General features: G+C 38.1%; 1 non-coding gene across 1 annotated transcript; it reads right to left on the bottom strand.

The window, feature by feature from the left end:
• Positions 1-49532: 49532 nt before the first annotated feature.
• On the bottom strand, positions 49533-49639 carry LOC128284663 (small nucleolar RNA R71). Its single transcript, XR_008275085.1, has one exon. It is a non-coding gene; the product is annotated as a small nucleolar RNA R71 (small nucleolar RNA).
• Between the last annotated feature and the right edge of the window lie 22450 nt (positions 49640-72089).

Here is a 72089-nt window from a genome sequence, read left to right as displayed (position 1 = left end):
CGTCACTTAACCACTTTGCCAGGGGCTTTCTTGTGTAACATTTTACCCATATTTTTTAATAAGGCCACCTATCCAATGCCCCTAACTCCTTCACTCCAAAATTCAAAAATTCTACCAGGTTTTGGCCAACACATGGGCCTTCCATAGGCCCATTTACACACTCAAATTATGAATTTTACAACCAAATACCAAATTTTAAAAATTTTAGCGAAGTCTCTAAAATTACGAAAATCCCGAAAATCTGGGTGTTACAACTCTACCCTCCTTAAAGAAATTTTGGCCTCGAAACTTTACCTGATCCAAACAGTTGAGGGTATTGTTGACGCATCGCCTCCTCTGACTCCTTAGTAGCTTCTTCTTTGCCATGGTTTCTCCAAAGTACCTTCACCAAAGGGACTAACTTTCTTCTCAACACCTTGACGTCACAATCAAGTATCTGCACAAGTTCTTCTTCGAAGGTCAAATCCGCCTGTACCTCAATTTCTGCAACTGGCATGATATGAGTAGGGTTAAAACGATATCGCCTTAACATGGATACATGAAAGACATCGTGAATACGATCCAGCTCTAGAGGTAACTCTAGCTGATAAGCCAATGTCCCTATCCACTTAAGGATCCGATAAGGCCTAATGAACCGTGGACTCAACTTGCCCTTCTTACCAAACCTCAATATCTTCTTCCAAGGTGAAACTTTCAAAAAGACCATGTCCCCTACAGCATACTCAATATCCTTACGCTTCAGATCAGCATAAGACTTTTGTCAATCCGCTGCCTCCTTTAACCGATTCCTGATCACCTTAACTTTGTCTTCAGTATCCGCTACTAACTCCGGTCCAAGTACTTGCCTTTCCCCCAACTCTGCCCAACAAGTAGGCGAACGACACCTTCGTCCATACAGTGCCTCGTAATGAGCCATCTTAATACTTGCTTGGTAACTGTTGTTATACGCGAACTCCGCCAATGGCAAGTAATCCTCCTAACTGCCCCTAAAGTCGATAACACAACCCCTCAACATATCTTCTAGAATCTGAATGACCCTCTCTAACTGCCCATCCGACTGAGGGTGAAAAGCCGTACTAAAATCCAATCGCGTTCTCAACGCCTCATGCAACTTCTACCAAAACTGAGATGTAAACCTTGGGTCTCGGTCAGAAATTATCGATATTGGCACCCCATGCAACCGCACTATCTCTGCCACATACAACTTGGCCAACCTCTAAAGTGAGTAATCGGTTCGAACAAGTATGAAATGGGCAGATTTCGTTAGCCTATCCACAATCACCCAAACTGAGTCCTTCCTGGAAGGTGTCAATGGCAGACCACTCACAAAATCCATGGTTACCCTTTCCCATTTCCAAAGTGGTATCTTCACTGGCTGTAATTGTAACACCCCGTACCCGAGACCGTTGCCGGAGTCGAACACGAGGTGCTAACCGACTAATTCTTTTACTCTCACAGTCTAAAAAAAATTTTTCCAGACGACTGGCTAACTGCGTCACTGTCACCTTAAGAATCATAACTTGAGTTCCAAAACTCAAAAATCAGATTCATAATTTTTCACCAAAACTAGACTCATATATCCATCTACAGATTTTTTTCTAGAATTTTTGGTATGGCCAATTAGTACAGTTTATTAGTTAAAGCCTCCCCTGTTACAGGGTGCGACTACACTGATCTTCATGCATTACGATTTGGATATCTCCCTGTACAGGGCTTCAATACTGATGCGGTTTGTTTCTATAGAAACTAGACTCAAAAAGGAATCCATACATATATGGCATGACTTCTAAATGTCTCTGGTTAATTTATAATGAATTTCCAAAGTCAGATCAGGGAATCCAGAAACCGTTCTGGCCCTGTCTCATGAAAACTTTAACATCTCATAAAATAATGTTCATATGAATGTTTCGTTACTTTCCTACGGAAATAGATTCATCAAGGTTCGATTACATAATTTATTCGCTATTTAATTCCATTCCTACTATTTTTAGAGATTTTTCACATCCACATCACTGCTGCTGCCAGCATCTATTTTTAAGGTAAACTTTACCTATTTCATGATCCTCCATGGATCAACTAGAGTTTGTCATACATATACCAAAAGTGATCATGAATAACCATCCCCATGACTAACCGTTACCAACATTTCCATACCTCTCGACGGACGACATACAAAACGATTATAATGCTATGATCAAAGTATACTTATGCCATTTTCGCATGGCTATCCAAATTTACAGAAAACCGAAAGGTACATGACCTACAACAAAAGGGTAGTCCTATACATTAACCAAAATATCCTCTCACTACTAGTATATTCTATAAATGCCATAAGATATTCCAAAACATAGCAGTACCAAACAGTGGATAGTGATAGTGTGACTAGTTGCTGACGATCCCCCAGCCTGTAGCTTCGCAATGAGACCTATAAGATAGAGGAAACAGAGTAAACGGAGTAAGCATTACAATGCTTAGTAAGTTTTAAGCAGTGTCAACAGATAGCAATCAAATTATAACATAGTTGCTCATATTTTTATTTCACTCTTCCTTCGGGCATACCATCCCTTTACCGAATATGCACATCTCATCATATACAATAGGCAGATAAACTCTCACATAAAAGTGAGCTCATGTGACATAGATATATCGTATGATTTCACATAACCTCTCACACTAATCCGATGTCACATAATCATAGGAATAGTCCCATAGATTGCTCTCGTATGCATCATATATAAACTTGGAGTACATACCTGTTTAACCTTTCGCATTGCGTATATTTATAAGCATTTCTTATTACGAAGACTTACCCGGACATAATCTCCACACATAGTCATCGGGTCTCACCCGGACATAATCTCCACACGTAGTCATCGGATCTTACCCGGACATAATCTCCACACGTAGTCATCGGGTCTCACCCGGAACATATTTCCAAGTTTCATGTACATTTAATCACATGTTACAACATTCACGTTAGCCATTCGGCTTTACCACATATACATATCACACATACATTTCACATTAGCCATTCGGCTTTACTACATATACATATCTCATATATATTTCACATTAGCCATTCGGCTTTACCACATATACATATCACACATATATTTCACATTAGCCATTAGGCCTTATCACACATATATACACTTTCACATTCATCACATCGGCCATTAGGCCTTATCACATATATATACACTTTCACATTCATCACATCGGCCATTAGGCCTTATCACATATACTATTATGTATGACTTGGTCTTGGCGAATCTACATCAGTCATTTTCCAATGAATAATTCAATTTCACGCCATACTATCATTTCATATTCGAATACTCATAAACTTACAATTTCACAAATTTTAATATCAAAAATCCATCTAACACTCAGATATAATTTTACAATATCACGATTTAGAATTGAAGTATGGGTTCAATCAATAGCTTATGAGCAACTAAAACAAGTTTTATCAATGTTTACAACAAAATCACATATTCGCTACGAGCTGTTTTCCTGAGCAATTGTCACTAAAGTATTTATAACCGGAGCTAAAAGACTCCAAATCACTTTCCGTTAATTTTCTATGAATATAGACTCATATGTCTTCCATCCATAAAATTTTCAGAATTTTTGGTTAGGCCAATCAATACCAGATTTTTCTTAAAGTCTCCCCTGTTTCACTATTTGACTAATCTGACCACCCCTCACTACGAATCACATTTTTCATTGTACAGAATTCATAATGTGTTCTATTTGATTTCATTTGAAACTAGACTCATTAAGGAGTCTAAGCATATAAATTTATCTTATAACCATTTTTTTACAAATTATAAAGATTTTCCAAAAACAGAACAGGGGATTTCGGAGTCATTCTGACACTGTCCCACCGAACTGTAGATATCTCTTTATAGGAAATTTCTTTGCTTCCATTGTCTCTTTTATAAGAAACTAGACTAACTAAGCTTTGATTACATATTTTATTCAGCCTGTACTTCCACACCAATAATTTATAGTGATTTTCTAAAATCACGTTACTGCTGCTGTCCAAGCGATTTATTATAGTTTGCTCTTAAATTTCCAAGTCCAAACACTTATGAACTTACCATTTGAGTTTAAGACATATCATGGCCACATCATATCTTATTAAATCAACTCATTATGTCCTATTATGGTTGAATTTACTCAACGTTTAATCGCTTAAGACTTACCTCGGAAGTGGTCGACGACTAGATATCCATGGCTATTCGTTTACTTCCTCTTTTCCCTATCCGACTTTGATCCTCTTTGCTCTCAAGCTTAAGTAAAACAATAGATTTGCTTAAGTACTTAACTAATATTATTCACTTAACAATCACATTCGGCAATCTCATATCATTTAATCTATATCAAAAACAGTAGATTTCAATATGTATCATATTTATGGTCAAACATAGCAAGAAAACTAAATAGGCTTTACTAGCCATACTTAGTTCTATTATAACATAACTTCACTTACTTTATGCACATTAACTATTTTCGTTAGCCAGCAAACTCATTCGGCACAAGCCTACTTCATTTCAATTTTGTCACTCTTGAACTTATCCATAATATCCTAAGTTCATTTAGTAGCTAGGCAACAATTATACAAAACAACAAGCATTTAATAACAATGTACTTAACCAATTCCTCAGGCATACCTTCGGCATTATATATATATATATGTTAATGACGAAAACACTTAGCCCAATTCTAAAACATCCACGAATCATACTTCCAAAATGAGCTACTTCCATGGCGATTATATTTCATCATTAACATACCTCATTTTTGAATCATATAATCAACATCACAACACATCTCCAAAACACAAATCATGCCAATCATATTTACTCATATGGCGAATATACATACCCCATATAATATCATTTTCATTTCATTTAACACTTAATTTCCACCACATAAACACTTGGCGAATAATCCTAAACTAGCAAAACTCCACATTTGTTCATACCATCTTTTAAATTCACATATATCTATTTAGGTAGCTCATATTTTCCCTTTCCATTATTTCTATCCAAAACATCAAAACACTATCTTTTTTTTGCATTTACCCCATAATACCGTATGCACAATTTGTCACCAAAACTAAAGAAAAATCAATATATGGGTTGCAATAAGAGCTTGACTACTAGCTAGATTCTCATAAAATCAATAGAAATAACATGAACTCCTACCTTATTTAACCTCCAAGATAGTCGAATGCCCTAGACAAGTTCCTTCCTCTTTCCTTTTTTTTTTTTTTTTGTGCAAGAAGGTAAGGAAGATGAACACTCTTACCTTTATTTCCTTAAAGGTGACCCATGCCTTAACTTCAATTTCTTCTCTTTAGGTACGGCAATGGGGGAAGGAGAATGAACACACCTTGTTTCTATCACTCTTCCATTCTTTTAATTATTCTTTCCTCCATACTATAGAACCATTAACTATTATCATGCTAAAAAAAATGCATATAATATCTATCAACCATCATCATGGCCGGCCATTAAATTAAAAGTGGTCCATTTGACATGCAAGTCCCTCATGTCAATAACTCATGCATTATTTGGCCACTTTAAATTTCACCTATCACATTTTCAAGTCCTATCACATGGGTCCTTTCTTATAAATTAGCACCTAATTGATAAAATCAAGGCATGAAATATTCACACATACAAATTCCACATACAATAAGCACAGAATATAACATCTAATTATTTTTGTGACTCGGTTTTGTGGTCCCGAAACCACTTTCCGACTAGGGTCACATTAGGGGTGCCACAACTCTCCCCCCCTTTAGGGATTTTCGTCCTCGAAAATTTCTACCGATGTATAGTTTAGGATAACATCCTCTTATTGAATTATATCCATATAGACATTAGCTCATCGATAGCGATTGTAATTCATTATTGATTTCGCATCGATCTATAAAATCATTTCCTTATTTCATAAGCAATAATCACTTAATTTAATTCACAAATGCATTTCAAACACATATAAATCACGTATTAACATGTATAATTCATATCATCAACCCACATATTCATATTTCACATTTTTATGCATGTATAAGCTGTAACCTGACCGAAAATACACATATACTCAAACATCCCAATAAATATCCTTTATAACTCCATCGTATCTCAATATTCAACTTAACTTATTTCCAACAGAAAATTCAACTTCCACACACCTGAACATTTAATTCATTCAGCACATTCAATCACCGTTAATGCTACCCGTATACAGTCGATTAGGCATAAAGCCTCGTATAGTACATCGACATGGGATTTATGTTAGCACGTAATCCCATATATCCAAAATTATCAGTATTCATCACAAATTCTTACAGACTTTCAAATGTCGAATTTAATCGAAATAATTTCTTGAATATGATTAACAACAAAAAAAAAAATAGGGGTCATTTAGCAATAGCACATATGACTTCATGTACCAAGCGTTCCATAGACTAAATCCGTAACACATTTATAACTTGAATTCATTTCTTAACAACATATCCACCATCCTTTTTACTTTCATCTGATTTTCTCATACCTTCCGTACATACCTGTATCACTTATTCTGATCTTACTTAATTTATCATCTTAAATATACCCGTTGAATCATTCGAAATCATTACGGATACTCATTAAGCACATATAGCTCTTACAATGCCATATCCTAGATATGGTCTTACATATTCTCACATATCGAGCCGATGCCATGTCCCAGACATGGTCTTACTTGAATTCCACTTCACACACTTAGTGCCCACTGACCGATCTCGTACTCATAGTGCTCGGTTAAAGGAATTTGCACACACACAGTGCCTCTAATCATTCACACACATAGTGCTCTTATTCATTCGTTATTACACATTGAAATGACTTAACCAAGTCTATTAACATCATGTATGTACACTTTTAAACATATCATCTCATTTAAGTTTGAATTCGTATAGTAATGAACACTTAAACTTTGCTCAAATTACTGGCACGAAGCCTACTAGGCACGAAGGCCCGAATACACGTCACCAGCATGATTGCTCTTCGGGACCTAGCCCGGATACATCACTAGCACGAATGCTCTTTGGCACTTAGTCTGGTTGCATTACTAGCACGAATGCTCTTCGGAACTTAGTCCGGATACATTACTAGCACGAATGCTCTTCGGAACTTAGTCCGGTTGCATTACTAGCACGAATGCTCTTCGGAACTTAGTCCGGATACTTCACTAGCACGAATGCTCTTCGGAACTTAGTCCGGATACATCACTAGCACGAATGCTCTTCGGAACTTAGTTCGGATACTTCACTAGCACGAATGCTCTTCGGAACTTAGTCCGGATACATCACTAGCATGAATGCTCTTCGGGATTTAGCCCGGATATATCACTCTCAACTCTCATGTACATATACATATATAGCAATACACATTAGTATATCATTTACGTTACTTGAATTCAAACACAACATGCTTGTCGACCATTCAACTTCCAGTTCCATAGCCACATACAAAAATCACATTTATAGTCATAACAATCTTTCAAAATTGCATCACTTATACCCTTGATTCAATCCAAATCGAAATTCAAATACGAGTACATGATATGTACGTGATCAACTTAATAATTTAGGCATATCTAAGTGAAGTTATATCGCAAATTCTCATAGTCAGAAGCTTGCTACATTTCGATCGGGATCAAGATTCATTACCATACTGACAACCACATTTTAATAGTCAAAATCATCACACCATCATTTTATCACTTTATGGCATGTATAAATAGACTCACGCGTGCTACGTTAGTCCTAGAATCGACTAAACCGTAGCTCTGATACCAATATAATTGTAACACCCGTGCCGAGACCATTGCTGAGTCGAACACGAGGTGCTAACCGACTAATTCTTTTACTCTCACAGGTCCAAAAAATTTTTCCAGACGGTAGCTAAGCTAATCACACTGTCACCTTAAGAATCATAACTTGAGTTCCAAAACTCGAAAATCAGATTCATAATTTTTCCCCAAAACTAGACTCATATATCCATCTACAGATTTTTTTCTTGAATTTTTGGTCAGGCCAATTAGTACAGTTTATTAGTTAAAGCCTCCCCTATTACAGGGTGCGACTACACTGACCTTCATGCATTACGATTTGGATATCTCCCTGTACAAGGCTTCAATACTGATGCGGTTTGTTTCTATAGAAACTAGACTCAAAAAGGAATCCATAAATATATGGCATGACTTCTAAATGTCTCTGGTTAATTTATAATGAATTTCCAAAGTCAGATCAGGGAATCCAGAAACCGTTCTGGCCCTGTCTCATGAAAACTTTAACATCTCATAAAATAATGTTCATATGAACGTTTTGTTACTTTCCTACGAAAATAGATTCATCAAGGTTGGATTACATAATTTATTCGCTATTTAATTCCATTCCTACTATTTTTAGAGATTTTTCACATCCACATCACTGCTGCTGCCAGCATCTATTTTTAAGGTAAACTTTACCTATTTCATGATCCTCCATGGATCAACTAGAGTTTGTCATACATATACCAAAAGTGATCATGAATAACCATCCCCATGACTAACCGTTACCAACATTTCCATACCTCTCGACGGACGACATACAAAACGATTATAATGCTATGATCAAAGTATACTTATGCCATTTTCGCATGGCTATCCAAATTTACACAAAATCGAAAGGTACATGACCTACAACAAAAGGGTAGTCCTATACATTAACCAAAATATCCTCTCACTACTAGTCTATTCTATACATGCCATAAGATATTCCAAAACATAGCAGTACCAAATAGTGGATAGTGATAGTGTGACTAGTTGCTGACGATCCCCGAGCCTGTAGCTTAGGAATGAGACCTATAAGACAGAGGAAACAGAGTAAACGGAGTAAGCATTACAATGCTTAGTAAGTTTTAAGCAGTGTCAACAGATAGCAATCAAATTATAACATAGTTGCTCATATTTTTATTTCACTCTTCCTTCGGGCATACCATCCCTTTACCGAATATGCACATCTCATCATATACAATAGGCGGATAAACTCTCACATAAAGTGAGCTCATGTGACATAGATATATCGTATGATTTCACATAACCTCTCACACTAATCCGATGTCACATAATAATAGGAATAGTCCCATAGATTGCTCTCGTATGCATCATATATAAACTTGGATTACATACCTGTTTAACCTTTCGCATTGCGTATATTTATAAGCATTTCTTATTACGAAGTCTTACCCGGACATAATCTCCACACATAGTCATCGGGTCTCACCCGGACATAATCTCCACACGTAGTCATCGGGTCTTACCCGGACATAATCTCCACACGTAGTCATCGGGTCTCACCCGGAACATATTTCCAAGTTTCATGTACATTTAATCACATGTTACAACATTCACGTTAGCCATTTGGCTTTACCACATATACATATCACACATACATTTCACATTAGCCATTCGGCTTTACTACATATACATATCTCATATATATTTCACATTAGCCATTCGGCTTTACCACATATACATATCACACATATATTTCACATTAGCCATTAGGCCTCATCACACATATATACACTTTCACATTCATCACATCGGCCATTAGGCCTTATCACATATATATACACTTTCACATTCATCACATCGGCCATTAGGCCTTATCACATATACTATTATGTACAGACTTGGTCTTGGCCGAATCTACATCAGTCATTTTCCAATGAATAATTCAATTTCACGCCATACTATCATTTCATATTCGAATACTCATAAACTTACAATTTCACAAATTTTAATATCAAAGATCCATCTAACACTCATATATAATTTTACAAGATCACGATTTAGAATTCAAGTATGGGTTCAATCAATAGCTTATGAGCAACTAAAACAAGTTTTATCAATGTTTACAACAAAATCACATATTCGCTACGAGCTGTTTTCCTGAGCAATGGTCACTAAAGTATTTATAACCGGAGCTACAAGACTCCAAATCACTTGCCGTTAATTTTCTATGAATATAGACTCATATGTCTTCCATCCATAAAATTTTCAGAATTTTTTGTTTGGCCAATCAATACCAGATTTTTCTTAAAGTCTCCCCTGTTTCACTGTTTGACTAATCTGACCACCCCTCACTACGAATCACATTTTTCATTGTACAGAATTCATAATGTGTTCTATTTGATTTCATTTGAAACTAGACTCATTAAGGAGTCTAAGCATATAAATCGTATCTTATAACCATTTTTGTACAAATTATAAAGATTTTCCACAGACAGAACAGGGGATTTCGGAGTCATTCTGACACTGTCCCACCGAACTGTAGATATCTCTTTATAGAAAATTTCTTTGCTTCCACGGTCTCTTTTATAACAAACTAGACTAACTAAGCTTTGATTACATATTTTATTCAGCCTGTACTTCCACACCAACAATTTATAGTGATTTTCTAAAATCACGTTACTGCTGCTGTCCAAGCGATTTATTATAGTTTGCTCTTAAATTTCCAAGTCCAAACACTTATGAACTTACCATTTGAGTTTAAGACATATCATGGCCACATCATATCTTATTAAATCAACTCATTATGTCCTATTATGGTTGAATTTACTCAACGTTTAATCGCTTAAGACTTACCTCGGAAGTGGTCGACGACTAGATATCCACGGCTATTCGTTTACTTCCTCTTTTCCCTATCCGACTTTGATCCTCTTTGCTCTCAAGCTTAAGTAAAACAATAGATTTGCTTAAGTACTTAACTAATATTATTCACTTAACAATCACATTCGGCAATCTCATATCATTTAATCTATATCAAAAACAGTAGATTTCAATATGTATCATATTTATGGTCAAACATAGCAAGAAAACTAAATAGGCTTTACTAGCCATACTTAGTTCTATTATAACATAACTTCACTTACTTATATGCACATTAACTATTTTCGTTAGCCAAGACAAACTCATTCGCACAAGCCTACTTCATTTCTATTTTGTCACTCTTGAACTTATCCATAATATCCTAAGTTCATTTAGTAGCTAGGCAACAATTATACAAAACAACAAGCATTTAACAACAATGTACTTAACCAATTCCTCGGGCATACCTTGACATTATATATATATATGTTAATGACGAAAACACTTAGCCAATTCTAAAACATCCACGAATCATACTTCCAAAATGAGCTACTTCCATGGCGATTATATTTCATCATTAACATACCTCAATTTTGAATCATATAATCAACATCACAACACATCTCCAAAACACAAATCATGCCAATCATATTTACTCATATGGCGAATATACATACCCCATATAATATCATTTTCATTTCATTTAACACTTAATTTCCACCACATAAACACTTGGCCGAATAATCCTAAACTAGCAAAACTCCAAATTTGTTCATACCATCTTTTAAATTCACATATATCTATTTAGGTAGCTCATATTTTCCCCTTTCCATTATTTCTATCCAAAACATCAAAACACTATCTTTTTTTTGCATTTACCCCATAATACCGTATGCACAATTTGTCACCAAAACTAAAGAAAAATCAACATATGGGTTGCAATAAGAGCTTGACTACTAGCTAGATTCTCATAAAAATCAATAGAAATAACATGAACTCCTACCTTATTTAACCTCCAAGATAGCCGAATGCCCTAGACAAGTTCCTTCCTCTTTCCTTTTTTTTGTTTCGGCTGTGCAAGAAGGTAAGGAAGATGAACACTCTTACCTTTATTTCCTTAAAGGTGACCCATGCCTTAACTTCAATTTCTTCTCTTTAGGTACGGCAATGGGGGGGGAGGAAAGGAGAATGAACACACCTTGTTTCTATCACTCTTCCATTCTTTTAATTATTCTTTCCTCCATACTATAAAATCATTAACTATTATCATGCTAAAAAAAATGCATATAATATCTATCAACCATCATCATGGCCGGCCACTAAATTAAAAGTGGTCCATTTGACATGCAAGTCCCTCATGTCAATAACTCATGCATTATTTGGCCACTTTAAATTTCACCTGTCACATTTTCAAGTCCTATCACATGGGTCCTTTCTTATAAATTAGCACCTAATTGATAAAATCAAGGCATGAAATATTCACACATACAAATTCCACATACAATAAGCACAGAATATAACATCTAATTATTTTTGTGACTCGGTTTTGTGGTCCCGAAACCACTTTTCGACTAGGGTCACATTAGGGGTGTCACAGTAACAATCTTGAAGGCAGTTGATGCTCGGCCTTTACTTGTTGACACTTCAAACATTTTCCCACAAATTCGGTCACTTCTCGCTTAAGGCCAGGCCACCAATATAGCTCTCGCAAGTCTCGATACAACTTACTCCCTCCTGGGTGCATAGCACAAGGTCCACCATGAGCCTCTCTCAAAATCATCAATCTCAAATCAGAGTCCTTCGGGATACAAATTCTTTCTCGAAAACAAAGAACCCCATCACCATTTAATCCAAAGTCTGAATTCTCCCCCTTCTCAGCTTGCTGAAACCGTGAAACCAACGATTCATCCACCAACTGCTATTTCTTAATCTGCTCCACCCAAGTCGATCTCACTTGTAACTCTGCCAATAAGCTTCCATCGTCATACAAGCTTAAACGAGCAAACATTGCCTTCAATTCTGCCATAGTCCTTCGACTCAATGCATCAGCCACGACATTTGCCTTACTTGGATGGTACTCAATCGAACAGTCATAGTCCTTTAACAACTCTATCCACCTTTGCTGTCTAAGATTCCACTCCTTTTGAATCAGCAAGTACTTAAGACTCTTATGATCTATATAGATAATGCATCTCTCACCATACAAGTAGTGCCTCTATATCTTAAGCGCAATGATCACCACTGCCAACTCCAAGTCATGAGTAGGATAGTTTACCTCATGAGGCTTAAGCGATCATGAAGCATAAGTGACCACTTTACCCTCTTGCATCAACACACAGCCCAAACCTACATGTGACGCGTCACTGTAAACAGTGAAATCCTTACCAGACTCTGGCTTAACCAACACTGGTGCCTCAGTCAGAACCTTCTTTAACTTCTCAAAAGCCTCTTGCTGCTTATTTGTCCAAACAAATGGTGCTCCCTTCATTATAAGTTTCGTTAACAGCATTGATAACACAGAAAATCCTTCCACAAATCTTCGATAATAACCTGCCAACCCCAGAAAACTTTGGATTTCTGTTACTGACCTCGGTGGCTTCCACTCTAGAATTGCCTCAATCTTCCGAGGGTCTACCTTGATTCCCTCAGCAGACACAACATGCCCCAAGAAAGTTACTTCACTCAACCAAAACTCGCACTTACTGAACTTTGCATAGAGTTGCTTTTCCCTTAGCACTTGCAACGCAATACGGAGATGCTTATCATGCTTCTCTTTCATTTCTGAGTACACCAAGATATCATCGATAAAAATGACTATGAACTGATCCAAGTACGGCTAAAATACTCGATTCATCAAATCCATAAGTGCTGCCGATGCATTAGTCAAACCAAAGGGCATAACCAGAAACTTGTAATGACCATATCGAGCTCTGAATGCCGTCTTATGAATGTCCTCTTCCTTGACTCTCAACTGATGATACCCTGACCGAAGGTCGATCTTAGAAAATACTAAAGCTCCTCTCAGTTGGTCGAACAAATCGTCGATTCTTGGCAAAGGATACTTGTTCTTGATCGTCAGTTTGTTCAACTGCCAATAATCAATACACATCCGTATGGTCCCATCATTCTTCTTTACGAACAACACTGGTGCGCCCCACGGAGAAACACTTGGTCTTATAAACCCTCTATCCAACAGTTCTTGAATCTGAGCTTTCAGTTCCATCAACTCCTTTGGTACCATCCGGTAAGGTGCAATGGACACTGGAGCTGTTCCACGTAACAAGTCGATTCCGAACTCGACTTCACTGTTCGGAGGCAGTCCAGGAAGCTCTTCAGGAAAAACATCTTGAAATTCTTTGATGGTCTTGACTGACTCCACAGTCATCCCCTCAGGTTCAACTTGACCACAAATGCTAAAAACACCTCACAACCTTTATGAATCAACTTCTCAGCCCTTAAAGCCGAGACAACATTGGAAAAATAGTTCCTTCGCTCCCCTATGACCATTATCTCCTCATCCTCGGCAGTTCTTAGCACCATTATCTTAACAGCACAATCCAACGTCGCCCTATGCTTAGTTAACCAGTCCATTCCCAAAATAAGATCAAATTCCCCAAATGGCAGCTCCATCAAATCTCCTACAAATATCCTATTTTGTGTCTCTAAAGGCACCTCCCTAAAGAGTTTATCTACCTTAACCGAGTGTCCCAAAGGACTTATCACTGATACCCCACTCACAGTCTCCTCAGGAAGCACACCTAACGCCCCAGATACATTACAGGCAACATACGAATGAGTGGAACCAGCATCAATCAAAGCAGTGTAAGGCGTGCTATGAATGAAGAACGTACCGATTATAACATCAGGAGCATCACCCTCCTCACGATGCCGTGCGGCATAAACCAACGCCGGCTGTCGAGCTTCAGCATGTCCAACTCCCCTGCCAGGTGTCCCACGTCCTCGTCCATTACCATTACCACATCTACCTTGCCCACGGCCTCTCTGTGGTGGTTGTCCTCCTCACAGCGGTTGGACACCTCTTTGCTCCGCAACTTGATCCTGAGCTGCTCTCCGAGGACACTCTCTGAACTTATGTTCCTTTGACCCACATCGAAAACATGCTCCAGTTCATTTCCAGCACTCCCCCATATGCACTCTGCCACAATCCCTGCAAGCCTGCGGTCTAAAGGTATTCACCGGAACTGCTCAATCTGGTTCCTCCATTCTAGCTCTTTTAACATTTCTATATATAGCACCCAAGGGTCCAGAATCCTCCTGAATCTGGGTCGATCCCTCTCACGATTTTTCCGTTCAGTTCATTTTACTTCCTCAGCTATCTTAATCTTCTTTACCAACACAGCGAAATCACACTCCTTCTGTAGAGCTATCAGCACCCTAAGCTCATCGCGGAGGCCATCCTCGAATTGAATACTGCGCTCATATTCAATCACAACTATCCCGCTAGCATATAGACTCAGCCTCAAGAATTCCGCCTCATACTCCGCAACAGTCTTATTACCCTGAGCCAGATTGAAAAATTCCTTTTGACGGGCATCCACATAACTAGCTTCAACATACCTCCCCTTAAAAGCAGTCTTGAACAGTTCCCAGGTTACTCGTTCGATCGGGGTACTCTCCCTTACAGTGATCCACCATCGGTATGCCTCATCTCGTAGCAACGACACGGCCCCCTTCAGCTTTTGCTCCACAGAGCAATCTAGGTCGTCCATAATCCGCTCTGTTGCCTCTAGCCAATATTCAGCCACGTTTGGGGCTACTCCCGATACGCCCCTAAAAACCTCTACTCCGTTAGCCCGGAGTCGTTCAGAGATGGATCCCCTATTCACTGTCCCAGTGCTAGCTCCAACTACCCTTTCCAAAACCATTAACATCACTTGGGACAAAGCATCGTCCCCTGTAGCCCGATCATGTGACCCAGTCTCAATTGCCTGTGACACGGATGCCTCCTCAGTTGGCCTATGCCTTAAGGATGAAGATTCAGCTTGTACCCTTCCGCGACCACGTCCGCGGCCTCGTCCACGAGTTCCTCTTGTATTCATATCGAATTACCTGATTACGAATTTTATGTCAGTAGTTTAATATTTCAGTTGTTTATTACGAGATGTCTTATAGAAATATAACAATACAGGGATTATTTTTGCAATGTCGTAGCCTAGCTACAATCTCAATCCTACTGTTTTACAGCTTTACCCTATCTAAAGTATCATAGTAGGGTCTCAATTCTATCTATAGCATCATATCAATATCACACGATGTAAAAGAAAGTACACTTATAGACTTGGTGCCGGGGATTCAGTGTGCCACTTCATTCTCCAAACCATTTAAAACTTAAAAACATGTATTTGGTCATAGAAAATAAGTCAAAAAAGGGTTTCTTTTTAAAAATTCTTAAAAATTGAGTTAAAATACCTTTGTTATGAAATTCTTGAATTTAAGCCCGTTTAAAACCCACAGCCGAGTTATTGCAGCTTGACTTTGATACCACTAAATGTAACACCTGAAACCTGGCCCAGACGTTATGGCCGGACCCGACGTGTCACATTGAAGTTTTTAAGAAAACCCATGCCTCTTTCAACGTCTTTCTTAGTGTTTTAAAAGATAGCCTTTGCTAAGTTAATAAAGTGAATGGAAGTTGTGCACCAAGTAGGTATCCGAAATAGAGGAGGTGAGCCATGAAGGCTGCTTAAGTACCAAGCTCTTGATTGGATCCAATTCTAGACATGCCCACAACCATTGCCACACTTTGATGCGAGGTTAGGTTTTGGAAAAAAATCGAGTTGGAATTCACTTAAGTAGATATTTTTGATAAACTGATTAGTGGTATCGTTGCGTTATTTTGAAAACAAGTATCATTTTGAAAACGCGCCCTAACTCTGTCCCATTTTGGATTGTTATCAGTAAAATATAGAGTATAAAATAAAATAATCCCAGAAAAATAATTAAAATGGCCTTATTACAACCCAAAACCAAATAATAATAATTAAGATAAAACTTATAAAAAAAAAGCCGGTAACTTATAGAAAAGTGAGAAAGCGATCACCACGGTCACTCTGAATCCCCTCCAGCTCCAAGTCTCCACATTAAGGCTCACCTGCAAGGTTAAGGAAAGGGGTGAGTTTGGAAACTCAGTGTGCAACAAGCCCTTTTCAGAGCCCAAACTGATATCAGCATTCTGGGCCTAAGCCCTAATTCAGTCTCGACATATAATGGGCCGAAGCCTTTCATTTAGCGGTTACTGGGCCGAAGCCTTTTCATAAATCATATCATTGGGCCGAAGCCTTTATTGCAAACGGTATGGCCCATAGGCCCATTTTAATATCACATGAAATACCAATGAATGTATGCAAGCCCATTTGGGGAGACTACTCAACCCACCATCCGCTACTCTCCACCCGTAACAACCAAGCTCTCCATGTGGGGAATAACTCAACCCACCCAACCAAACTCTCCTTGGCAAGATAGTGCTTTATCATATAACTGGAGGCCTAGCCTCTTTTAATAACTGGGGCAAAGCCCTTTTTAGTAAACTGGGGCAAAGCCCTTTTCGCATTTCCTCCATTTATATAAAACCCAACCCATGCATATAATGAGTATATCATAGCATATCATGTGCATCTCATAACATATCATGTGCATATCATGTCATATCATATATAACAATATCTCATGCATCATATTCATAATTAAACCCTAGGAGGTATAATGGTCATTTTTATCTAGGGGCAAAATAGTCATTTTCATATTATAAGGGTAATTTCCTAATTTTACCAAATGTTAGGGTTTTCCATGTTCATTAACAATTATCAATATTTTCAAGTGTTTAAACAATGATCTTTGACCCACTTTATCAAATTCGGGCTTTTGGGCCCAAAACCCCTAATGGGCTATACGAATGGCGATTTAGCCCACTAAGCCCACTTAACCCAAATTTTGCAACAGTACTAACCATGTTAACATGCAACATTTCCAAATTCAATTTTCTATCAATTTTACCCAAATGGGTCTGAAAGCCTATTGGGCCTGATTCTAGCCCATTGAGGCCCAACTTACCATCGTGCACAAAATTGCGCTCTTACCTGTTCCATCGATCCAAACACTGATCTTATCGTCTTTTTCACATCTATAACCAAATGCAAAATCACAAGTTCCCGAAATGCTGGAATTTTAGCATTTCAGCTTTTCAGCGAATATTAATCTAAGCTACTACGAGGGTTATTACACACCTGTTTTGTGACGTTTTCTAACAAAGTCTCCCACGATAACCTACAATTAATCACCACCATTCTTAGTTTACAATTCATGCTTATCAAACCCAAAATCCACCTTACCATAGTCGGCCAAAGAACCCCTAATAGCCATAGATCACTTACCTTCACATGGTCCGATGATTCAATCCAAGTTTATCGAAACCAATACTCCAAGGCTTGCTGCTCCTCCAAAGTTGTCTACTTTACTACACAAACTATAAAAGTCGAATGAAAAGGCCTAGTCAGGCCTATACCTCAAATTGATAACCTCCCTAAACTATAGGGGGTTTCGACTTTTCTTAACATTTACACTACTGAACTAAATTGGAAAACGAGTACTTACCTCAGTCTTCTATTCTGTACTGTTTAGACCCAAAGTAGACTTAGCCCTTAACCACTTAGCAGCCTTCAAATCCTAGAGGTCTACAGGTTCAGCTATGCCCCTAGAACTAAGGTATTTCGGCTTTTAGGACCAATAAAAAGAAATTATGTGGTGGCCTAGTATTGGTGTTGCCATCGGGGACTTTTAGAGTTTAGCGGATGAAGGGATCGGTCACAACAAATGAAGAGAAAAGAAGGATGCTGGTCTAATTGAAATTGGTACAACCAACTTCAAAAGTTTCGGCTCTTGTGGCTATTCGACAAGGGTGATGAAACGAAAGGGAGTAGTAGTTTGGTTTTGGCAAAAGAAGAGAAAGAAAGAAAAAATGGATGAAAGGAGTGGTGATTTCAGCTAGAGAAGAAAAGGAAGAAAAGAAATAACCCTATGATGTTTAAACAAAAGAAAATGGCACAACTAAAGCCCCTAATGCTGAAATACTAACCTAAAACCCCTAAGCCGATTTCTCCTCCCTAAATTCCCCCTATTTGGCCAACACTAAGCCTCCATTCAAATCCCCAAAATCTTTCCCCTTACCACTCCTAAATTCATGCATTTAACTGATTCAAACTCTCTCCAACAGAGTTCCATTCGACTTCAAACTACTACATGCTCAAGACATAAAAATAACAACACAATTGCTAGCTTAGTGAATCGAACCTTGGCCTTCCCCCAGCCACTTACATGCCATTTTTTTTAGCTCTTTAGTGGCGTCACTTGACCTCTTTTCCAGGGGCTCTCTTGTGTAACATTTTACCCACATCTTTTAATAAGGCCACCTATCCAATGCCCCTAACTCCTTCAGTCCAAAATTCAAAAATTCTACCTGGTTTTGGCCAACACATGGGCCTTCCATTGGCCCATTTGCACACTCCAATTATGAATTTCACAACCAAATACCAAATTTTAAAAATTTTACAAAAGTCTCTAAATTTACGAAAATCCCAAAAATCTGGGTGTTACAGCTATTGTAAACTGTAAATGAAAGACTATTGATTTGAGATACAAAATGATGAGATTAACCAGATTGGAACTGATGATCTGAATGGTTTACTAGAAGTAGTATCTTCGATGTTAGTTCAGAAATATGCGAGGAGAGGTTGTAAAGTTTATTTTGCCTATGTGCTTGATTGTAAAGTGGCCGAAAGAAAGATTGAATTAGTACTTGTTGTGTGTGAGTGTCCGGATGTGTTTACTAAAAACTTTGTCGGGTTCGCTACCTATTCGGGAGGTAGAGTTTGGTATTGAGTTAGTGCCGGGGACGACTCTGATATTGATAGCTTCGTACAGAATGGCATCTACTGAATTAAAAGAGTTGAAAACTTAGTTGCAAGAGTTAACAGATAAAGGTTTCACCTGACCAAGTTTCTCCCTTTGAGGTGTACCAGTTTTATTTGTGAATAAAAAGGGACATAATTATGAGAATGTGCATCGATTATAGATAGTTCAATAGGATGACTGTAACGCCCCAAAATAGGGCCTGTAAGTTGTTTGGGTTAACTCATTTTGCATGTTTGGTGTGATGGATTTATGGTTTGGGTGTGTTTAAGGGTGTTAGAGAAGTTCGGGGATCAGGTTTTAGCTTTTGCGAAATACTGCCCTCTTCTCTTTAAGAAACCCTAGATGCTAGCACCTAGGACTTTTAATTAAATGTGGTGTTTTGCTAGCACAAGGAAGCCATGTGGCTTAGTGGCTTGTGGCGTGCTTTAGCTTCAGTAAGGGCTATGGTTCGAATCCCATGTGCTGCAGAGGACGTCATTTTACTGTATGGAGACGTCAAGAGTTTGTGGTGAACTCAAACTCTGCTATTTGGGAGTTTGAACTGGTCTAGGTTGTTAGGATTAGATTGTGGAGGGATAATGGGAGTGATCTGTGGAGATTTTCAAGGAGTTGGTGGGGACGAGTGTTATAACCGAACTGTGCACTTGGAGAAGCAAAAATCGGCTAGGGAAGTTCTTGTGGCATTTCGGCATTTGGTGTAGGGTAAAGTCGAATTCTACTTTCTCTGTTTTCGGTTTTGTACTCTATTAGTTCTTTTTTTTAGGTGTTACCTTTCCTTGTGCTGAACTTTCCCTTACTTCTCAGCAGCTTTAGCCGATTGTGGTTCTCCCAAATCCCTCTCCTTCTCACTTTGCCTTGCTATTTTTCTCTTTGGCCGACAAACTCCAATTCTTTTCTCACCCACATTTTTGGTCTAAGTCGTAACATTTTCTTGATCTGTATTCATCCCTTGCGTCTTCTTGATCTGTATTCATCCCTTGCATGTTCTCAGCTTGTGTTCTCCTTCTTGAAGCTTTTGCTGGATACTCTTTTGTCTAATCGAAACTCTCCTTTTCCAAATTAAGGTAAGTTACTCTTGGATTGTCGAACCCCCTGGCTATAGCTGAGCTTTGCTTTTGTTTCATCGGTGTGTATGTTGGAGTTGTGCCGTTTTTCTTTTCCCCTTGTCTATTCTACGCTAGTCTTTCTTTTAATCTCCTACGTCATTGGCTTGCTTTAGGAGGGGGTTCTTGGCATCGGATGTTCGACAGTGAAGTTTGCAGGGCTAGGTCGAATTCTGTTACTTCCTTCTCTCAGTCTCCGTTCTGGCAAGTAGTTCTCAAAATTTGGTAAATTGCAATTAAGTTGGGTAATGCAATGGTTGTGGATGTTAATGCAGATTACTGTCAACGAGGGTGTGGAAGAAGAGGTGGTTTAAACCCTATTTGGGTTATCAAGGTAAGCAACATGTTATTTTGTGCATAAAAAGGATGTTCTTGATTGGTAAATCCTAGTGACTAAGACTATTTGTGGAACATTGTGTTGTTTAGGTTGGGCGTGTGGAGTGTGTTGTTTTCTTCTCCAAGCAGGTGTGTAATCGTACACCCCACCATAAGCTATTGTAAAAAGAATGGATCTAGGTGTGGTTACACACCAAGACTGTTGTGAATCGGCAAAGGCTGAAAAGCTGAAACTTCAGCTTTTAAGGCCTTGCGAGCGTGTGATCGCTCATGGGGTAAATCAAGCCCAAATACTAAGGGCGGTAGACTATAAGACCGACTCATGCGTTATAGGCCTTGTTGGGCCGAGAAGAGCTGTGCAGGCCCAATGGACCTGTGGGGCCCACACGGATAGGATATGCAGTAATTGACAAGGTATGGAATGGGTCATGGAAACCGCGTTGACAAGAACGAACTTGAACTAAATGGCCACATGGGCATGTAGGCCCATTTGGGCCGAGTACTAGGCCTTAGGCCCATTCACACTATTTTGGCCATATGGGTTATCTGAGTCTTTCGAGACGACTGTAGACCTTTCAAAAGGTCATTTTCTGTACCGAGACCCTAAAACCAGTTAAATGACTGAAATACCCCTGAGGGGTAAAAATTACTATTCTACCCCTAATTGACGAAATGACCTTTACAATGCTAGTGGTAGGCTTATTGATGTGTGCTGGTTTTTAGTAAGACATGCTGTATACACGTAACATTTATGACATGAAATCTGCATAGGGTTGGGTTTATGATATGGAGGAAGTACTGTACTGGTGACTATGTCACGTATACTATTACTGGCAGCTACGCTGTGTTATTATTACTGGCAATTTTGCTGCAATATTGGTGTGCTGGTTGGGTGGGTCGATTGATATCCTCACATGGTGTGTTGGTTGGTACGGTGCTGTGCTGGATGGTTTTGGGATGGATTACATTTTGCACTATACTAAAACTGTATTGGGCTTAGGCCCACACTGATACTGAATAAGGCTCAGGCCCTGACTGATACTGCATGCACTATTTTTTTGTAGTCTGATAAGGGATTACACACTGAGTTTTCTAAACTCACCCTTTCTTTTAATTGTACAGGTAATCCTCAACCTTAGATGGTTTGGAGCTGCGAGAGACTCGAGGTGGCCACACGATCACGAATGACTTTATTATTTACTGATTTTATATTTGGGTTTTGTTTTTGTAATAAGGCCATTTGGGGATTTAACTTTTGATTGGGCTATGATTTGGTATTTATCAACTGCTAGAGTAGGAACATCGGGTTTTCAAAATAATAACAATTTCGGTAAGAAAACCTGCAACTTTAATTCTGATAAAAACAAATGTATTGAAAACTATGCACGTTTTAAACAGCATGAAACACTAGGCATACACGGGCTTTAAATCTATAGAGGCTTTTCAAAATAATGTGGCACGTCAGATTCAGTCGTAACGTTTAGGCCGGGTTTGGAGTGTTACAGTGACTATAAAGAATAAGTATCCGTTACCACAGATTCAGATTTGTTTGATTAATTGAAAATGGCTATAGTGTTTTTAAAGATAAATTTGAGATTAGGCCATTATCAGTTGCGAGTTAAACACTCTAATGTGTCAAAGATTGCTTTCCAAACGAGATAGTATCTGGATCGATTTGTGGTTTGTGATCATAGATAACATTTTGATCTACTCTCATGATGAAACCGTGCATGCTAAACATTCAAGACTTGTGTTACAGACTTTACGAAATAAACAGTTGTATTTAAAGTTTAGTAAATATGAGTTCTAGTTACACGAAGTCAGTTTTTAGGGTCATACTGTAACAGTATCAGTTATTTAGGTTGATCTGAGTAGAATTTCAGCTATAGTTGATTGAAAAACTCAAATGTAACACCCCAAACCCGGCCCAGACATTATGGCTGGATCCGACGTGTCACATTGAAATTTTTAAGAAAACCCATGCCTCTTTGAATGTCCTTCTTAGTGTTTTAAAAGATAGTCCTTGCTAAGTTAATAAAGTGAATGGAAGTTGTGCACCAGGTAGGTATCCGAAACAGAGGAGATGAGCCTAGAAGGATGCTTAAGTACCAAGCTCTTGATTGGATCCAATCCTAGACAAGCCCACAACCATTGCCACACTTTGGTGCTAGGTTAGTTTTGAGAAAAACGAGTTAGAATTCATTTAAGTCGATATTTTTGATAAACCGATTAATTGTATCGTTGCGCTATTTTGAAAACAATTATCATTTTGGAAATGCTCCCTAGGTCTAACTCATATTGTTATTAGAAAAATATAGGGTATAAAATAAAATAATCCCAGAAAAATAATTAAAATGGCCTTATTACAACCCAAAACCAAATAATAATATTAATAAGATAAAACTTATAAAGAAATAAATCGGCTACTTATTGCAATTAAAAGAAATAGAAATAGTAGTGTGGCCATATCCGAGTCCCTCGCAGCTCCAAACCATCTAAGCTTAGGGATTACCTGCACAGTTAGAAACGGGGTGAGTTTACGAAAACTCAGTGTGTAATCCCAATAACAAACAAACAGTGAAAACATAGTATCAGTACAATCTGGGCCAAAGCCCTATTCAGTCTCGACATATATTGGGCCGAAGCCTTTCGTTTAACGGTTACTGGGCCGAAGCCTTTTCATAAATCAAATCACTGGGCCGAAGCCTTTTCATAAATCATATCACTAGGCCGAAGCCTTTATTGTAAACGGTATGGCCCATAGGCCCATTTCAATAACACATGAAATATCAATGAATGTATGCAAGCTCATTTCAATATCACATGAAATACCAATGAATGTATGCAAGCCCATTTGGGGAGACTACTCAACCCACCATCCGCTACTCTCCACCCGTACCAACCAAGCTCTCCATGTGGGGAATAACTTAACCCACCCAACCAAACTCTCCACTAGCAGCATAGCTGCTTTATCATATAACTAGAGGCCTAGCCTCTTTTAATAACTGGGGAAAAGCCCTTTTTGATAAACATGGGCAAAGCCCTTTTCAATAAATTGGGGCATAGCCGTTTTAGCACTTCCTCCATTTATAAAACCCAACCTATGCAACATGTCATGTATGCAGAATGTCATGCCCATATTTGAATCAAACAATCACAGTCAAGTCATTCATATCACCAACATATATTCACAATCAAATCCGTCAACCACACAGTCCAAGTCAGTCACTTGCCCACAAGGGCAAAACAACCATTTTTCACATTATAAGGGTAATTTCGTAATTTTACCAAATATTAGGGTTTTTCATATTCATCAACAATTATCAATATTTTCGAGTGTTTAAACAATCTTTAACCCACTTTAACAAACTCGGGCTTTTGGGCCCAAAACCTCTAATGGGCCTTACGAATGCCGATTTAGCCCATTAAGCCCACATAATCCAAATTTTACAACAGTACTAACCGCGTTAACATGCAACTTTTCCAGATTCCATTTTCTATCAGTTTTACCCAAATGGGCCTGAAGCCCATTGGGCCCGATTCCAGCCCATTGAGGCCCAACTTACCATTATGTACAAAATTGAGTTCTTACCTATTCCATCGATCCAAACACCAATCATATCGTATCTATCGCATCTTTAAGCAAAGGAAAAATCACAAGTTCTCGAAATACAGGTATTTTAGCATTTCGGCTTCTCAGCAAATATTAATCTAAGCTATTACGAGGGTTAGTACACACCTGTTACGGGTTGAAGTTGAAACGTTTCCATAATCAATCACCTACGATAACCACCACCTGTCACTAAAACTTAACTAATGCAATATCAATATATGTAAATCCTAAGCACATAAGTCATACGGAATATAAGGGCATATTCGTCATTTTACCATACAAGGGTATTACGGTCACTTTACCCTACAGGGGCTTTACGGTCTTTTTACCTATTAGGGGTATTTTAGTCATTTCATCCTACAACGGTGTTTTGGTAAATCTACAAACTAAGGGTATTTCAGTAATTTTGTAAACCAATGGTATTTCTATAATTTTTCAAAAGTGAAGGGTATTTCTGTAATTTTGTAAATTAGGGGTATTTTGGTAATTTTACAAATTGAGAGTATTTCGGTAATTTCACAAACCAGTGGTATTTTGGTAATTTTACAAACTAAGGGTATTTTGGTAATTCTATCCTACAGGGGTATTCAGTAATTTCACAATCGAGGGTAAAACGGTAATTTTGTAAGCTGAGGGTAAAATGGTAATTTTGTAAATCGAGGGTAAAACGATAATTCTATAAATCAAGGGTACTTTGGTAATTTTACAAGTCGAGGGCCTTTCAATAATTGGTAAACTAAAGTATTCTAAACAGGGATAACAATACAAATGGCCCTAAAGCCCATTCTCGGCCCAAATAGGCCCACACGCTCGTGTGGCCCTTTTAGCCCAAATCTAGCCACGAATATGAGATTCACCTAGCCTAGTCCAATATTTACTACACAATCAAACAACTTATCCAATTGGCCCCGTAGGCCCATTAGGCCCACATGGCCCCTTTCGACCCATCGTAGCCCGAAGTAGCCATCCTACAGCTAGAGTAGTGAGAAATACACACCTGATTGGCGACTGGAGTTAATCCACGCTCCGAGCACTCTTAGCCGATGCCCAACCCAAACGAGCACGCCATACAGCGAAAGGGATCAGCCAAGAAAGGTACCTTTACTCTCCTCATGGTTCCTCTATTTAAAGCCGACCAGCAACCACTCTTATGTTAGCTTCCGATGTGGGATCCTCCAACATCAAAGTTTAAATTCAACACCAACTCTTGCCGCCCCCTGTTAGCAAAATAAATGCTCTTTGCTTGCCATGGGATTCGAACCCATGCCTCCCCTTAAATGCTCCATACGCTACTTGCCACTAAGCCACAAGGCTTTTTGTGTCACAATTTCTCCAACAATATTCTCAAGGCCTACCTACTACACCCAGGGTTTGATTAACCTTAAACCAAAATTTTTGCTAGAGTCCAGGTTTGAACCCAGGACTTCTCCAGCACTTCTCAGCATACTTAACCACTAAAACAAGCCTTTAACTACGAAAGTTTCACGCACAACAGAATATTATAAGCTGCCTTCAACCGCTCCCGTGCTCAAGGCCCAAAACTTCTAGGCCCAAATTTGGAGTGTTACATCCAAGAAATGTTTCCGAAGTCTGAATTTTTTTAGAACATGCAATCCCAATGACAAAACTATTACAGAAAGATATTAAGTTCGAGTGGACAGAAAAGTGCTAGAAAAGATTCGATCAGTGAAAGCCCTTTTGATTGAAGTTGCAATACTAGTTCAACTAGAATCGAATTTGTGATGTTCAAAAAATGGATGATGATTTGTTAGCGAAACGAGCCCATCGTAACTCAAACATGGTTCTAGAATTTAGAGTTGATGTTGAGGATTGTTGGAGGTTCAGAAACCGATTATGTGTCCTAAGAAATTCAGAGCTGATTAAGATGATTTTGAAAGAAGTTCACAGCAATCAGTTATTTGTTCACCGGGTAGCATGAAAATGTTTAGTTTATCAGCAAGCAAAAGCCGAACATCAAGTACCTTCTAAATTGTTACAGTTGATTATGACATTTGAATGGAAATGGGACAGAGTTACGATAGATTTATATCAAATTTACCATTGAAATTGAGTAAGAAAGACGCAATGAAAGAATATGATCTGAATCTATTTTATCGGTAAGATTTTCGGGGACGAATATCCCTAAGGGGGAGAGTTGTAATAGCCCGATTTAGACCCTAATCGAAACGTTGGTTTTGGGACCACGAATCTGAGTCCAAAAAATATTTAAAAATTATTTTCTATGTTTATTTTATGTGAATTTATATCTATGAAATTTTCGTGATTTAATTTTGTCGTTTGAGTGTCCGATTAAATAAAAGGACTTAATCGCGTAAATTAAAAAATTGGGTAGTTTAATCTATAAGGGCCAAAATGCTATTGGCTTTTAAAATGGAATCCTTGATGTTGCAATTAGCCCATAAATTATAAAGTGGACGGCAATAGGTTATATTATATGGTTTTGATATAAATTAAATAAGGTTACTTTAATAAATTAATATTATGAACTATTATAATATAATATATATCATAAAAGTAAAATAAGAAGGCAAATTCATATTATGTGTTCTTTGACCGAAACCAAAATAAGAAAGAAAAAAAAGAAAAGAAAACCTAGTTCGGCCATTCTCAAGCTCGATTAAGGTACGTGCTTAGCTCGACTTTTGATAATTTCTATATTTTTGAGATCGTTGCTTAGTAATCTTCAAGACCCATGCTTTAGTTTTTGATTTTGATGAATATTTTGAGTTGTGCCATTGTTGAGAGCTTGTGATTTTTGTTGTTTGATGATGAAATATGAAAGATATGTTTTAGATTAACATATTTTGTATTGGAGTTTTTATGATTTTGAGTAATTAGGACTAAATCACAAAAATAATAATTTGAGGGACTAAAATGTGAAATAAATGAAAAATATGGGCTTGTATGAACACTAAGGGTATTCAGCCAAACGTGGGTATCTTGAAATTTTGAATATTATGTGTTTTGTGAAATAGGGACTAAATTGTAAAAAGTGTAAATGTTAGGGGTCAAATAGTCTTACTAAATACTGAACATTTTTGGGGTAAAATTTTACCCCTAGACTTTCAAAAAATGATCATTTTACCCTTAGGCCCAGAAATTGATTTTTATCAAATTTTGTTATTAGCCAAGCCTAACCAACCAATTATTACTCTTATTACAACCCCAAATTTCCACTATTTCACAGAATTACAACATATTTTATAACTTTTACAAAATGGCCCTTTTAGGTGCTTTCCATGAAAATCCTTTCACAAAAGTTATTTATTATACAAGCAAGACTCATTTTATTCGATAAAAATCAGCAAAAAACAGAAATCTTTTCATGGCAAATCCCTAGACTATCAACCATATCACAAAATAGTCCCCCCATTAGCTAGTTCATGCTATAAGGGTTCCAAAAGTACAAAAATTATCAAAAATAGACATCTAAATCACTTTCTTGTAAGGGATATAAGTTGGTGAAATTTTTAAGCTTTCAAAACCCCCTCTTTGCTGGTATTTTCGGCGGGGAAGAAGGGAGATGAAAAGATGACAACAATTTTTTCTTTTTGTTTTATTTTATTACCAAATAAGTGACCTAATGCACATCAACTTTGACTTTTCAACCTCTTTTTTTCTCCTTAATCAGCCACTAACATATTTATGGTCTATTTACTCCATAAAGACCTAATTTAATGTTCTATAGCTATTTGACACATTTAACTACCAAAACAAAACTTTTGCCCTTTACGCGATGTAGTCCTTTTTCGCAATTAAGTATGAAATCGCTAAACTTATTTCACCAAAAATTTCATGCACTCATATGATCATGCTATAACACATAAAATATCATTAAAAATAATTTTTTTGGCCCCGAAATAGTTGTTTCAAAACCATTATTCTGACTAGGCCCAAAATCGGGCTGTTACACACGGACTTACCTCAAATGCAATTTCGGCTAATTACTGCATTTTAGTCCATAACCTCGTACTTTTCGATTTAATCCCAAATCTCAATTTTATTAATCTATAATGATAAAATTCACTACTTTAATCATTATATTAACAAATACATTCCATAATTTATACTTAGGAAAAAAGACCATTTTGCCTCTAGACTTACACAAAAATTTCAATTTTACCCCTAGGCTCGTAAATCGATTTTTATCAAATTTCCTCCCATACCAAGCCTAGCCGAATTCTTTTTATAACTATAGCAACTCACAATTTCAATTATTTCACACATTTTTAGCCTATTTTAGAGACTTCACAAAATAGTCCCTTTAGGTGTTTTTCATTAACACCACTTCACAAAAGTTGTTTATTACACCACCATGACTTATTTTCTTCCATAAAAATTCAGCAAACAGTATAAATAATCACATGGAAAAACCCTAGGCTTTTAACCATTTTGTAAAATAATCCCCCCATTAGCTAGATTAAGCTACAAGGGTTCCAAAAAAATACAAAAACCATAAAAAATGACCATCAAAATCACTTACTTGCAAGGGAACTAAGTGGCTGAAAATTTAAGCTCTCAAAACCCCCATGTTTGCTGCCATATTCAGTGGAAGAAGAAGAAGAAATGACAAAGATGACAATTTTTTCTTTATTTTATTTTATTACCAAAAAAAGTCACCTAATGTCCACCAAATTTGACTTTTTAACTTTCTTGTCCCCTATAGCTGACCATCACTCCCCAAATGGCCTATTTGCACTTTAAATACCTCAAAATTTGTTTCTCTAGCTATTTAACATATTTGTGTAGTAAAACAAAACTTTTGCCCTTTATGCGATTTAGTCTTTTTTCGCAATTAAGCTCACAAACATTAAAATCAATTCACCAAAATTTTCATGCACTCATATAATCATGCTATAACACAAGAAATAATATTAAAATAATTTCTCAACCTCAGATTTGTGGTTTTGGAACCACTGTTTCGACTAAGCCCTATTTTGGGATGTTACAGGATTCTTCGATACCACATTTTTGTTAAGCTTACTCGTAATGTCGATTTCAATATCCATAGCACCAATCACATACTCATAATAGTAATAAAGCATTAAAAATTCACTTTGTAACACCCTTATCCCGTAACCGTCGCCGGAATAGGTAAGGGGCATTACCGGACTTGTAACTCATGTCAGAACAGTAAAATTTTGAACTTTTTCTTGAAATAAAGATCATTCATTTAAATAAGTACTAAGCACAGCCTGGGATAAAATTTAAACTTCTCTAAGTAAACATTCAAAGATGCCATTTTTGCATGGCTTATATACATTAACCAAAATATTCTTCCGCCACTAGTCTATTCTATACATGCCATAAGATAATCCAAAACATAGCGGTACCAAGCGGTGGATAGTGATAGTGTGACAAATTCTTGACGATCCCAGAGCAAAGGCCAAATTCAACAATCTATAAAACAGAGAAACATAACAACAGAGTAAGCTTTTATAAGCTTAGTAAGTCTTAAGCAAATTAAAAAAAAAAAACTCTTGAACTCAAATATAACCAATTTGTTTATTTGATTCATATATATATCATTTCATTTCATATCTATAGTTACCCTCATCGGTCAAGTCAAAATGTATATCTCCCAATATCCTATAATATTTCTCCATAACTGTATACCCACATATTCATATGGCATTTTCATATTTGCTTTCCACTTTACAATCATGATTTAATTCTGATGGATCTAACATGTACAAGTATTTATCACATACCTGACCAACCAAATTAAAGTCGATCTTACGAATTCTCATATAACCTCTTTCTAGTTATACTGCCCTTTTTGGCCGAATATACACAATTACGTAATACACAATAAGCAGATAAATTCTCACTTGATGGTGATCTCTTATAAACATAGGTATATTACATATTTTCACCTAACTTTTCACATAGACCAAATGCGCAATAATCATAGAAACAGTCTTATTGTTTTACTCACATATGCATCACATAACAACCTTGTGATTTAATTCAAATCAAGCTTAAATATAAGCTCAGAATACATACATGTCCAACATAACGCATTGAACGTATTTATTAACAATTGTTACTGTGAAGTCATATAATCTTACGCTTTACTCGAATCATCAGTGAGACCTTTAGCTCGGATAATCCCCACACGTAGTCATCGGGTCTTACCAGGAATATATTTCCAAGTTTCATGTACATTTAATCCCATGTTACAACATTCACATCGACTATCATATTTGTAATTCATTTGCCTCATCAAATATCTACTAATACACACCTTTCACAATTTGTTATTCAGCCACAATATATATACACATCTCATACATATTTCACATTAGCCATTTGGCTTTACCACATATGCATGGCTCATACATATTTCACATTAGCCTTTCGGCTTTACCACATATATATATCTTGTACATCAATTTCATCATAACAAAATTGACTAGGTATACTAGTCATTTACGGCTTATAGCCTCACTTTAATACAGATCCGGTACTTTGATTAAAATTTTAATCGATAGTTTATAAGCAACTCAAACAGTTTTATCAATGTTTACTACTTAATCACAAATTCACTACAAGCTGTTTTTCCCGAGCAACAGTCACTAAATCATTTATAACTGGAGCTACGAAACTCCAAATCAAGTGCCGTTAATTTTTCCTGAAAATAGACTCATATATATTTTATCCATAAAATTTTCAGAATTTTTGGTTTGGAAAATCAATACCAGATTTTTCTTAAATTTTTCCTTTGTTTCACTGTTTAACTAGTCTGACCATTCTTCACTACGAATCAAAATTCTCATTGTACAGAATTCAAAATATATTCTTGCTTATTTCATTTGAAACTAGACTCATTGAGGAGTCTAAGAATATAAACTTCATCTTATAACCATTTTTTTACAATTTATAATAATTTTATAAAAACAGAACAGGGGATCTAGAAGTCATTTTGACCCTATCCCACATCACTTCAAATATCTTATTATAGGAAATTCTTTTTCTTACACGGTTTCTTTTATAAGAAACTAGACTTATTAAGCTTTAATTACATAATTTATTCAACTTATAACTCATCTCCCAAAATTTATGGTGATTTTCCAAAATCACGTTACTGCCGCTATCCCAAGCAGATTTATTACCAATTCACTCTTTCACACATACCTTGCATGCATGTTATTTAAACATGCATATCACAAATCAATCATCACATACCTATAATTTCACTTAAGCATAAACTTCGTTTCATCATTTTTAAACAAAAACATTACTCAATATTATCCAAATTCACATTCAGCCATAATACATACAACATATTAACCGATTTTCCCACTTAGCATCTAATGCACATGCATGCTCACAGATACACATCATCGAGTTCTCACTAAAGACATTTCATTTCTATACACATAAATCATGCATCATAATTTAAATATTTACATAATTTCATATATCCAGTACTCACCTACCTTTTGTATTAAAATTTGATATCAATATCGCGATTTTCATTTAATTTACCGTACAAGATTATGCAACATGATAGCTCAATTTTAAGTACATGAGTTCTTGTCTGTTTGAAGCAATACAACGACTCTAGTGTATAGACGGTTTGAATATCAGACACATTTAACCTACCTAAACAAAACACTCCAGCGTGCATTTGAACATGTTAAATTCTGGCATGCATTCGGACACTTAAAAATTCAGCATACATTCGAACATTAAAATTTCACTAGCTGACAGCAAATAATTTTCAAACAATTCAGTTCCTTACATCCTTTCAGCAAATGCTTATTTCCTTAGCTTCAACCAATAATAATGGGACATTACTAAAACTGAAATTTGAAAATGTAAATCCCAAATTAAACTGTTTTAACCTCCAAAAGTTAATAACTCTTCAAACATAAACCGAACAGTAATGCATGTTAATTTCAACCATGTGACAGCCCAAAATTGACCCTAGTCGGGAGGTGGTTTCGGGACCACAAAACTGAGGCATAAAAATAATTTATAATTTATTTTGATGCCTATAATATGTGTTAATTCATGTGTGACATTTTGAATTTTTCGATTTAGAGTTATAAATGTGAATTTCATTAGAAAGGACCTAGTAGTAAACTTTGAAAGTAAGATGGGGAAAGGTGTGATGACTAGTTGAACATGCATGCAAAAATAAGGGATTTGCATGTTAATTTCCCCCCCCCCCCAACATGAAGTGGCCGGCCATGGCAAGAGTGGATGGGCAAAACATGTCATGAAACATGTTTTGTTAGTGCATTAGGGTGAAATAATAAAATAAAGAGCATGGGCAAAGAAAGAAAAAATGGTCTCATCCATGCTTCCCCCCCTTGGCCGTGAGTTGAGAGAAAGGAAAAGAAAAAAATTTGGTTCATCCATTCTCATTTTCTTTGGGCTGAAAATTCTAAGAAGGAAGGAGTTTTGCTCCATGCTTGGTTTAGAAGAGAACTAGAAGGAGATTTGGCTATACTTGCATCAAGATTAAGGTATGTTTGAGGTTGTGTCATGAGATTCATGCATGTTTTAGTTGCTAACTTGATGTTCATGTTAGCCATGGTTCAAATCCTTGTTGTGCCATGGAAATGGTGTTTGGCCAAGGTTGATATTGTGTTAAAGCCATTGCATGCTAAATGTGAAGCTTGTTGATGATGCATGCAATGATGGATTGACTACTCTTGAAATTTCTTTTAGCATTCTTGAGTAGGGCATTGAGTCCTTTGTTTAACCATGACCAAAAATTGAAAGGGTGTGGTGTGTGATGTATTCGGCCATGGTATGCTCATGAGCATGGTTTATGCTTCTTGCATGATAGTTAAAATTTGTGTTTTGAATGGTTCTGAACACCTTGAGATTCGGCCTTGCACCTATATGTGTATACATGTTTGCATATGATGTATTGGCATGACATATATACTATTTCAAGGTATATATTTGCTTGTGATGATGTTTCGGTTATCAAGTACATGAGAGATGTGTATTGAGCTACAATATGTAATGCGTTAGTTAGTAAAATGCATGCTGTTTTTGTGTGGTATTAAGTGCATAATTGGCCTCAACATGGACATGCATATTCGGCCACATGAGGGGAAATTGGTGTGCATGCATTCGGTTAGAGGCAAGCATATTGATGCCTATTCTTGGCTTAGAAAATTCGGCTAAGAGGAATATTAACTAATGTGTTGAGTTCGATTCGTGATTTCGTACATATGCGACTTTGATGCCTAATGAGTATATATATTGGCTAGGTATCTTGAATTCCTCTTTCGATGCTCAAATGATAAAACCAATTTATTTGTTAAATTAAGCTCAAGAGCAAAGGGGAACCAAATCCGATAAAGGGAAGGAAAAAGTAGTCGAATAGCCATCGGAATCGTTCGACAACATCCGAGGTAAGTTCTCGAGTATCGAAACTTAGATTTTGATTCGATTGAATGAAGTAATAAGCAATCAAAATTCTGCCCTTGTATATGGCCATTGAGCCGAAATGATATTTTTGTTAAGTGAATTGTGCATAAAAGTTTTGTTGTGAAAATGAAACAATGATGTGTATGAATGTTCGAGTGATATCCGGGCTAAGCCGAAGGCAATTGTGCGAGCTATGATACAGGCTAAGCCCAAGAAGGCAATTGTGCGAGTTGTGATATCCGGGTTAAGTCCGAAGGCATTTGTGCGGTTACCATAACCGGGCTATGTCCCAAGGTGTTTTGAACGAGAAGCTATATCCGGATAAACTCGAAGGTATGTGAATTGAAATTTATAAGCTGCTGGAAAATTTTCAGTTATTGCACTTGTGAAATTCCCAACAACAAGGTATGTTTTGTGTGTGCTTTGCACACTATGAGTAAATGCGTACGAATATTCGCTCTAATGATAAATGAGCTATCGGCATTAACTAGGCCGTTATTTGTGTATGAATATAAGAGTTGGGATTGTGAAGTAAGCATGTCTTTGAGAAATTGTGCATATGAATTATTGTTTAGCTACTTGAATGCTATGCTTTGGTTGTGTGTATATTATGGCTCGAAACTTACTAAGCATAAATTGCTTACTCCGTTTCTTTGTTTCTCTGTTTATAGATTTTGCTCGTTAGCGATCGGATTCGGGATCATAGAAGTTGAAGTCAACCACACTATCAAAGCCCTTTTTGGTACTCCTTTAGTTGAGTTTTGGATATGGCATGTATAGGACCACCCTCGGTTGTTTTTAAGTACTTTGTGATGTATATGTGTGCGGCCATGCGAAAATGGTTCGTAAAAGTGGAGTATGGAATTTGACCATATGTGGTTTGTAATTATATTTGGTTTCATGATGTGATTATGGTTTGGAATGAGAGTGTTGGTCACATGATCAGCCATTGGAATGGCTAAATATGATCATATGTGGACCTAAGTATGACTAGACTATAGTTGGTCCATGGGAACTACAATATAGGTAAAGCCTACCTTAAAAACAGAGGCTGCCAGCTGCAGTGACATGGATATGAAAAATCACCAAAATTTGTAGGAATGGTGTTAAATAGTGAATAAATTACGTGATCGAACCTTGAAGAGTCTATTTTCATATGAAAGTAACGAAAAGATCATATGAACAGTATACTGAGAGATATTAAAGTTCTTGTGAGACAGGGCCAGAACGGTTTCTGGGTCCCCTGTCGCGAATTTCAAAATTTACCATAAATTATCCAGAATTAATTAGAAGTCATGCCATATATTTCCAGATTCCTTTTTGAGTCTATTTTCATTAGAAATAAACGGCATCAATATTGAAACCCTGTACAGAGAGATATTCAAGTTGTAACGCGCAAAGGTCAGTGTAGTCGACCCCTGTAACATGGGTGACTTTAACTAATAAACTGTACCAATTGGCCCGACCAAAAATTCTAGAAAAAAATCCAGGGATGGATATATGAGTCTAAATTCAGGGAAAATTTACGGAATCAGTTTCCGAGTTCTGTAACTCGAGATATGCTTTTTAAGGCAACAGTGACGCAGTTTTCCAGCTTGCCTGGGAATGTCAAGTTGGTCGGTGCTATAAGTGGTTTTGGCTTGTTAACCCCTCGTGTCCGACACCGGCAACGGTCTCGGGTTCAGGGTGTTACAATTTTATTGGTATCAGAGCCACGGTTTAGTCGATCCTAGGACTACCGTGATATGTTTGGGGTCTAGCTATACATGACATTAAGTGATAAATTGATAGTGTGGTGATTTCTGACAATTTGAGGTTGTGTTTGTTTATAGCAATGGATCCCGATCCCAACCGAGAAATAGCTGATGATGTGGAGAGTGTGGCGCCTGCTCCCGCGCAAGGGACAGTGCCGGTGGACTCTCAACCTATTGCCAGCAATCCGAATGATGAGGCTAAGCAAGCCTTTTATAGTGTGATGAATGATTGGTTTAACCAATACATTCGAACTAACACGGCTGTTCCACAACCTCCATTCCCGAATAATGCAACCCCCGCACCTACAATACCTCCGGTAACTGACCAAGTAAGGTCAAGTAAGCCCCCAGTCGACAGAATTCGAAAACATGGGGCTACTAAATTTAAAGCTACGGATAGCGACGATGCCGAGCAAGCTGAATTTTGGTTGGACAACACTATCCGGGTGCTCGATGTGTTATCATGTACACCCGATGAATGCTTAAAGTGTACTATCTCCTTGCTACGCGATTCCGCCTACTATTGGTGGAGTACTCTGACTTCTGTGGTGTTTAGAGAGCAAGTAACTTGGGAGTTCTTCCAAACTGAATTCGAAAGAAGTATATCGATCGAGATTTATGGACCAAAAACGAAAGGAATTCCTTGATCTTAAGCAAGGTTCCATGTCGGTTACCGACTACGAACGAAAATTTGCGAGGCTTAGCCGGTACGCGCGCGAGTGCATTTCTTCAGAAGCTGTGATGTGTAAATGCTTCGAAGATGGACTGAACGATGATATAAAGTTGTATGTTGGCATTTTGGAAATCCGAGAGTTTGTGGCTCTTGTCAAGCGAGCGTGCAAAGCCGAGGAGCTCAGTATGGAGAAAAGAAAAGCTGAAGTGGGAGCAAGGTAGTTTCGTAAGAGGTCTTCGGGGAAGCCCTTCCCACAGTCATCAAAGAAATTTAGAGATGGCTTAGGCCGGTCTAGAGACATTTCGGGCTTTTCTAGACGAGACCGCGATCGACCCCCTATGGGCACGCGAGTCACTTGATCGCCGGTGTTGGCAATGATCGTCGAGACGAACGAAGTGCCAATATTGTGGCAAATGGCATTCGGGTTGTAGATTCCGTGACCGCTCTGTTACAAGTGCGGATCACCGATCATTTCATTAAGGATTGCCCGAGCTTATCTGGACAAAGCGTAAATCAAAGTGGGAACCGGGTGCTACCACAACTCGAGGTAGGCCGTCTAGAAACACGGGCAATGCTAGTGGCGATCGAGAGGATCTAGAGATGCCACCATCGATCTGAGGCTCGTGCTCTGCTAGGACTTATGCCATCGCAGCGCGAGGATGCTTGCCTCACCGGATGTTATTACCGGTATCCTCACTCTTTTCGATACTAATGTGATTGCTTTGATTGACCCCGGTTCTACTCATTCTTATATATGCGAAACCTTAGCATCGGTAAGACTTTGCCCATTGAGTCTCGAGTTTGTAATTCGGTGTCAAACCCTTGGGTCATTACGTGCTCGTCAACAAAGTGTGTAAGAAAAGTCCCTAGTATTTTGAGGTTCTTGTTTTCCGGCGGACTTGATGCTTTTGCCATTCGACGAATTCGACGTTATTCTTGGTTTGGATTGGTTGACCATGCACGTTGCGGTTGTAAATTGCAAAAGCAAGACTATCGATTTGAGGTGCGTTAATAAAGAGATAATTCGGGTTGAGTCTACGGACTTAAAGGGGTTGCCAGCTGTAATATCAACAATGTTGGCCCAGAAATATGTAAGAAAAGGGTGCGAAGCGTACCTTGCGTATGTACTAGATGACAAGGAGTTAGAAAGGAAACCCGAATCTGTGCCAGTGGTTTGTGAATACCGGATGTTTTCCACGAAGAATTTCGGGTTTACCGCTGTTCGGAAATAGAATTTGGCATCGAATTGGTACCGGTACCACTCAATTTCGATAGCTCCGTATCGTATGGCACCAACGGAATTAAAGGAGTTGAAAGCTCGAGTTGCAAGAATTGGTGGATAGAGGTTTTGCTCGTCAGAGTTTTTCGCCTTGGGGTGCGCCGGTGTTGTTTGTGAAAAGAAGGATGGAACCATGAGGTCGTGCATCGACTATTGTCGACTTAATAAAGCGGCGATAAAGAACAAATATCCGTTACACAGTATCGACGATTTGTTCGATCAACTGAAAGGAGCCTCGGTGTTCTCGAAAATAGATTTGAAATCGGGCTATTATCAATTGCGAATTGAGATTGGACGTACCCAAGACGCCTTGAGCGAGATATGGTCACTACGAGTTCCTAGTGATGCCGTTTGGGCTTACTAATGCCCTGCGGTATTCTGGATTTGATGAACCGATCTTGAGACCATATTTGGATCAGTTCAGTAGTCGTGTTCATTGATGATATCTTGGTCTATTCAAGAAATGAGACCGAACATCTTTGAACACACGAGGTTAGTCTTGCAAATTTTACGGGATAAGCAATTATATGCTAAGTTCAGCAAGTGTGAGTTACGGTTAAGAGGTTAGCTTCTTGGGGCATGTGGTATCTGCATCGGGTATTCGAGTCGACCGAACAAAATTTCAGCCATACTTAATTGGAAGCCTCAGAAATATTCTTGAGGTTCGAGCTTTTTGAGGCTTGCGGTTATTACCGACGATTTGTAAAGGTTTCTCAACGATAGCCACGCCAATGACGAAGCTACTCCAAAAGGATGTTAAGTTCTAATGGACGGAGAAATGTCAGAAAAGTTTCGATCAACTGAAAACTTATTTGACTGAAGCCCCAATTCTAGTGCAACCCGAATCTGGCAAAGAGTTTGTCATCTATAGTGGCGCCTCCCTACTTGGGTTAGGTTGCGTATTGATGCAAGAAGGTCGAGTTGTGGCCTATGCGTCGAGACAATTAAAGCCACATGAGAAAAAATTATCCGACCCATGATCTCGAATTGGCTGCCATCGTATTCGCCTTAAAGATATGGCGACATTACTTATTTGGTGAAAAGTGCCATGTGTATTCGGATCACAAAAGTCTCAAATATTTGATGACTCAAAGAGACTTAAATCTGCGACAAAGACGTTGGCTCGAGCTGTTAAAGGATTATGAGCTGGTCATTGACTATCACCCGGGAAAGGCGAATGTGGTTGCGGATGCCTTAAGTCGTAAATCATTATTCGCTTTACGAGCGATGAATGTGCACTTGTCCGTTCGATCCGACAATGTGTTAGTAGCTGAATTGAAAGCCAAACCATTATTGATACATCAAATTTGTGAAGCTCAAAAAGTCGACGATGAGTTGGTTGCAAAACGGGCTGAGTGTGTTCCGAACAAGGAATCGGAGTTTCAAATCGATGATGACGATTGCTTGAGGTTCAGAAGTCGTCTGTGTGTTCCAAAGAATTCGGAACTTATTCCAATAATTTTGAACGAAGCCCATTGTAGCCGAATGGCAATCCACCCGGGGAGTACGAAGATGTACAACGATTTAAAACGTCGATTTTGGTGGCATGGTATGAAATGAGACATCTCCGACTTTGTTTCGAGATGTTTAATATGTCAACAAGTGAAAGCAGAACATCAAGTGCCTTCAGGATTACTTCAGCCGATCACGATACCCGAGTGGAAATGGGATCGAGTCACAATGGACTTTGTATCCGGACTGCCATTGTCAGTGAGTAAGAAGGATGCGATTTGGGTCGTTGTAGATAGATTGACTAAGTCGGCTCACTTTGTCCCCGTACGTACGGATTTTTCAATGGAAAAACTAGCCGAATTGTACGTTTCTCAGATTGTGAGATTACACGAAGTGCCTATTTCCATCGTGTCGGATAGAGATCCAAGATTTACCTCGCGATTTTGGAAGAAGTTGCAAGAAGCTTTGGGTACCAAGTTGCATTTCAGACCGCCTTTCACCCCAAACCGATGGTCAATCCGGCGGATAATTCGGATACTTGAGGATATGTTGAGATGTTGCATCCTCGAGTTCGATGGTTCATGGGAACGGTATTTGCCTTTGATTGAATTAAGCACAACAATAGTTTTCAATCAAGTATTAAGATGGCACCTACGAGGCTTTATGCGGTCGTAAATGCCGTACACCATTGTTTTGGACCGATCTCGATGAAAGCAAAATTTTCGGGTAGATTTGATTAGAGATGCTGAACAGAAAGTGAAAGTAATCCGTGAAAGTCTGAAGATAGCCTCTGATCGTCAGAAGTCGTACGCGGATCTGAAACGAAAAGACATCGAGTATCAGGTGGGAGATAAAGTGTTTCTCAAGGTTTCACCCTGGACAAAGATACTTAGATTCGACCGTAAGGGCAAGTTGAGCCCGAGGTTCATTGGGCCATATGAGATATCCGAGCGAGTCGGTCTAGTGGCATATCGTTTGATTTTGCCCCCTGAACTCGAAAAGATTCACGATGTCTTTCATGTTTCGATGCTTCGACGCTATAGATCTGATCCATCGCACGTGATTAGTCCATCAGAGGTTGAAATTCAAGCCAATATGAGTTATGAGGAAGAACCGATTCGTATCCTAGCTCGTGAAGTGAAGGAGTTGCGAAACAAAAGGGTTCCGTTAGTAAAAGTGTTATGGCTCAAACACGGGATGGAAGAAGCTACTTGGGAACCCAAGAGCTCTATGAAAGAGCGTTACCCAAACCTATTTACCGGTAAGATTTTCTGGGACGAAAATTTCTTAAGTGGGGGAGAGTTGTGACAGCCCAAAATGGACCCTAGTCGGGAGGTGGTTTCGGGACCACAAAACCGAGGCATAAAAATAATTTATAATTTATTTTTATGCCTATAATATGTGTTAATTCATGTGTGACATTTTGATGTTTCGATTTAGAGTTATAAATGTGAATTTCATTAGAAAGGACCTAGTAGTAAACTTTGAAAGTATGATGGGGAAAGGTGTGATGACTAGTTGAACATGCATGCAAAAATAAGGGATTTGCATGTCAATTTCCCCCCCCAACATGAAGTGGCCGGCCATGGCAAGAGTGGATGGGCAAAACATGTCATGAAACATGTTTTGTTGGTGCATTAGGGTGAAATAATAAAATAAAGAGCATGGGCAAAGAAAGAAAAAAAATGGTCTCATCCATGCTTCCCCCCTTGGCCATGAGTTGAGAGAAAGGAAAAGAAAAAAAATTTGGTTCATCCATTCTCATTTTCTTTGGGCTGAAAATTCTAAGAAGGAAGGAGTTTTTGCTCCATGCTTGGTTTAGAAGAGAACTAGAAGGAGATTTGGCTATACTTGCATCAAGATTAAGGTATGTTTAAGGTTGTGTCATGAGATTCATGCATGTTTTAGTTGCTAACTTGATGTTCATGTTAGCCATGGTTCAAATCCTTGTTGTGCCATGGAAATGGTGTTTGGCCAAGGTTGATATTGTGTTAAAGCCATTGCATGCTAAATGTGAAGCTTGTTGATGATGCATGCAATGATGGATTGACTACTCTTGAAATTTCTTTTAGCATTCTTGAGTAGGGCATTGAGTCCTTTGTTTAACCATGACCAAAAATTGAAAGGGTGTGGTGTGTGATGTATTCGGCCATGGTATGCTCATGAGAATGGTTTATGCTTCTTGCATGATAGTTAAAATTTGTGTTTTGAATGGTTATGAACACCTTGAGATTCGGCCTTGCACCTATATGTGTATACATGTTTGCACATGATGTATTGGCATGACATATATACTATTTCAAGGTATATATTTGCTTGTGATGATGTTTGGTTATGAAGTACATGAGAGATGTGTATTGAGCTACAATATGTAATGCATTAGTTAGTAAAATGCATGCTGTTTTGTGTGGTATTAAGTGCATAATTGGCCTCAACATGGACATGCATATTCGGCCACATGAGGGGAAATTGGTGTGCATGCATTCGGTTAGAGGCAAGCATATTGATGCCTATTCTTGGCTTAGAAAATTGGCTAAGAGGAATATTAACTAATGTGTTGAGTTCGATTAGTGATTTCGTACATATGCGACTTTGATGCCTAATGAGTATATATATTGGCTAGGTATCTTGAATTCCTCTTCGATGCTCAAATGATAAAACCAATTTATTTGTTAAATTAAGCTCAAGAGCAAAGGGAACCAAATCCGATAAAGGAAGGAAAAAGTAGTCGAATAGCCATCGGAATCGTTCGACAACATCCGAGGTAAGTTTTGATATCGAAACTTAGATTTTGATTCGATTGAATGAAGTAATAAGCAATCGAAATTCTGCCTTTGTATATGGCCATTGAGCGAAATGATATTTTTGTTAAGTGAATTGTGCATAAAAGTTTTGTTGTGAAAATGAAACAAAGATGTGTATGAATGTTCGAGTGATATCGGGCTAAGCCGAAGGCAATTGTGTGAGCTATGATATCCGGGCTAAGCCCAAGGCAATTCTGCGAGCTATGATACCGGGCTAAGCCCAAGGCAATTGTGCGAGTTGTGATATCCGGGTTAAGTCCGAAGGCATTTGTGCGGGTTACCATAACCGGGCTATGTCCCAAGGTGTTTTGAGCGAAGCTATATCCGGATAAACTCCGAAGGTATGTGAATTGAAATTTATAAGCTGCTGGAAAATTTTCAGTTATTGCACTTGTGAAATTCCCAACAACAAGGTATGTTTTGTGTGTGCTTTGCACACTATGAGTAAATCTTGTCTGAATATTCGCTCTAATGATAAATGAGCTATCGGCATTAACTAGGCCGTTATTTGTGTATGAATATAAGAGTTGGGATTGTGAAGTAAGCATGTCTTTGAGAAATTGTGCATATGAATTATTGTTTAGCTACTTGAATGCTATGCTTTGGTTGTGTGTATATTATGGCTCAAAACTTACTAAGCATAAATTGCTTACTCCGTTTCTTTGTTTCTCTGTTTATAGATTTTGCTCGTTAGCGATCGGATTCGGGATCATAGAAGTTGAAGTCAACCACACTATCAAAGCCCTTTTTGGTACTCCTTTAGTTGAGTTTTGGATATGGCATGTATAGGACCACCCTCGGTTGTTTTTAAGTACTTTGTGATGTATATGTGTGCGGCCATGTGAAAATGGTTCGTAAAAGTGGAGTATGGAATTTGACCATATGTGGTTTGTAATTATATTTGGTTTCATGATGTGATTATGGTTTGGAATGAGAGTGTTGGTCACATGATCAGCCATTGGAATGGCTAAATATGATCATATGTGGACCTAAGTATGACTAGACTATAGTTGGTCCATGGGAACTACAATATAGGTAAAGCATACCTTAAAAACAGAGGCTGCCAGCTGCAGTGATGTGGATGTGAAAAATCACCAAAATTTGTAGGAATGGTGTTAAATAGTGAATAAATTACGTGATCGAACCTTGATGAGTCTATTTTCATATGAAAGTAACGAAACGATCATATGAACAGTATACTGAGAGATATTAAAGTTCTCATGAGACAGGGCCAGAACGGTTTCTGGGTCCCCTGTCGCGACTTTGAAAATTTACCATAAATTATACAGAATGAATTAGAAGTCATGCCTTATATTTCCAGATTCCTTCTTGAGTCTAGTTTCATTAGAAACAAATGGCATCAGTATTGAAACCCTGTACAGAGAGATATTCAAGTTGTAACGCGCGAAGGTCAGTGTAGTCGACCCCTGTAACATGGGTGACTTTAACTAATAAACTGTACCAATTGGCCCGACCAAAAATTCTAGAAAAAAATCCATTGATGGATATATGAGTCTAAATTCAGGGAAAATTTACGGAATCAGTTTCCGAGTTCTGTAACTCGAGATATGCTTTTTAAGGCAATAGTGACGCAGTTTTCCAGCTTGCCTGGGAATGTCAAGTTGGTCGGTGCTATAAGTGGTTATGGCTTGTTAACCCCTCGTGTCCGACACCGGCAACGGTCTCGGGTTCGGGGTGTTACAAACCATCTTTATATTTTGCTTATTACCACAAAACAGGACATTGATTAACCAACATTTTATGTTAATTAGAGCAGCAACAGATCAGTTACACCAAGATTTATTGCACGATAAACTACAGCAATTACATGCTGAAACTATCAGCCTTCAACAGCAGGTTTCAACACCAACTTATACATTTATTTATCAACTCTTCTTCACTTCTAACACCAGTATTTTGGTAACAACTAACATGTATTTTAACTATTAACTTTACTTAACAGTCCTTGAATCTGCGTTTTACCTGCATGTATTAAACACAGTATAAACATGGAAATTTTTCAAAGTTCCATTGCAACGACTTACTGAACAGCAGCTGAACCTACTCTTGAGCAGTTTCTTTCCCCTTCTTGCTGCCACCTTCAGCGAGTTTCTTAAGGAACCAGCTCCTAAGTGAGCTCAAAAATTAAACATGCAGCAGCCCTCTTCTTCCCTCTCTATTCAAACAGCCTCTTAATCTAGCAATCTCCTTAGCCGAAAATTTTAACAACCCAAGGAAATTTCTTTTCCCCTCTTTCCTAGCTACGGCAATGGAGAAATAAACCAACTTTTGTTTCTCCTCCCACTAACACATTATTTTTATTACCCATACCCTTTTATTCATCTTTAATTCATTTAATACATTTTTTTATTACATATTTCTCACCACTAATAAATATAATAATATTAAACCATGCATATAATGTCCATACTTATGAGCTTGGCCGGCCACTAGCATTAAAAGTGGCAAATTGGCATGCAAACCTACTTATTTGCATCATTCAATAATTAATCACTTAAAATAAGCCACACATATATTCAAAGCTTCTCACATAAGTCCTTTTTATTTAGAAACACATTCAATTTGACAAAAATCAAAGCATTCAAATTTCACACATGCATGATCACATATTTTAGACATAAAATATTATATTCAATTATTTCTGCGACTCGATTTAGCGGTCCCGAAACCACTTCCCGACTAGGGTCAGAATAGGGCTGTTACACACTTCATATCAAAGCAATAGAAATATGACATAACATCTCATATGAACTTACCATACATGCAATATTAAAGCATTTAAAGTATGGCACATGTTGTCATATTTGCAAATGAACTTACCTCGGTACAAAATGATAGAAACGAGTCTAATCCTCATAAACCTTATTTTTCCCCCGATCAAGACTCGAATCACGTTTTTCTTTATCTATAATGCCAAATTCAACTTCCTCAATACATACATTTCTCATATCGACCCATAACATATACTTTGTAAAGTTACCTTTTTACCCCTAACTTTTCACTTATTTACACTTTAGTCCCTAGCTCGTAAAATGCAATGCATGCAATTTCTTGGTTATCCGATTCGTATTCTAACTCATATTAACCCACATTTTTCTTTATTTCACATTTCTACTACTCATTTTTACAACATTTACAAACAAGTCCTTTTTAGGTGTTTTCACTAAAAATCACTTAGCAAAAGATGTTTATCACACATCAAACATTCATATTCCTCCATTAAACATTAAAATACAACCATGTCACACATGGGTCAAATTTTATACATGAACCCTAGCTCAAATTAATGGTAGAAATAGCTAGATTGATTGATGACAACTTCAAAAATGTAAAGAACATTAAAAACGGTACTAGGATACACTTACTTTTGAGCTTGAAAGATGAAAAAAACCTAGCTATGGTGACCCTTGGAATTTTGACACAAGCAAGAAGATGGAAAAATTTTGCTTTCTTTTTCCCTTTTTATTCTTCTATTTACCAAATGACAAAAATGCCCTTAAGGCCTTTCTTTCAAAATTTTCCTATTCATGCCTATTTTTGTCTAAAATTTTAAAACTTGCTCAAATTGCTTTTTAAGGACCTCTAATTAATAATCGATAGCAATTTAATACCTAAAGCTTCTAGAACTCAAGTTTTGCAACTTATTCAATTTAGTCCCTAACTTCAAATTGGACACTTTAGGCATAAAATTTCTTCATAAAAATTTTACACAAACATGCATTCATATCATGGATCATCAAATAATCATCAAATAATTATTTCTACTTTGGATTTGTGGCCTCAAAATAACTGTTCCAACTAGACCCTAATCCGGGATGTTACACATCATTTCAAGCATTTAATAGATATGAGCTTCAAGTACATACTTGTACCATCTCGAAAGGAATTTACACATAATGTCATCTTTGACATAATCGTGAACCACTCGAAATAATAATGTCGGATACTCGGGATTCTTGTACACTAAGTGCCACATATGTATCTAATGCTACCTCAATCTCATATCACATAGTTGCTCGCACACGAGCTATTAGCGGGCCTGCTCATACAAGCTATCAATAAAGACGTAGCTACACGGTGCTGCTTACACAAGCTATCAAGTATCCGCAACATATGCTGGTATACTCAGCCACTGGTAGGACGTATAAGACCAACACCCGGATCACATAATCACATAACACATAATGACCCTAGTGACATGTCACTTGTATCCTACCCTATTCCTAAGGTTTAAATGGGATTTCTTGCTTGTTGATTCATCTTCGGACTCATTCATAGGATTAAGCTCATCCATATTTATTAAACATAAGATTCATGCAATATTAAAGCTTATTTTTAACATACGAACTTACCTCAGTACAAAATGGCTAATAGTTTGATTTAGTCCACAACTTTGTTCTTTCCCTGATCTAGGTCAGAACCTCTTCTTTCTTGATCTATAATGTCAATTTTAACTCATTAAATTATCACATTATTCAATTTAATCCCAAAAACAACTTATGGAAAAAATTACTTTTTTACCCCTAACTTTTCAACTTTTTACATTTTAGTCCCTAGGCTCGTTAAATGATTTTCATTCAATTTCTTCATTACCCAAGCCTAGCCGAATATTAATAGTACTCATAACAGCCCACAATTTTCATTTATTCACATTTTACCCATATTTTACAACTTTTACAAATAGGTCCCTATTTGACATTTTCATCATAAATCACTTGGTAAATGTTGTTTATCTACTACCAAACATGCATTTTCTACCATTAAACATCAAAATACACAAATATTCAACATGGGTAAAATTTTAAACTTTGATTTTCTTCCAAATTAGTCATTGAAATAGCTAAATCGAGTTACACCATTTACAAAAATGTAAAAATCATTAAAACTGGGACAAATATGGACTTACAATTGAGCTTGGAAGCTTGGCCAAAACCCTAGCTATGGAGACTCTACAATTTTTAGCACAAAAAAAGATGAAATTGAGAAGAAGACATCTTTTATTTATTTTATTTTATTTTTATTTACCAAATGACCAAAATGCCCTTCACTTAAAACTTTCAAATATTATCTAACCATGTCCATTTTTGTCCAACTTAAAGTATAATGGTCTAATTACCATTTAAGGACCTCCAATTTAAAATTTCATAGCAATTAGATGCCTCTAGCTTCTGGAACACACATTCTGCACCTATTGCAATTTAGTCCTATCAATCAAATTGGACACTCTATTGATAAAATTTCTTAACAAAATTTTTGCACGATCATTAAATCATAGTGTAGACCTTAAAGAAATAATAAAAATAAATATTTCTACTTCAAATTTTTGTTTCCAAAACCACAGTTTTGATTTGACCCAAAAAGGGGCTGTTACAACATTGCTGTCCACATAAACCACTTTTTGGTTTAATTACACAGGGTCCTTACAATGTTGAAGAAATTAGAGATTTTCCTGAAGATTTACATTCGATCGAGTCTCAGTCCGGAGTTGTTATGGCATTGAAATTGCTTAAAAATAAAGCAAAATTCAACTTAAAATCCACTAAGCATGTTCTGCCACTCATTGAAAAATCTTGAAGAGACTAATCCTCTCTATTTTTAGCAAACTACCCTCCTTTCATCACCTATAAATAAGACCTCATTTGATCCCTCAAAAAGTATCCCTCATCTATCATCATTCTCTCTATTATTCCAATCCTCTTTAGCATTTTCCATTTTCCATGCCTAGCATCATCTCTTCATAGAGATTTTAGCAATTAAGCCTCTTAAAGAGCCCTTAGTCAGCCACCTTGGAGAGTCATCAGTAAAGGATTAAAGCGAAGGAGCGAAGGAGCGAAGGAGCCTCGTCAGTCAGAGGTTTGGGTGACAACCACTTTGATTTGGGTTTAATCTTTCTTTTCTTTAATTTAATCTAAAACTGTTTGCTATGTGTTCTTTGTTCTTTTTTACAACAATGTTAGCTTAATTTTCTTTAAGCTAGGATGACTGATTTGATTAAATAATATTTATTTGATTCACACTTATAATGTTTGTGCTTCAATTGATCATGTTTCAATTAAAATCAAGTCTGTATTTCCTTTATACGTGATTGAAATACACCTGAATTAGCTGAGCGATCCTAACTAGATGACAGCTAGTGGACACATAATTGAAATGCACATGCTCAATTTAGATCCTAACTCGATTAAATTGCAGGTTGCATAACAACTCTAACCAAGCTTTGTTATCTGCATAGTTTTTAGATTTGTGTGATTAAATTGTTTCAAACCTAACACGTCTCTATTACCTCACACGAATGTTAAGAAAACCTTAGTAAATAAGGATCAGTAAAATGCATATTTACTAAGGAAAGGATTCCAAAATGAGCTAAAGTGGTTTCGAAACTCATGAAAGATCGAGTTGCCATAGAATATTTTTTTCGAATGTTATTAAGCTTGTTGATAATAAGTTGAGTTTAATTAAAGTAATTGCCCTAGTTTATTTATGTTATAATTGTTGCAAATTGTGTTTAATTTTGTTAAAATCTATTCCATTCATATAGTTTGCATACTTAGGGTAATTTACATTAGGGATCATTGTATTTAGTTTAATATATTTAATTTTAATCATCACTTTTCAACCATATTGTGTTTTTATTTACTAAGTTGTTAGTCTAATTTTACAATTAAGTGATTTAATGCAAATACAATCCCTGTGGGGACGATAACTCGATACTTACTTATTACTTAATAACGACTGTGTACACTTACACAAACCTACACGTTACATGTTTTTGGTGCCGTTGCCAGGGATTGTTAACTGTTTCCATAGTCATTTTTTTGTGAAATTATTTACTTCCAATTTGGTTTATTTCTATCATTACTAACTTATTCTTTTTAATTTTGTGATTTTCTTTTTAGGTGTTTATGAGCATAGATCAAATTATCGATTTACTCCCTGTAGACCTTAAAATTGAGCGAACTTTTAGACAAAAAAGACTTGAATGAATAGCTCAAAGACAAGTCGAGATGGACCTTGGAAATCAGAATCGGGACCAAGGTAATGAAGCCGGTCGTGTATGAAATCCCATCCTCATTGCTGATGATAGTGATCGATGCATTAGACAATATGTTGTGCCACTTTTTAGTGAGTTAAATCCAGGAATTAGAAGGCCAGGTATTGAGGCAACCCAATTTGAATTGAAACTAGTGATGTTTCTAATGCTCCAAATGGTGGGCCAATTCAATGGTATGCCCACGAAAGATCCACATCTCCACCTTTGATTGTTTATAGAGGTCAGTGATTCATTCAAGATAGCTGGTGTGATTGACGACGCACTAAGGTTGAAGTTGTTTCCGTACTTGTTGCAAGATCGAGCACGAGCATGGCACAATTCATTGCCACCAAGTTCCATATCTACATGGCAAGAATTAGTAGAAAGATTTTTGGTTAAGTATTTCCAACCTAGAAAAATTGTTAAGTTGAGGAACGAGATCACAACTTTCCAACAATTAGATGATGAGTCCTTGTATGAGGCTTGTGAGTGATTCAAGGAGATACTTCGTAAGTGTCCTCATCATGGGATTCCTCATTATATCCAGTTGGACACAGTCTATAATGGTCTCAATGCACATACAAGATTGATGGTAGATGCTTATGCAAATGGTGCAATTTTGCCTAAGTCTTATAATAAGGCTTATGAGATCATCGAGAGGATCGCGAGTAATAACTATCAATGGTCAACAAATCGAACAACTCTAGGAAGAAATGTAGTCAGAGTTCATGAAAGTGATACCCTTGATTCGTTATCAGCTCAGGTATCGTCTATTTCCTCTATGCTAAAACAGTTTACCACTAATAGTGTTAATAATTTTGCAGCTCAGCCACCAAGTCCGTTTGAAGTAGTTTCTTGTGTGTACTGTGGGAACGATCATTCTTTTGAGAATTGTCCATCAAATCCTGAGTCAATGTACTATATGGGGAACCAACATCAAAATAGAAGTGGAAAGGACCCCAGTCCAACTCCTACAATCTTTCATGGTGTAATCATCCTAATTTTCTTGAAGCAACCAAGGAAATGGATCGAACAACAACTTATTATAGCAGAGACCCAACCAATTTCAAGGGTTTAATCAGCAAGCTCCAAAACCACCTCAAGCTTAGGCATCAAACAGTTTGGAGAACTTGTTGAAAGCGTACATGGCAAAAAATGACGTTTTGATCCAAAGCCAAGCAGCAACATTGAAAAATTGGGAAAACCAAATGGGTCAGTTAGCTACAGAGCTTCGTAATAGACTGCAAGGAACCTTGTCGAGCAATATTGAGAATCCAAGTAATTTTGGTAAAGAACATATCAAGGTAGTGGCATTGTGAAGTGGTAAACTTATGGAATCGTGATTGATTGATGTCAAAGATAAGCCCGTTGAGAAGAATCAACTAGCTGTTGAAATTCCTATACCAAAAGAGTTAGAATCTACAAAGACTGATAAGGTGAATCCTAACTTAGTGAATTCATATACTTTAACATCTTCTTTGGATGCAGATTTACCTCTTCAGAAGAGTTATCCGATTCAATCGAAAGTTCTATCACCTCCATATCCATAAAAGATTACAGCAACACAAAAGCAGGAGGTGCAATTCAAGAAGTTTTTGGATGTTCTAAAGTAGTTACACATCAATATTCTGTTGGTGGAGGCTTTAGAAGAAATGCCAAATTGTGTGAAGTTTATGAAGGATATACTGTCCAAGAAGAAACGACTGAGTGAGTATGAGACTGTTGCCTTGAGAAAAGAGTGCAGTGCGTTTCTGCAGAACAAACTGCTACCAAAATTGAAAGACCTAGGAAGCTTTACTATACCCTATAACTTTGGTGAATCTTACTGTGGTAAAGCTTTGTGTGATTTAGGAGCGAGTATCAACTTGATGCCTAAGTTTTTTTTCAAGATGCTAGGGATAGGTGAAGTAAGACCTACAACTGTGACGCTTCAGCTAGCGAATCGATCTTTAGCATATCCTGAAGGAATGATTGAGGATGTTTTGGTAAGAGTTGATAAATTTATTTTTCCTGCTGATTTCATTGTCTTAGATTTTGAAGAAGATAATGAAGTGCTGGTCATCCTTGAGAGACCTTTCTTAGCCACGGTAAGAACGTTAATTGATGTGTAGAAAGGTGAACTCACCATGCGAGTTCAAGATGATCAGGTAACCTTTAACATTCTTAAACTGATGAAATTTCCCGATCCGACAGAGGAGTGTTCAGTTATGGAAGAGATAGAAACCTTGGTTTCTATGGAAAACAATTTTGAAGATCCATTAGAGAAAGCCTTAGATCTTAACCCTTTGGAGGATGAAGATGGTGAAGAATACATAGCTTTGATGGAAGCCAATCTGAGGAATTTTATTCAATCCATACGGTTTGAACCGTTAGAGTTAGAAGTTAGAGAATTTGTTCAACCCAAATTGTCAATTGAAGAACCACATAAACTTGAACTAAAGGTACTTCCTTCCTATTTGAAATATGTTTATTTAGGTGACTATTCCACTTCAGCCTGTGATTATTTCAGTAGAACTAACAAAAGATCAAGAGGAGCAACAAATTGTTGTTCTAAAGAAATTTAACAAAGCAATTGGTTGGACCATAGCTAATATTTAAGGTATAAGCCCTTCTTTTTGCATGCATAAAATTATTTTAGAAAAAGGTGAAAGAGCTCAAATTGATGGGCAAAGGAGGCTCAATCCTATTTTAAAAGAAGTTGTGAGAAAGGAAGTAATCAAATGGTTAGATGCAGGAATCATCTATCCTATTTAAAATAGTTCGCGAGTAAGTCCGGTGCAGGGTGTTTCGAAGAAAGGTGGAATCACAATTGTTGAAAATGAGCGTAACGAGTTGATTCCAACGAGAACTATTACTGGTTGGAGAATCTATATTGATTACAAAAAATTGAATAAAGGCACTCGGAAGGACCATTTTTTGTTGCCGTTTAGGGATCAAATGTTAGATCAACTGGTTGATAATGAATTCTATTATTTTTTAGATGGCTATTTGGGATATAACCAAATAGTTGTACCTCCGGAGGACCAACATAAAACAACCTTTACTTGTCTATACGGTATGCTTGGTTTTAGTTGAATGCCTTTTGGTTTATACAATGTACCTACAACATTTCAACGATGCATGATGGCAATATTCACTGATATGGTTGAAAATTTTTTGAGGTTTTCATGGATGATTTTTTGCTTTTTGTAACACTTATGATATTTGTTTGAGTAATTTGGCGAAGGTACAAAAGAGATGCGAAGAGACAAATCTTGTCCTTAAATGGGAAAAATGTCATTTTAGAGTTAAGAAAGGGATTTTCTTAGGGCATAAAATCTCAAAGAGAGGAATTGAAGTGGATAAAGCAAAGGTGGATGTAATTGAAAGATTACCGACCCCAATTAAAGTGAAAAGAGTCAGAAGTTTCTTAGGCCATACCGATTTTTACCGAAGGTTTATCAAAGATTTCTCAAAAATTTCTAAATCGTTGTGTTTGTTGTTAGAGAAAGATAAAATGTTTGATTTCAACAAAGCATGTTGGGAAGCTTTTGAAGATCTGAAAAAATGGTTAATCTCATCCCCAATAATTGTTACACCTGATTGGAACTCACCTTTTGAGTTGATGTGCGATGCAAGTTATTATGCCGTTGGAGCTGTGATGGGCCAAAGAAGAAACAAAATGTTTCACCCTATTTACTATGCAAGTAAAACTTTGATGGGAGCCCAACTCAATTATACGGTAACTAAAAAGGAACTATTTACTATAGTTTTTGCTTCTGACAAATTTTGCTCATATCTTATAGGTACCAAAGTTACAGTATTTGCTGACCATGTGGCTGTTAAATACCTGCTCACAAAGAAAGATGGGAAACCGAGGCTAATTCGTTGGATACTTTTACTCCAAGAATTTGACCTTGAGATCCAAGACAGAAAAGGTGTCAAAAATCAAATAGCTGATCATCTGTTGAGGTTGGAACAAGACGAGGTAACTCAATCATGTGTGCCTATCAACGAGAATTTTCCAAATGAACACTTATTTAAGGTAAGTCAAATTCATGAAACACCTTGGTTTCCTAATTTTTCCTATTATCTTGCATGTGGAATAATTCCTCGAGAAATGACATATCGACAAAGGAAAAAATTCATTCATGATAGTCGGTGTTATTTTTGGGAGGATCCATTTTTGTTTAAATAGTATGCAAATAATATAATCCGAAAGTATGTAGCTAAAAGTGAGATTGCTGAGATCTTGTATCTTTTCCATTCATCTCCAAGTGAAGGATACTGTGGTGGTTCACGTGCTACAGTAAAGATTTTGCAAGAAGTTTTCTTTTGGCCTACACTATTTAAAGATGCTTATGCTTATGTGAAGAACTGTGATAAATGCCAAAGGACCAAAAATATATCAAGGAGGAATGAGATGCCCTTGATAAAAATTTCGGAGATTGAATTATTTGACGTTTGAGACATTGACTTCTTAGGCCTGTTTCCTTCTTTGTATGGGAACATATATATCTTAGTTGTTGTGGACTATGTATCTAAGTGGGTTGAAGCTGAACATACCCTACAAATGATGCTAAGGTAGTCATGCGATTCCAACATAAGCATGTGTTTACTCGATTTAGGACACCAAGAGCTATTATTAGTGAAGAAGTTTCTCACTTTGTGAACAAATGACTTAAGTGGTTGCTTGACAAATATGATGTGAAGCACAATATTGCTACTGCCTATCACCCCCAGTCTAATGAGCAAGTTGAAAGAGTGAACCGTGAAATCAAAGATATACGCCCTAGTAGAAAAGATTGGTCTCGAAGGCTTGATGATGCATTATGGGCCTATCGAACAGCATTTAAGACACCGTTAGTGTAATAACCCGTTTTAGGGTCAAAATAGAATAGTGGTTTCAGGACCACAAACCTAAAGAAAAAATATTTATTGTGATATTTTTTTAAGGTCTACAGTATAATTGAATGATTGCTTGAAAATTTCGTCAAGAAATTTTATCGGTAATGTAACACCCCATACCCGAGACCGCATCGAGTCGGACACGAGGGTTCATGACTAAATTCACTTATTTTCACAATCCATTTTAAAATTTCCAGACGGTGACTAACTGCGTCACTGTCACCTTAAAAATCATATCTTGAGTTCCAAAACTCAAAAATCAGTTTCGTAATTTTTCTCTGAAACTAGACTCATATATCCATCCACAAATTTTTTTCTAGAATTTTTGGTCTAGCCAATTAGTACAGTTTATTAGTTAAAGTCTCCCCTGTTATAGGGTTCGACTACCCTGACCTTCCTGCATTGTGTGACAGCCCAAAATTGACCCTAGTCGGGAGGTGGTTTCGGGACCACAAAACTGAGGCATAAAAATAATTTATAATTTATTTTGATGCCTATAATATGTGTTAATTCATGTGTGACATTTTGATGTTTCGATTTAGAGTTATAAATGTGAATTTCATTAGAAAGGACCTAGTAGTAAACTTTGAAAGTATGATGGGGAAAGGTGTGATGACTAGTTGAACATGCATGCAAAAATAAGGGATTTGCATGTCAATTTCCCCCCCCCAACATGAAGTGGCCGGCCATGGCAAGAGTGGATGGGCAAAACATGTCATGAAACATGTTTTGTTGGTGCATTAGGGTGAAATAATAAAATAAAGAGCATGGGCAAAGAAAGAAAAAAAATGGTCTCATCCATGCTTCCCCCCCCCCTTGGCCGTGAGTTGAGAGAAAGGAAAAGAAAAAAAATTTGGTTCATCCATTCTCATTTTCTTTGGGCTGAAAATTCTAAGAAGGAAGGAGTTTTTGCTCCATGCTTGGTTTAGAAGAGAACTAGAAGGAGATTTGGCTATACTTGCATCAAGATTAAGGTATGTTTAAGGTTGTGTCATGAGATTCATGCATGTTTTAGTTGCTAACTTGATGTTCATGTTAGCCATGGTTCAAATCCTTGTTGTGCCATGGAAATGGTGTTTGGCCAAGGTTGATATTGTGTTAAAGCCATTGCATGCTAAATGTGAAGCTTGTTGATGATGCATGCAATGATGGATTGACTACTCTTGAAATTTCTTTTAGCATTCTTGAGTAGGGCATTGAGTCCTTTGTTTAACCATGACCAAAAATTGAAAGGGTGTGGTGTGTGATGTATTCGGCCATGGTATGCTCATGAGCATGGTTTATGCTTCTTGCATGATAGTTAAAATTTGTGTTTTGAATGGTTATGAACACCTTGAGATTCGGCCTTGCACCTATATGTGTATACATGTTTGCACATGATGTTTTGGCATGACATATATACTATTTCAAGGTATATATTTGCTTGTGATGATGTTTCGGTTATGAAGTACATAAGAGATGTGTATTGAGCTACAATATGTAATGCGTTAGTTAGTAAAATGCATGCTGTTTTTGTGTGGTATTAAGTGCATAATTGGCCTCAACATGGACATGCATATTCGGCCACATGAGGGGAAATTGGTGTGCATGCATTCGGTTAGAGGCAAGCATATTGATGCCTATTCTTGGCTTAGAAAATTCGGCTAAGAGGAATATTAACTAATGTGTTGAGTTCGATTCGTGATTTCGTACATATGCGACTTTGATGCCTAATGAGTATATATATTGGCTAGGTATCTTGAATTCCTCTTTTGATGCTCAAATGATAAAACCAATTTATTTGTTAAATTAAGCTCAAGAGCAAAGGGGAACCAAATCCGATAAAGGGAAGGAAAAAGTAGTCGAATAGCCATTGGAATCGTTCGACAACATCCGAGGTAAGTTTTCGAGTATCGAAACTTAGATTTTGATTCGATTGAATGAAGTAAGCAATCGAAATTCTGCCCTTGTATATGGCCATTGAGCCGAAATGATATTTTTGTTAAGTGAATTGTGCATAAAAGTTTTGTTGTGAAAATGAAACAAAGATGTGTATGAATGTTCGAGTGATATCGGGCTAAGCCCAAGGCAATTGTGCGAGCTATGATATCCGGGCTAAGCCCAAGGCAATTGTGCGAGCTATGATACCGGGCTAAGCCCAAGGCAATTGTGCGAGTTGTGATATCCGGGTTAAGTCCGAAGGCATTTGTGCGGGTTACCATAACCGGCTATGTCCCAAGGTGTTTTGAACGAGAAGCTATATCCGGATAAACTCGAAGGTATGTGAATTGAAATTTATAAGCTGCTGGAAAATTTTCAGTTATTGCACTTGTGAAATTCCCAACAACAAGGTATGTTTTGTGTGTGCTTTGCACACTATGAGTAAATGCGCTGAATATTCGCTCTAATGATAAATGAGCTATCGACATTAACTAGGCCGTTATTTGTGTATGAATATAAGAGTTGGGATTGTGAAGTAAGCATGTCTTTGAGAAATTGTGCATATGAATTATTGTTTAGCTACTTGAATGCTATGCTTTGGTTGTGTGTATATTATGGCTCAAAACTTACTAAGCATAAATTGCTTACTCCGTTTCTTTGTTTCTCTGTTTATAGATTTTGCTCGTTAGCGATCGGATTTGGGATCATAGAAGTTGAAGTCAACCACACTATCAAAGCCCTTTTTGGTACTCCTTTAGTTGAGTTTTGGATATGGCATGTATAGGACCACCCTCGGTTGTTTTTAAGTACTTTGTGATGTATATGTGTGTGCCATGCGAAAATGGTTCGTAAAAGTGGAGTATGGAATTTGACCATATGTGGTTTGTAATTATATTTGGTTTCATGATGTGATTATGGTTTGGAATGAGAGTGTTGGTCACATGATCAGCCATTGGAATGGCTAAATATGATCATATGTGGACCTAAGTATGACTAGACTATAGTTGGTCCATGGGAACTACAATATTGGTAAAGGCTACCTTAAAAACAGAGGCTGCCAGCTGCAGTGACGTGGATGTGAAAAATCACCAAAATTTGTAGGAATGGTGTTAAATAGTGAATAAATTACGTGATCGAACCTTGACGAGTTTATTTTCATATGAAAGTAACGAAACGATCATATGAACAGTATACTGAGAGATATTAAAGTTCTCGTGAGACAGGGCCAGAACGGTTTCAGGGTCCCCTGTCGCGACTTTGAAAATTTACCATAAATTATCCAGAATGAATTAGAAGTCATGCCTTATATTTCCAGATTCCTTTTTGAGTCTAGTATCATTAGAAACAAACGGCATCAGTATTCAAACTCTGTACAGAGAGATATTCAAGTTGTAACGAGCGAAGGTCAGTGTAGTCGACCCCTGTAACATGGGTGACTTTAACTAATAAACTGTACCAATTGGCCTGACCAAAAATTCTAGAAAGAAATCCAGGGATGGATATATGAGTCTGAATTCAGGGAAAATTTACGGAATCAGTTTCCGAGTTCTATAACTCGAGATATGCTTTTTAAGGAAACAGTGACGCAGTTTTCCAGCTTGCCTGGGAATGTCAAGTTGGTCGGTGCTATAAGTGGTTTTGGCTTGTTAACCCCTCGTGTCCGACACCGGCAACGGTCTCGGGTTCGGGGTGTTACAATTTTATTAGTATCAGAGCCACGGTTTAGTCGATCCTAGGACTACCGTGATATGTTTGGGGTCTAGCTATACATGCCATTAAGTGATAAATTGATAGTGTGGTGATTTCTAACAATTTGAGGTTGTGTTTGTTTATAGCAATGGATCCCGATCCCAACCGAGCAATAGCTGATGATGTGGAGAGTATGGCGCTGCTCCGCGCAAGGGACAAATGCGGCAGACTCTCAACCTATTGCCAACAATCCGAATGATGAGGCTAAGCAAGCCTTTTATAGTGTGATGAATGATTGGTTTAACCAATACATTCGAACTAACACAATTGCTCCACAACCTCCATTCCCAACTAATGCAACCCCGCACCTACAATACCTCCATGGAATCGACCAAGTAAGGTCAAGTAAGCCCCAATGATGAAATTGAAAACATGGGGCTACTAAATTTAAAGCTACGGATAGCGACGATGCCGAGCAAGCTGAATTTTGGTTGGACAACACTATCCGGTGCTCGATGAGTTATCATGTACACCGATGAATGCTTAAAGTGTACTATCTCCTTGCTACGCGATTACGCCTACTATTGGTGGAGTACTCTGACTTCTGTGGTGTTTAGAGAGCAAGTAACTTGGGAGTTTTTCCAAACTGAATTCGAAAGAAGTATATCGATCGAGATTTATGGACCAAAACGAAAGGAATTCCTTGATCTTAAGCAAGGTTCCATGTCGATTACCGACTCTGAACGAAAATTTACGAGGCTTAGCCGACGCTGCAGCAGTGTATTTCTTTAGAAGTCGTGATGTGTAAACGCTCAAGATGGATTGAACGATGATATAAAGTCAGTATGTTGCCATTTTGGAAATCAGAGTTTGTTGCTCTTGTCGAGCGGCGTGCAAAGCCGAGGAGCTCAAGATGGAGAAAAGAAAAGTGAAGTGGGAGCAAGGGAGTTTCGTAAGAGGTCTTGGGAAGCCCTTCCCACATCATCAAAGAAATTTAGAGATGGCTTAGGCGGTCTAGAGACATTTCGGGCTTTTCTAGACGAGACCGCGATCGACCCCTATGGGCACGCGAGTCACTTGATCGCCAGTGTTGGCAATGATCGTCGAGATGTAACGGAGTGCCAATATTGTGGCAAATGGCATTCAGGAGTTGTAGATTCCGTGACCGCTCTGTTACAAGTGCGGATCGATCGATCATTTCATTAAGGATTGCCCGAGCTTATCCGGACAAAACGTAAATCAAAGTGGGAACACGGTGCTACCACAACTCGAGGTAGGCCGTCTAGAAACACGGGCAATGCTAGTGGCGGTCAGAGAGGATCTAGAGATGCCACCATCGGATCCGAGGCTCGTGCTCTGCTAGGACTTATGCCATCGCGCGACGCGAGGATGCTGCCTCACCGGATGTTATTATCGGTATCCTCACTCTTTTCGATACTAATGTGATTACTTTGATTGACCCCGGTTCTACTCATTCTTATATATCTGAAACCTTAGCATCCAAGAAGACTTTGCCCATTGAGTCTCTCGAGTTTGTAATTCGGTGTCAAACCCTTGGGTCATTACGTGCTCGTCAACAAAGTGTGTAAGAAAAGTCCCTAGTATTTTGAGGTTCTTGTTTTCCGGCGGACTTGATGCTTTTGCCATTCGACGAATTCGACGTTATTCTTGGTTTGGATTGGTTGACCATGCACGATGTGGTTGTAAATTGCAAAAGCAAGACTATCGATCTGTGGTGCGCGAATAAAGAGATAATTCGGGTTGAGTCTACGGACTTAAAGGGGTTGCCAGCTGTAATATCAGCAATGTTGGCCCAGAAATATGTAAGAAAAGGGTGCGAAGCGTACCTTGCGTATGTACTAGATGACAAGGAGTTAGAAAGGAAACCCGAATCTGTGCCAGTAGTTTGTGAATACCCGGATGTTTTCCCTGAAGAATTGCCGGGTTTACCGCCTGTTCGGGAAATAGAATTTGGCATCGAATTGGTACCTGGTATGTGACATCCCAAAATTGACCCTAGTCGGGATGTGGTTTTGGGACCACAAAACCGAGACACAAAATTAATTAATTATTATTTTCTATGTTTATTGTGCATGAATATACATATGTGAAAATTTAGTGCCTTAATTTCGTCATTTGTAGGTGAAATTTATTAGAAAGAACTTATGTGAGGAAATTGAGAAATGTGCTAGGCTAATGTTAAAGTGGCCTATTGATACATATTAGAAAATGCTTGGATTTGCATGTCAAATTGCCAAATTTCCTTATGGTGGCCGGCCAAGATAGATTGAGGATGGGCAATGTATTTGTTTGCCTTAGATTTTATAATGAGAAATTGGGTAATGGAAGACAAGCTAAAATAAAGAAAGGAATTAAAAAGAAAAGGGGAATAAAATAAGAAAAGAAAAAGGGGAATGTTCATCCTTACCTTTGCCATTGCCGTGAGTGAGGGAGAGAAAGGGAGGAAAAGAGAGTTCTCTCTTTGTTGAACTTGGCCGGCTAGAAGGAAGGAAGGAGGGAGATTTCGGTCACTTGAAGCCTTAAGGAGGTTAGTACATTGTGTTAACTTGTAAGATGTTTACTTGTTGTGAGTGAACGATCATGGTTCTTGTTTAGCCATGCAAAATGTTGAATAATGTTGGGGAATGGAACATTAGGCTATGGAAAAGGGGGGAACTCTTTGATTGTTTAAGATAGTTTAGATAGTATGTGATTTTTTGGGTATTGTGAGTTGAGATGTAAGTGTGTGTGTGTGTGTGCTTGGCCATAGGGGTTTGCTAGGAAATTTTATTGGTTGAATGATGGGTGGCGAATGAACTATGAGGGTTATGAGAAGAATGTGGGAAGCTAAGGTGCGAACCATAGTCTCGGTGATAGGAAAGATGCGGTTGGTGTTTTGATCTTTGTGGTGATGAGGCATGAAGTGTTCGCCATGGTACTAAAGTGTTGTGCTTGTGTTAAAACTTAGAAATTATTTTGTTATGGCTAGTATAGATATGGATGACCGAACATGAGAGCATGATTGGATGAAGAGCTTGGTTAATTGTAGTTGTATGTGAATTTACATGATGTTATAAATAGATGTGAAAATATATGCTAGATTAGGAAAATTTGATTAAATGTTCATGAGATGAAATTAGGTGTTTAAAAGATGTTTTAGTTGACATTGTATATATATACATACATTCGGCCATCTAATTGAGTATAAAGATGGTGCTAAATCTAATCATGATGCCCATATATATATATATATATATACATAAGTATGCCGTTCGTGATGTTACCTTTAATTATGTGTATAATCGACTAAATGGGTAATTAGTGAGGACGGTTGCCGAATATACAAGCATACATATGCATGTGTAGTTAAATTATGAATGTTTAGCAAGATGGTTAAACTAGTTGATTTATTGATCAAGCTCAAGGAGTTAAAGAAGGAGAATCAAGCAAGGGAAAGGCGAAGGTCATCGAGTAGCCCACTTGAAATTATTTTACCCAACACAAGGTAAGTCATTAAGCATATATTTGGTGTTGATGTAAATGACCATAATATATACGCAATTGTGTTTAAATGAGTTGATGTGTAAATGAAAATGTATGTGTATGGAATGATGCCATGGTTGAATGTATAAAGGCAGCAACATGCATAAGGTATTGGTCTCGGCACTAAGTGTGCGGGTATAAATGGACACGGTGACAAGATTGGCACTAAGTGTGCTGGTTTAAAATTGTACAGCACTAAGTGTGCGAATGAAAATATATAGCACTAAGTGTGCGAGCTGAAAATTATATAGCACTAAGTGTGCGAGCTGAAAATATATAGCACTAAGTGTGCGGATTCACTATATGCTCTTGCGTTACAATTGGCACCGAGTGTGCGACATTATCGAGTTAATCCCGGACAGCGGATCGGGTAAGTACCTTGAGCTCATGACGATTAGGCAATACGTTCATGCTCGGGGTTGAGCTTGGTAAGCTTTAAATCTATGTGATGATTGCAATTGTATGATTGTGGTGTGAATGAGTTGGTGTGTAAAATGCCTCAAATATCTTATTGTATAAAATATGAAATGTGGATGTATGACTTGGTATGAGATTGAACCAAAAGGTCCGAGGAATTATGGTATAGTTTCGATATGGATGAAGTACTTAGCCTCGTTTATTGTTTGATGTTGCGAAAATTTTATTAATGGATGGTTGATGAATGCTTATGACTTCTCGAGTTATAAACTCACTCGGTGTTTTCTTGTCACCCATTTTAGGTCTCTTGGACTTGTATTGTTGCGTGCTCGGAACCGTCGTTGAAGTCATCACACCGGCTGGAAACCTTTTGGTATTGTCTTCGTAGTTGAACTAGGAGAACATTTGGCATGTATAGGCTATTATGTTTTGTTGAATTGTGGGTTGTAAACTTTCAGCCATGTGAAAATGGCCTATGTGGTCGTCGAGTGGGATGCTAGAACCTATAGCCACGAGTCTTAGAAATTTTAATTTTGATAAGGTGGCCATAATTTGTGTCATGTATGATGGATGATTAGTAAGGCCAAAGAAAGATTCACGAAATTGGCATAGTCTCATGCAGTAACTGTTGCGGACAGCAGCAGTGAGATGAGATTGAAAATCACTAAAAATAGTAGAAGTAGAATTAAATAGTGAATAAATTATGAAATTGAACCTTGATGAATCTATTTTTATATGGACGAAACGAAACTACCATATGAGCAGTATACTGAGAGCTATTAAAGTTCTCATGAGACAGGGCAAGAACGGTTTCTGGGTCCCCTGTCTCGACTTTGAAAATTTACCATAAATTATCCAGAAGGAACTAGAAGTCGTGCCTTATATTTACAGATTCCCCTTTAAGTCTAGTTTCATTAGAAAGAAACGGCATGAGCATTGAAGCTCTGTACGAGAAGATATTCAGGTCATAATGCACGAAGGTCAGTGTAGTCGACCCCTGTAACATGGGCGACTTTAACTAATACACTGTACCAATTGGCCCGACCAAAAATTCTATAAATAAATCCATGGATAGAAATATGAGTCTAAATTCAGGGAAAATTTACGGAATCAGTTTCCGAGTTTTGAAACTCGAGATGTGATTTTTAAGACGACAGTGACGCAGTTAGCTAGCCTGCCTGGAACAACAATCAATATTACAAAGAGAGAAATAAGGGAAGTGAGCCCGGTAACACCACGTGTTCAAATCCGGTGACGATCTCGGGTTTATGTGTTACATTTTATTGGTATCGAGCTATGGTTTAGTCGGTTCTAGGACTACCATAGCGCGTGTGAGTCTAGCTATACATGCCAAATCGTTAGTGCTTAATAATGTGATGACTTGACGGTTGAAATTTTTGTTTTGATTAGCAAATGGAACCCGGTAGAGAGACCTTGGCGGATGACGTTGAAAGTGTAGCGGCTGCTCCGTGCAAGGGACACCGCTGTTGAGCCTCGATCATCCGCGAATAATCAAAATGAAGGGCGAAACAAGCCTTCTTCACCATGATGAATGAGTGGGTCGCGCAATATGCCCGAACCAACCCGGTGTCCAACCATTCCCAAATTTAAATACTCCACCCCAAAGCCCGCAATGCCTCCGATTCTCGATCCTGTGAGGCCGAGTAAACCACCGTGGACTTGATTAGGAAGCGGGGCGAGGAGTTCAAGGCCATAGTTCTTGATGATGCCGAAAGGGCGAATTTCGCTCGATAACACCATTCGGTGTTTGATGAACTATCATGCACACCGATGAATGTCTTAAGTGTGCTATATCCTTGTTGCGGGACTCACCTACTATTGGTGGAGGACTTTGATTTCCATAGTCCCAAAGGAACAAGTTACTTGGGATTTCTTTCAAACGAATTTCGGAAGAAATATATTAGTCAACGGTTCATCGATCGAAGCGTAAGGAATTCTTGGAGCTCAAGCAAGGCCGTATGACAGTATCTGAATACGAACATGAGTTCGTAAGACTTAGTCGGTATGCTCGGGAGTGTGTGGCTGATGAGGTTGCTATGTGCAAAATACTGGTGGGTATTTTGGAGATAAAAGAATTTGTAACACTAGTTGAACGAGCCTGCAAGGCGGAAGAACTCGGAAGGGAGAAGAAGAAGGCTGAATTTGAAGCTAGAGATTATCGTAAAAGATCGACGGGCAAAGCTCCGTTCTTGGCGGTAAAGAAGTTCAGGGAGGACACAAATAAGTCGAGGGCGACTGCGGGAATTTTCATCAGAGCCCGACCATTGACAGACTCCCAAGCTACTTCGGTAGCTAGTGTGGGCAATAATCGTCAAGAAAAGCCCGAATGCCCCCAATATGGAAGACTACACATAGGTGAATGTTGGGGTAAGTCATTAATAGGGCTGTTATGGATGCGGTTCAAGGACCACTTCATTAGAGATTGCACGAGCTAGATGAGAAGAATAAGATGCAAGGTGCATGATCTAGTGGGACGACGGCTAGAGGTAGACCCCGAGGATTTCGGGAGGTAGGGGTGGTAATCGAGAGGAGCCTCGATCACGGTACTGTTCGATCCGAGACCCGTGCTCTGCTAGAGCATATGCCATCCGCGCACGAGAGGAGGCATCCTCCCCGACGTTATCACCGGTACTTTTACTCTCTTTGATACCGGTGTGATTGCATTGATTGACCCGGCTCTACTCATTCATATGTATGTGAAACATACTTTGCGTATGTGTTTGAAAGTAAAGAGATGGAAAGGAAACTCGAATCGGTACTAGTGGTTTGTAAGTATTCGGATGTTTTTCCTGAGGAGATACCGGGATTGCCACCGGTTCGAGAAGTTGAATTCGCATCGGTTGTACCGGGTACTACGCCGATTTCAATAGCCCGCATCAAGTATGGCATTAACTTAATTAAAGGAATTGAAGGTTCAATTGCAAGAATTGACGGATAGAGGTTTCACTCGACCGAGTTTTTCTCTATGGGCGCACAAAGATTGTTTGTGAAGAAGAAGGATGGAACTATGAGATTGTGCATTGACTATCGTCAGTTGAATAAAGTGACGATAAAGAATAAATATCCGTTGCCACGAATTGACGATTTGTTTGATAAATTAAAGGGAGCCTCAGTGTCTTCAAAGATAGATTTGAGGTCGGGGTACTATCGGTTGAGGGTCCGAGAATCGGACATACCCAAAACCGCTTTTAGAATGAGGTACGGTCACTACGAATTCTTGGTGATGACGTTTGGGCTCACTAATACCCCTGCGGTATTTATGGATTTAATGAATCGGATTTTCGGACCATATTTGGATCGGTTCGTAGTTGTGTTCATTGATGACATTTTGGTCTATTCAAAAAATGAGACCGAACATGCTGAACACCTGAGGTTAGTGTTGCAAATTTTACGAGATAAGCAGTTATATGCTAAGTTCAGCAAGTGTGAGTTCTGGTTGAGGGAGGTTAGCTTCTTGGGTCATGGGGTATCTGCATCGGGTATTCGAGTACACCCGAACAAAATTTCAGCCATACTTAACTGGAAGCCTCTGAGGAATATTACTGAGGTTCGGAGCTTTTTGGTATTTGTCGGTTATTACCGACGATTTGTAAAAGGTTTCTCGATGATAGCCACACCAATGACGAAGCTACTCCAAAAGGATGTTAGGTTCGAATGGACGGAGAAATGTCGAAAAGCTTGATCAATCGAAAACTTATTTGATCAAGCCCCAATTCTAGTGTAACCCGAATCTGGCAAAGAGTTTGTCATCTATAGCGACGCCTCCCTACTTGGGTTAGGTTGTGTATTGATGCAAGAAGGTCAAGTTGTGGCCTATGCGTTGAGACAATTAAAGCCACATGAGAAAAATTATCCGACCCATGATCTCGAATCGGCTGCCATCGTATTCGCCTTAAAGATATGGCGACATTAGTTATTTGGTGAGAAGTGCCATGTGTATTCGGATCACAAAAGTCTCAAATATTTGATGACTCAAAGAGACTTAAATCTACGACAAAGGCGTTGGCTCGAGTTGTTAAAAGATTATGAGCTTGTCATTGATTATCACCCGGGAAAGGCTAATGTGGTTGCGGACGCCTTAAGCAGAAAATCACTGTTTGCTTTACGAGCTATGAATGTACACTTGTCTATTCTACCCGACAATGTGTTAATAGCCGAATTAAAGGCCAAACCATTATTGACTCATCAAATTCGTGAAGCTCAGAAAGTTGACGATGTGTTGGTTGCAAAACGGGTTGAGTGTGTTCCGAACAAGGAATCGGAGTTTCAAATCTATGATAATGATTGTTTGAGGTTCAGAAGTCGTCTGTGTGTTCCAAAGAATTCGGAACTTATTTCGATTATTTTGAACGAAGCCCATTGTAGCCAAATGGCAATCCACCCGGGGAGTACGAAGATGTACAATGATTTGAAACGTCGGTTTTGGTGGCATGGTATGAAACGAGACATCTCCAACTTTGTTTCGAGATGTTTAATATGTCAACAAGTGAAAGTGGAACATCAAGTGCCTTCGAGATTACTTGACCGATCACGATACCCGAGTGGAAATGGGATCGAGTCACAATGGACTTTGTATCCGGACTGCCATTGTCAGCAAGTAAGAAGGATGCGATTTGGGTCGTTGTAGATAGATTGACTAAGTCGGCTCACTTTATCCCCGACGCACGGATTTTTCAATGGACAAACTAGCCAATTATCGTTTCTCAGATTGTGAGATTGCACGGGTGCCTATTTCCATCGTGTCGGATAGAGATCCGAGATTTACCTCGCGATTTTGGAAGAAGTTGCAAGAAGCTTTGGGTACCAAGTTGCATTTCAGCACCGCCTTTCACCCCCAAACCGATGGTCAATCCGAACGGATAATTCAAATACTCGAGGATATGTTGACATGTTGCATCCTTGAGTTTAGTGGTTCATGGAACAGGTATTTGCCTTTGATTGAATTCGCCACAACAATAGCTTTCAATCAAGTATTAAGATGGTGCCTTACGAGGCTTTATACGGTCGTAAATGCCGTACCCATTATTCGGACTGAACTTAGTGAAGGTAAATTCTTGAGGTTAATTTGGTTAAGGATGCCGAGCAAAAGTTCGAGTAATTCGTGAAAGTTTGAAAGTCTTTGGATCGCCAAAAGTCGTATGCGGTTTGAAAAGAAAAGATATTGAATATCAGGTTGGAGACAAGGTCTTTCTCAAAGTTTCACCTTGGAAGAAGGTGCTTAGATTTGGTCGTAAGGGCAAATTGAGTCCGAGGTTCGTCGGGCCATATGAAGTATCCGAACGAGTTGGGCCAGTCGCAAATCGATTAATTTTGCCCCCTGAGCTCGAAAAGATTCACAACGTTTTTCATGTCTCGATGCTTCGACGATATAGGTCTGATCCATCGCACGCAATCGCTCCATCTGAGATTGAGATTCAGCCTAATTTGAGCTATGAAGAGGAACCGGTTCGCATTATGAGGCGTGAAGTAAAAGAGTTGGGCGATAGGAAAATCCCGCTAGTGAAGGTGTTGTGGCATAAACATGGAATTGAAGAAGCCACTTGGGAACTTGAGGACTCTATGAAAGAGCGATACCCGAGCCTATTTATCGGTAAGATTTTCGGGGACGAAAATTTCCTAAGTGGGGGAGAGTTGTGACATCCCAAAATTGACCCTAGTCGGGATGTGGTTTCGGGACCACAAAACTGAGACACAAAATTAATTAATTATTATTTTCTATGTTTATTGTGCATGAATATACATATGTGAAAATTTAGTGCCTTAATTTCGTCATTTGTAGGTGAAATTTATTAGAAAGGACTTATGTAAGGAAATTGAGAAATGTGCTAGGCTAATGTTAAAGTGGCCTATTGATACATATTAGAAAATGCTTGGATTTGCATGTCAAATTGCCAAATTTCCTTATGGTGGCCGGCCAAGATAGATTGAGGATGGGCAATGTATTTGTTTGCCTTAGATTTTATAATGAGAAATTGGGTAATGGGAGACAAGCTAAAATAAAGAAAGGAATTAAAAGAAAAGGGAATAAAATAAGAAAAGAAAAAGGGGAATGTTCATCCTTACCTTTGCCATTGCCGTGAGTGAGGGAGAAAGGGGAGGAAAAGAGAGTTCTCTCTTTGTTGAACTTGGCCGCTAGAAGGAAGGAAGGAGGGAGAATTTCGGTCACTTGAAGCCTTAAGGAGGTTAGTACATTGTGTTAACTTGTAAGATGTTTACTTGTTGTGAGTAAACGATCATGGTTCTTGTTTAGCCATGCAAAATGTTGAATAATGTTGGGGAATGGAACATTAGGCTATGGAAAAGGGGGAACTCTTTGATTGTTTAAGATAGTTTAGATAGTATGTGATTTTTTTGGGTATTGTGAGTTGAGATGTAAGTGTGTGTGTGTGTGTGCTTGGCCATAGGGGTTTGCTAGGAAATTTTATTGGTTGAATGATGGGTGGCGAATGAACTATGAGGGGTTATGAGAAGAATGTGGGAAGCTAAGGTGCAAACCATAGTCTCGGTGATAGGAATGATGCGGTTGGTGTTTTGATGTTTGTGGTGATGAGGCATGAAGTGTTCGCCATGGTACTAAAGTGTTGTGCTTGTGTTAAAACTTAGAAATTATTTTGTTATGGCTAGTATAGATATGGATGACCGAACATGAGAGCATGATTGGATGAAGAGCTTGGTTAATTGTAGTTGTATGTGAATTTACATGATGTTACAAATAGATGTGAAAATATATGCTAGATTAGGAAAATTTGATTAAATGTTCATGAGATGAAATTAGGTGTTTAAAAGATGTTATAGTTGACATTGTATACATATACATACATTCGGCCATCTAATTGAGTATAAAGATGGTGCTAAATCTAATCGTGATGCCCATATATATATATATATACATAAGTATGCCGTTCGTGATGTTACCTTTAATTATGTGTTTAATCGACTAAATGGGTAATTAGTGAGGACGGTTGCCGAATATACAAGCATACATATGCATGTGTAGTTAAATTATGAATGTTTAGCAAGATGGTTAAACTAGTTGATTTATTGATCAAGCTCAAGGAGTTAAAGAAGGAGAATCAAGCAAGGGAAAGGCGAAGGTCATCGAGTAGCCGACTTGAAATTATTTTACCCAACACAAGGTAAGTCATTAAGCATATATTTGGTGTTGATGTAAATGACCATAATATATACGCAATTGTGTTTAAATGAGTTGATGTGTAAATGAAAATGTATGTGTATGGAATGATGCCATGGTTGAATGTATAAAGGCGACAACATGCATAAGGTATTGGTCTCGGCACTAAGTGTGCGGGTATAAATGGACACGGTGACAAGATTGGCACTAAGTGTGCGGGTTTAAAATTGTACAGCACTAAGTGTGCGAACTGAAAATATATAGCACTAAGTGTGCGAACGAAAATATATAGCACTAAGTGTGCGAGCTGAAAATTATATAGCACTAAGTGTGCGAGCTGAAAATATATAGCACTAAGTGTGCGGATTCACTATATGCTCTTGCGTTACAATTGGCAATCGAGTGTGCGACATTATCGAGTTAATCCCGGACAGCGGATCGGGTAAGTACCTTGAGCTCATGACGATTAGGCAATACGTTCATGCTCGGGGTTGAGCTTGGTAAGCTTTAAATCTATGTGATGATTGCAATTGTATGATTGTGGTGTGAATGAGTTGGTGTGTAAAATGCCTCAAATATCTTATTGTATAAAATATGAAATGTGGATGTATGACTTGGTATGAGATTGAACCGAAAGGTCCGAGGAATTATGGTAGAGTTTCGATATGGATGAAGTACCTAGCCTCGTTTATTGTTTGATGTTGCGAAAATTTTATTAATGGATGGTTGATGAATGCTTATGACTTCTTCGAGTTATAAACTCACTCGGTGTTTTCTTGTCACCCATTTTAGGTCTCTTGGACTTGTATTGTTGCGTGCTCGGAACCGTCGTTGAAGTCATCACACCGGCTGGAAACCTTTTGGTATTGTCTTCGTAGTTGAACTAGGAGAACATTTGGCATGTATAGGCTATTATGTTTTGTTGAATTGTGGGTTGTAAACTTTCAGCCATGTGAAAATGGCCTATGTGGTCGTCGAGTGGGATGCTAGAACCTATAGCCACGAGTCTTAGAAATTTTAATTTTGATAAGGTGGCCATAATTTGTGTCATGTATGATGGATGATTAGTAAGGCCAAAGAAAGATTCACGAAATTGGCATAGTTCATCGCAGTAACTGTTGCGGACAGCAGCAGTGAGATGAGATTGAAAAATCACTAAAAATAGTAGAAGTAGAATTAAATAGTGAATAAATTATGAAATTGAATCTTGATGAATCTATTTTTATATGGACGAAACGAAACTACCATATGAGCAGTATACTGAGAGCTATTAAAGTTCTCATGAGACAGGGCAAGAACGGTTTCTGGGTCCCCTGTCTCGACTTTGAAAATTTACCATAAATTATCCAGAAGGAATTAGAAGTCGTGCCTTATATTTACAGATTCCCCTTTAAGTCTAGTTTCATTAGAAAGAAACGGCATGAGCATTGAAGCTCTGTACGAGAAGATATTCAGGTCATAATGCGCGAAGGTCAGTGTAGTCGACCCCTGTAACATGGGCGACTTTAACTAATACACTGTACCAATTGGCCTGACCAAAAATTCTATAAATAAATCCATGGATAGACATATGAGTCTAAATTCGGGGAAAATTTACGGAATCAGTTTCCGAGTTTTGAAACTCGAGATGTGATTTTTAAGGCGACAGTGACGCAGTTAGCTAGCCTGCCTGGAACAACAATCAATATTACAAAGAGAGAAATAAGGGAAGTGAGCCCGGTAACACCACGTGTTCAAATCCGGTGACGATCTCGGGTTTGCGGTGTTACATGGTACCACTCCAATTTTGATTGCTCCGTATCGTATGGCACCAACGAAATTAAAGGAGTTGAAAGCTCAGTTGCAAGAATTGGTGGATAGAGGTTTTGCTCGTCCGAGTTTTTCGCCTTGGGGTGCGCCAGTGTTGTTTGTGAAAAAGAAGGATGGAACCATGAGGCTGTGCATCGACTATCGTCAGCTTAATAAAGCGACGATAAAGAACAAATATCCGTTACCGCATATCGACGATTTGTTCGATCAACTGAAAGGAGCCTCAGTGTTCTCGAAAATAGATTTGAAATCGGGCTATTATCAATTGCGAATTCGAGATTCGGACGTACCCAAGACTACCTTCAGAACGAGATATGGTCACTACGAGTTCCTAGTGATGCCGTTTGGGCTTACTAATGCCCCTGCAGTATTTATGGATTTGATGAACCGGATCTTCAGACCATATTTGGATCGGTTCGTAGTCGTGTTCATTGATGACATCTTGGTATATTCAAGAAATGAGACCGAACATGCTGAACACCTGAGGTTAGTACTGCAAATTTTACGGGATAAGCAATTATATGCTAAGTTCAGCAAGTGTGAGTTCGGTTAAGAGAGGTTAGCTTCTTGGGGCATGTGGTATCTCAGACGGGTATTCGAGTCGATTCAACAAAATTTCAGCCATACTTAATTGGAAGCCTCAGAAATATTACGAGGTTCGAGTTTTTGGGGCTTGCTTAGTTATTACCGACGATTTGTAAAAGGTTTCTCAACGATAGCCACGCCAATGACGGCTTACTCCAAAAGGATGTTAAGCTCGAATGGACGGAGAAATGTCGAAAAGTTTCGATCAATCGAAAACTTATTTGATGAAGCCCCAATTCTAGTGCAACCCGAATCTGGCAAAGAGTTTGTCATCTATAGTGACGCCTCCCTACTTGGGTTAGGTTGCGTATTGATGCAAGAAGGTCGAGTTGTGGCCTATGCATCGAGACAATTAAAGGCACATGAGAAAAAATTATCCGACCCATGATCTCGAATTGGCTGCCATCGTATTCGCCTTAAAGATATGGCGACATTACTTATTTGGTGAAAAGTGCCATGTGTATTCGGATCACAAAAGTCTCAAATATTTGATGACTCAAAGAGACTTAAATCTGCGACAAAGACGTTGGCTCGAGCTGTTAAAGGATTATGAGCTGGTCATTGACTATCACCCGGGAAAGGCGAATGTGGTTGCGGATGCCTTAAGTCGTAAATCATTATTCGCTTTACGAGCGATGAATGTGCACTTGTCCGTTCGATCCGACAATGTGTTAGTAGCTGAATTGAAAGCCAAACCATTATTGATACATCAAATTTGTGAAGCTCAAAAAGTCGACGATGAGTTGGTTGCAAAACGGGCTGAGTGTGTTCCGAACAAGGAATCAGAGTTTCAAATCGATGATGACGATTGCTTGAGGTTTAGAAGTCGTCTGTGTGTTCGAAAGAATTCGGAACTTATTCCAATAATTTTGAACGAAGCCCATTGTAGCCGAATGGCAATCCACCCGGGGAGTACGAAGATGTACAACGATTTGAAACGTCGGTTTTGGTGGCATGGTATGAAACGAGACATCTCCG

Source organism: Gossypium arboreum, chromosome 11 (assembly GCF_025698485.1).
Source record: "Gossypium arboreum isolate Shixiya-1 chromosome 11, ASM2569848v2, whole genome shotgun sequence".
NCBI lineage: Eukaryota > Viridiplantae > Streptophyta > Magnoliopsida > Malvales > Malvaceae > Gossypium > Gossypium arboreum.
The sequence above is the reverse complement of the archived record's forward strand: the minus strand, read 5'-3'. Positions and strand labels throughout refer to the sequence as shown.